This window comes from Lycium barbarum, chromosome 9, assembly GCF_019175385.1.
Source record: "Lycium barbarum isolate Lr01 chromosome 9, ASM1917538v2, whole genome shotgun sequence".
Classification (NCBI taxonomy): domain Eukaryota; kingdom Viridiplantae; phylum Streptophyta; class Magnoliopsida; order Solanales; family Solanaceae; genus Lycium; species Lycium barbarum.
The window spans coordinates 31,490,459-31,562,547 of record NC_083345.1 but is presented as its reverse complement, the minus strand read 5'-3'; the positions used below and the strand labels follow the sequence as shown (position 1 = coordinate 31,562,547).

At 38.9% G+C, this 72,089-nt stretch overlaps 2 protein-coding genes across 3 annotated transcripts in view; both read left to right on the top strand.

Annotated features, from left to right (window-relative positions):
- The first annotated feature begins 24,091 nt into the window (after nucleotides 1-24,091).
- Nucleotides 24,092-50,058, top strand: LOC132611049 (protein HUA2-LIKE 3-like). 2 transcript variants are annotated; one of them, XM_060325463.1, is made up of 12 exons: nucleotides 24,092-24,551; nucleotides 42,128-42,204; nucleotides 42,855-44,888; nucleotides 45,003-45,471; nucleotides 46,848-46,956; nucleotides 47,053-47,165; nucleotides 47,260-47,447; nucleotides 47,560-48,046; nucleotides 48,175-48,604; nucleotides 48,687-48,860; nucleotides 49,491-49,547; nucleotides 49,674-50,058. In XM_060325463.1, exons 1-11 carry the CDS (start codon nucleotides 24,426-24,428, stop codon nucleotides 49,514-49,516), a joined length of 4,233 nt encoding a protein of 1,410 aa, XP_060181446.1. In that variant the 5' UTR covers nucleotides 24,092-24,425; the 3' UTR covers nucleotides 49,517-49,547; nucleotides 49,674-50,058. The 2 variants fall into 2 exon arrangements, with proteins under 2 accessions (XP_060181446.1, XP_060181445.1); XM_060325462.1 differs by having other exon boundaries at nucleotides 49,627-50,058.
- Nucleotides 50,059-63,871: 13,813 nt separating this feature from the next.
- LOC132611050 (probable glutathione peroxidase 5) overlaps nucleotides 63,872-72,089 on the top strand; it is a 12,249-nt gene continuing 4,031 nt past the window's right edge. The window contains exons 1-4 of the mRNA XM_060325464.1: nucleotides 63,872-64,075; nucleotides 64,187-64,263; nucleotides 64,377-64,438; nucleotides 69,962-70,080. Of these exons, the coding sequence (XP_060181447.1) occupies nucleotides 64,022-64,075; nucleotides 64,187-64,263; nucleotides 64,377-64,438; nucleotides 69,962-70,080 (312 nt within the window). The 5' untranslated portion in view covers nucleotides 63,872-64,021. The remainder of the gene's footprint in view (nucleotides 64,076-64,186; nucleotides 64,264-64,376; nucleotides 64,439-69,961; nucleotides 70,081-72,089) is intronic.

The window sequence follows — 72,089 nt, the reverse complement described above, 5'->3', positions numbered from 1 at the left end:
ACACCGAGCTTATATGGCCAGGTATGATATCTATTGCGCGCACACCACTGCAGTTGGGTATGGACAACACCGAGCCTATACGGACGGGTATGGTATCATTATATGTATATGTATGATATGTTTCCTTTAGAGAAAGGTTAAGTATGCATGATAATCATCTTAAAAGGTATTACGAGGTATAAAAGGTTCTCCTTATCTTATGCTATCTTCATATTTTCGTCATGTTACTATTTATGCTTTACATACTCAGTACATTATCCGTACTGACGTCCTTTTGTTTGTGAACGCTGCGTTCATGCCCGCAAGTAGACAGAGAGATAGACCAGATCCCTAGGATGCTTCATCAGTGATTGCATAGAAGTGTTTCATTTGATCCGGAGCTGCAGTAGTTGGTATTATTATTTTTGTGTATTTATATATATAGGCATGACGGGTTCCTGTACCATCTTTATAATGTTACATACTCTTCGTAAAAGCTCGTAGACAGATGTGTATAGCTAAGTATCCCGTAGCCTTAATGATTCACATTTTGTACATCATTTTTGGTGGCCTTGTCGGCTTGTATATATATGGGCATAATTAATGATGTGTATATAAATGTGTCTATGTTCGACAGAACTTGTGTCATTTGGTTCATGGTCATTATGAGTTAGTCATATGGCTCACCTAGATGTTGTTCTGAGAGTATGCTAATAGGTGCTCGGTAGGGCAGTTCCGAGTGCCCGTCGCGGCCCTCGGGTTGGGTCATGACACAAACCCATTCACATGATATTCATAATGTCCCTATTCCCGGAGATACTAGAAGCTTATGGTTCTTGATGTTCTTATGGTATTAGTGATCTTTGTCTCATGAATATTGATCTTATCTTATAATTAATGATTTCATCTTATGGTTATTGATCTTATTCATTGATGTTGATCTCATCTTATGATTATTGCTCCTTCAAGATGAGATTTGTTCATGATGATAGTTCCATAATGACAATCGGAGGATTTACCAACCTTACGTCACTCTGATAGAGTTGTAGCTTTTACTTGGGTTCTCATGCATTCTTTATATATATGTATGTATTTGCTCACACCGAGCCGCGCTATAGTCGGCCGGGTACGGCACCTATTGTGCACACCACTGCAGTTGGGTACGGATAACATCAAGCCTACATGGCCGGGTACGGATAACATCAAGCCTACATGGCTGGGTACTGTCACGACCCAAATTACCGATCGTGCGGGCACCTACCTTATTATCACTAGTAGGCGAACCCTTACCCGTTAACCCATTAATCACTTGCCAATTTCAACTTCTTTAATAATTTATACTCTAACAATCAATAAATAAGTGAATGAATAAATAGTCTGACCAAGTCATAAACAATAAATAATATAAGTGCGGAAGTCTTAACTATTACACCCCCAAAATCTAAAAGTCATCGTACAAGGACTCTAACCAACAATGTCTAAAGAATGAAGTATATCTCAAATATAATAACAAATAATGTCTGAAATGAAATTAGACATCTGGAACGAGAGATCTTCAGGGGGCATGGTATGGATAGAAGCTCATCCTCAGATCTGATCAAGCTAACTAGCTTCAAGCTAGAGATGTGATCTGGATCAAATCTCTAGAACACTGTAACACTGTTATATCCCGTATTTTTGAACCTCGGAGCATCTGCTGGGGTGGGGCCCACATACCGAGATTTTTTTTAGAACATCTGAAAAGTCATATGAATCACATATGTAAAGTTAAACACAACTCATGAAGTACCTTTGGACCAAATCAAAGTGGAAACCCTCCAAACGAATATTTTTAAGAAAACGTTTTCGGGTGACCTGACTTTGGGGGGCAAAAACTGTATTGTAAGTTTGGAATTTCGAAAATACCTTGAAATAGAAGTTGTAGATAATTGAATTAGCTGGAGGTCGTTTCAGGAGGGTCTAGGGACTCAGGTGAGTCTGAGCACAGCCTTTCATCCTCAGAGCGACGGACAGGCCGAGCGCACTATACAGACGCTGGGGGATATGTTGCGGGCCTGCGTTATTGATTTCAGAGGCAGCTGGGATGATCACTTGCCATTGATTGAGTTTGCATATAATAACAGTTACCATTCCAGCATCCAGATGGCTCCGTACGAGGCTCTATATGGCAGGAAATGCAGATCGCCGATTGGCTGGTTTGATATTGGCGAGTCAGAGTTGATTGGCCCAGATATGGTCCAGCAGGCCGTGGACAAGGTAAAACTTATTCGGGAGCGACTGTTGGCAGCCCAGAGTCGACAGAAGTCATACGCGGATAAACGGCGTCGACCGTTGGAGTTTCAGGCGATTGGGTATTCCTGAAGGTATCGCCTATGAAAGGCGTGATGCGGTTCGGCAGAAAGGGTAAGCTCAGTCCGCGTTATATTGGGCCTTATCAGATTGTTCGAAAAACTGGAAATGTCGCCTATGAGCTAGATTTGCCATCTGATTTGGAAGCGGTACATCCGGTATTTCATGTCTCTATGCTTCGTAAATGCGTCGGTGACCCTTCTAGAATATTTCCTGCTGATGATATTCAGGTGACGGAGCAACTATCGTACGAGGAGCAGCCCGTATCTATTTTGGATCGTCAGGTAAGGAGGCTTCGGAATAAAGATGTAGCCTCTGTTAAGGTACTGTGGCGGAACGATAATAGGGAGGAAATGACATGGGAGGCCGAAGAGGAAATGAAGAAGAAATATCCTCATTTGTTCTCTATACCCACAGGTAACCTTAAATCCCTGCTTTAATTTATTCCAATATCAATCGTGTGTCATATGTGATGTCTGTAAACATGAACTCCCCCAAAGTATTTTCAAACCCTATGAGATTAATTTAACATTCGAGGACGAATGTTTTAAAGGGGGGAGGATGTTATATCCCGTATTTTTGAACCTCGGAGCATCTGCTGGGGTGGGGCCCACATACCGAGATTTTTTTTGGAACATCTGAAAAGTCATATGAATCACATATGTAAAGTTAAACACAACTCATGAAGTACCTTTGGACCAAATCAAAGTGGAAACCCTCCAAACGAATATTTTTAAGAAAACGTTTTCGGGTGACCTGACTTTGGGGGGCAAAAACTGTATTGTAAGTTTGGAATTTCGAAAATACCTTGAAATAGAAGTTGTAGATAATTGAATTAGCTTTCCATCCATAGGTCGTGGGTTCCCAGGTGACGTCGGTACAAGGAGATATGAACGTTTTAAGGTCGAAAGGTCAGTGGGCTAGGCCCAACTCGGGACCAACCGAGTTGGCCCAAAAAAATGAAAAAACAAATTCAGGCCCAAGTGAGGAGCCATTCGGCCATGGTCCATGAAAAGGATCCAAGCCCATGGAATTAAGTCATGTGGTCAATGAATAAAAGACCACTTAATCATCCAAATTCCATAGAACTTTCAAGAGAAAGAATAGGAGGAAAAACAAGAGAAAAACAAGAACAAAAAGAGGGCATTTCGGGTTTGGCCATAGAAAAATCACCCCTCAAAATCTTACCTCTAAAATTATTTTCTTGTTGAATTCCTACTAAATTAAGTGTCCTCTACAACTTGGTGTAATTGTTTTGGAAGAAGGAGCACTTATTTCTTCAAGTTGACAACTTGTTCAAGTGAAGAAGTTTGTAGAAAAAGGTAAGAATCAATTCCTTTTTCTTATGTTATGAAGGTTTGTTTATGTTGTGGTATGTGGAAATGAGTAGAAATTATGGAAATAAGGAAGTTTGCAAAGTGGGTATGTATATATATATGTAGCCATGGGTGTATATATGTTGTATACATATATGAGTTGAATTTTATGTTGCATTCTAGTTGTGGTTATGATGGAAATTATATTGGGCATGAAAGTTGAATGAATTTTGGTTGAAGTTGGAATATAGATGATTATGTCACTTTAGAATAATTTTGTGATATTATGGAAATGAAGTTGTTAAGATGTGAATTATGATTATGGTTGATGAATTTGGAAGTTGGAAATTTGTTATGAAGTTGTATGCCAAAGATTTGATGTTTTGCATAAGTTATGATTTTGGCGGAAGATTGTATATCATGTATATCGAGTGTATATCTTAAGGAAAACGATATGAAATGTTTCTAGAACTATATGGTGATGATCATGATGGTTGTTGAATATGAAATTATTGATCTTAGTTGAAAGTTGGGTTGAATTGAAGATTATGTCAACTTGTGAGAAAAATGACTAGTTGAAGGATATTTGTGTTTTTAATGTTCATTGTTGATATTGTTGTTGTCGTTTGGGTTGTTGTTGATGATTTATAGCCGAGTTGAATTCTCGGGGTGTCATATGTATAGGGGAAGTGCTGCCGAAATTTCGGTAGCCAAATATGCTTAAAGTTGAAATAATGGCATTAATAATTCACAATTGGTAAACTTGACCAATTGCAGTTTTTCGACGAAACGGGAAGTGAGTTTGGAAAGGCTTAAGGAGCGCGAAAGGTATGTAAAGCAACCCCAATTCTTCCCTTGGCATGCCCCTAGTGTGTTAGGGTCGGATCCGGGCCTCGAAGGACCTCTTGGCCCTCGGAATCCGCAAGACAAAATTTCAGTTTTTCCTTCAGTAGAATTGAACCATTTTGATACGCTTTTTCTGAAATTATGCAATTTTGCTCTAAATTATTCAGAAAGTCATAGAATGTTTGTATAACCTTTTTAGGTGATACTATATGCTTAGAGGGCACAATTTGAGCCCGCCGCCTTGTTTGTCCCAAGGCGGGCCCGCTATTTACGGTTTTGCCCCTAATGTGTTAAAGCTTCCTTTTTAAGCGATTTTTGAAAGAAATGTTTTAATTACCCTACTAATCGCTTAACGAATATTATTTTAAATATTCTGTTAAATATTATAAATTATTTTGACACTCGGAATGACTTCGGGAAAGTTATACTTCTGTAATTTATTATGATATCCGAAATACATTTATTATGATTCCGTCCGACCCCATTGGATTTGTTTGTCTTTGATACGCTTCATCGAGTCTTTGAAAACATTTATTATATTTTTAAATTGCATTAGTCTCTCACTACTCCATTCGTGGATGTCCCAATGTTTCCCACACTGAGCCCGGGCCAGGATATGTTGTCAAGCGTAATTCTCTGCATTGTTCGCCGCGCCCCGATGTGAGGGGGCAGGTATACGCGTACATGGGTCTGTGGAGTATGATGTGTCATGTCCGCCTATTCTGATCTGATCTGTTATGGCCATTCTGATATGACATTTTATGATACGGGGCCACGCCCCTTTTTCTGATTCCTCTGTATAGTGGCACCAGCGTCGGGAGGGTGGCCACATTCTGTCTGCCGAGTCCCGTGTCAGGGACCGGATATGATATGATATGACATATGTTTCTGTACGCATTCTGTCTGTTTTGGAAATATGCATTTGACACTCTGGATTCTGTACTCATTTTCTGTAACCATTATGATTTGACTTCTGTGATTCCGCTTTACATATTCAGTACATATTTCGTACTGACCCCCTTTCTTCGGGGGCTGCGTTTTCATGCCGCGCAGGTACTGACGACAGGTTCGCTGATCCACACGTTTAGGATCCTATTTCTGCTATTTGGGGCGCTCTCTTCTACAGAGCCCATCTTTTGGTACAGTCTGTCACTGCTATCTGGATATGTACTTTGTTCAGGGTATGACGGGGCCCTGTCCCGTCTTATGATTATGATATGTTCTGTAGAGGTCTGTGGATACATCTGTGTGGGTTCTGTACATATGTTTGGGATATTCTGTTCTGTGATGGCCTTATCGGCCTATGTGTGCCAAGTCTGTTTTTCTGCTAAATTCTGTAGCGACCACTAATATTATTATTATATTATTATTCTGTTAATATGCTAATTTGGGGTATCGGGTACGTATAGGTGCCCAGCTCGGGCACGGGTCGCGGCCCACGGGGTTGGGTCGTGACAAAAGTGGTATCAGAGCAGTTCGTCCTCGGAATGTCCACAGACCGTGTCTAGTAGAGTCTTGTTTATCGGTGTGTTGTGCACCACGCCTATAAACAGGAGGCTACAGGGCATTTAGGATACTACCCTTCTTTCTGTCTTAGATCGTGCGATAGAGCTGTGTTATCAGGATGACCCCTTCCTAACGAGTGGCTATATTTGCAGATATGCCTCCAAAAAAGGCGACAGCGGCCCAAAAGGCCAAGTCAGTTGCCGTAGGAGAGACTAGCCGGGTCCAGAGGACTACCAGGGCCCAGGTATATATTGCTCCGGAGACTTTGCCCCAGACAGAGGGTTCTTCTACACCGCCACTCGTGGAGGAGATTGGGGCAGCCGTAGCTGCAGATCGGGGGACGGCTCCACTGCCAGCTCCCGCAGTTCCAGTACCTGAGCCTCCAGCTCCACGGCCAGGCACTGAGGATCAGTCTATGAGGGAGGCAGTCCAGTTGCTGACTAGACTTGTGGCAGGGCAGGTTCAGGGGCATGGACTGGGAGGTGACCGGGCAGTCAGGCGTGATAGTTCGAGAGCCCGTGAGTTTTTGACTTGTAACCCTCCAGAGTTCTTCGGGACAAAGCCCGAGGAGGATCCTGAGGAGTTTATCAGGAAGATGCGACGCACTCTAGATTTGATTAATGCTTCCGAGACAGAGTCAGTCGCTTTAGCTTCGTACCGGTTATATGATGTGGCGGCAAACTGGTACGAGTCATGGGGGCTATCCAGGGGGGACGGCGCTCCTCCAGCAGCTTGGGGCTATTTTTCTCAGGCATTTCTTGGACATTTTCTGCCCCCAGAGTTGCGACGAGCCAGATCTGATAGATTCTTATTATTGAGGCAGAAGGGCCGCAGTATCCGGGACTACAGTTTGGAGTTTGATTCCTTGGCCCGATATGCACCTACTGTGGTGGCTACTATGGCGGACCGGATGCACAGATATATTATGGGGCTGGATCGGTATTTTGTTGATAGCTGCTTAGAGTTGGCTGCTCAGCCCGGTATGGACATTGCCCGTATCCAGGCCCATGCCCAGGGTATGGAGGATCGGGGCAGAGGAGGACACCAGCCTGACAGGGGCCAGGATCGGAGACAGCCCAAGAGGGCCAGGTCATCTGGAGATTTTCGGGGCAGACAGCCCCAACAGCCGCAGCAGCCTAGCAGATTTTCATCTCAGCCAGCGCAGAGCGCGCCTCCCCAGCCTACAGGTCGCAGGTTCGATAGCCTAGGGTATTCAGGAGCAGGCCAGAGCTCCAGGGCTTCAGGTTCGCGGACAGATAGGGGTTCTGGTCAGATGAGGCCACCCAGGGTTCAGTGTTCTTTTTGCGGCAGATACCATACGGGAGAGTGCTACAGAGCCACCGGTGCATGCTTTTCTTGTGGCCGTCAGGGCCATTCTGTGAGAGATTGCCCGTATAAGGGTAGTTCGGGTGGTGCAGCGCAGCCTACCGGATCAGCCTCTGGGTCTTCATCGTCGTCAGTGGCTATGCGCCCTACGGGGCAGGGTTTTCCAGCACCAGCAGGTCGCGGCAGAGGCCGTGGTGGAGCTTCTGGTATTAGCGGTCCTTCGAACCGCATTTATGCTTTGGCCAGCCGCCAGGATCAGGAGGCATCTCCTAATGTCGTTACAGGTACTTTATTGGTCTTCTCTCGGTCTGTGTATGCATTAATTTATCCAGGTTCGACTTTATCATATATTTCACCCCTTGTTGCCGGTAAAATTGGTATTATGTCTGAACCTATAGAGCCATTTGAGGTAGCCACGCCGATAGGGGATTTTGTTGTAGCGAAACAGGTTTATAAAGACTGTTCTGTGATCGTTTGTGACCGTGACACTAAGGCAGATCTGGTAGAGTTAGATATGACTGAATTTGATGTTATTATGGGTATGGATTGGCTAGCTTCCTGTTACGCTAATGTTGACTGCCAAAATACGGTAGTTCGCTTCCAGTTTCCCGGGGAGCCAGTTATAAATTGGGCTGGTAATACAGCATCGCCGAAAGGTAAGTTTATTTCATACCTTAAGGCAAAGAAAATGATCAGAAAGGGTTATATCTATCATCTGGTTCGGGTGCAAGACTTGGACGCCGAGACGCCGACACTTCAGTCAGTCCCCGTGATTAATGAGTTTCCAGATGTTTTTCCCGACGAGCTTCCAGGTCTTCCTCCAGAGCGGGAGATAGATTTCTCTATTGACTTACTCCCAGACACTCAGCCTATCTCTATTCCTCCGTATAGAATGGCGCCTGCAGAATTAAAGGAGTTGAAGGAGCAGCTGAAAGATTTGTTGGATAAGGGCTTCATCAGACCTAGTACTTCGCCTTGGGGAGCCCCGGTATTATTTGTGCGTAAGAAGGACGGGTCGCTGCGTATGTGTATTGATTATCGGCAGCTGAATAAGGTAACTATAAAGAATAAATACCCCCTCCCCAGGATTGATGATTTGTTTGATCAGCTGCAGGGCGCTAAGTGTTTTTCGAAGATAGATCTTCGATCCGGTTACCACCAGGTGCGAGTACGAGAGGCCGATATCCCTAAGACAGCTTTCCGGACCCGATATGGGCATTACGAGTTCAGGGTTATGTCTTTTGGGCTGACAAATGCTCCCGCAGTATTCATGGATTTGATGAACCGGGTATTCAGGCCATTCTTGGATATGTTTGTAATTGTATTCATTGATGATATCCTGGTTTATTCTCGGTCTGAGGCGGAGCACGCAGATCATCTGAGATCGGTATTAGGGGTACTCCGGCATCAGAAGTTATATGCGAAATTTTCTAAGTGCGAATTCTGGCTGTCTTCAGTGGCCTTCTTGGGGCATATTATTGCAGCTGATGGTGTCCGGGTGGACACACAGAAGATTGAGGCCGTGAAGAATTGGCCCAGACCTACGACGCCCACAGAGGTACGCTGTTTCCTGGGGTTAGCAGGTTATTACAGGAGGTTTGTGGAGAAGTTTGCTTCGATTTCAGCGCCTTTGACAAGGCTGACTCAGAAGGGAGCTAGGTTCCAGTGGTCTGACGCTTGTGAACGGAGCTTCCAGTTGCTGAAGGAGAAGCTGACTACAGCCCCAGTTCTGACTCTTCCAGAGGGACCGGACGGGTATGTTATTTATTGTGACGCTTCTGGCATGGGGTTAGGCTGTGTATTGATGCAGCACGGCAGAGTTATAGCGTATGCTTCCCGGCAGCTCAAAAAGCATGAGAAGAATTATCCTACCCACGATCTGGAGCTCGCAGCGGTGATTCATGCTCTGAAGATATGGAGACACTATTTATATGGCGTTCATGTGGATATCTATACTGATCATAAGAGTCTCCAGTATATTTTCAGGCAGAGAGAGCTTAATTTGCGACAGCGGAGGTGGCTGGAGCTTCTGAAAGATTATGACGTGGATATTCTGTATCATCCGGGTAAGGCTAATGTTGTTGCCGATGCGCTCAGTCGGAAGTCTATGGGCAGTTTGGCTGATTTACAGCCAGACAGAAGAGAGATAGCCCGTGATATTCAGCAGTTGGCTAGTCTCGGGGTTCGTCTGGCCGATTCTGGAGATACACGGATTTCTGTTCGAGGGGTTTCTGAGTCATCTATCAGGGACGATATTAAGCGGCATCAGTTTGAGGATCCTGTCTTAGCTCGGTACAGGGACACAGCCTATGATAAGGAGAGGACTCCGTTCGAGTTTTCACCGGACGGCACTATGTTATACAGAGGCAGGTTGTGTGTACCTGATATTGCAGGCCTTCGGCAACAGGTTATGAGCGAGGCACATTATGCTCGCTATTCGGTCCATCCTGGGTCTATGAAGATGTACCATGATCTCCGATGCTTATACTGGTGGGACGGCATGAAGCGGGATATTGCAGAGTTCGTCGCCCAGTGCCCTAATTGTCAGCAGGTCAAGATTGAGCATCAGAAGCCGGGTGGACTGTTGCAGGAGATGGAAATCCCGACTTGGAAGTGGGAGGTTATTAATATGGACTTCATTACAGGTTTGCCTCGCACTCCACGGAAGTATGATTCCATCTGGGTCGTTGTTGATAGGCTGACGAAATCAGCCCATTTTCTTCCCGTCAGGACTACTTATTCCGCCGAGGATTATGCCAGGCTCTATATTAGAGAGATTGTGAAGCTTCACGGAGTTCCTATATCTATTATTTCTGACAGAGGCGCCCAGTTTACGGCGCGTTTCTGGAGGTCGTTTCAGGAGGGTCTAGGGACTCAGGTGAGTCTGAGCACAGCCTTTCATCCTCAGAGCGACGGACAGGCCGAGCGCACTATACAGACGCTGGGGGATATGTTGCGGGCCTGCGTTATTGATTTCAGAGGCAGCTGGGATGATCACTTGCCATTGATTGAGTTTGCATATAATAACAGTTACCATTCCAGCATCCAGATGGCTCCGTACGAGGCTCTATATGGCAGGAAATGCAGATCGCCGATTGGCTGGTTTGATATTGGCGAGTCAGAGTTGATTGGCCCAGATATGGTCCAGCAGGCCGTGGACAAGGTAAAACTTATTCGGGAGCGACTGTTGGCAGCCCAGAGTCGACAGAAGTCATACGCGGATAAACGGCGTCGACCGTTGGAGTTTCAGGCGATTGGGTATTCCTGAAGGTATCGCCTATGAAAGGCGTGATGCGGTTCGGCAGAAAGGGTAAGCTCAGTCCGCGTTATATTGGGCCTTATCAGATTGTTCGAAAAACTGGAAATGTCGCCTATGAGCTAGATTTGCCATCTGATTTGGAAGCGGTACATCCGGTATTTCATGTCTCTATGCTTCGTAAATGCGTCGGTGACCCTTCTAGAATATTTCCTGCTGATGATATTCAGGTGACGGAGCAACTATCGTACGAGGAGCAGCCCGTATCTATTTTGGATCGTCAGGTAAGGAGGCTTCGGAATAAAGATGTAGCCTCTGTTAAGGTACTGTGGCGGAACGATAATAGGGAGGAAATGACATGGGAGGCCGAAGAGGAAATGAAGAAGAAATATCCTCATTTGTTCTCTATACCCACAGGTAACCTTAAATCCCTGCTTTAATTTATTCCAATATCAATCGTGTGTCATATGTGATGTCTGTAAACATGAACTCCCCCAAAGTATTTTCAAACCCTATGAGATTAATTTAACATTCGAGGACGAATGTTTTAAAGGGGGGAGGATGTTATATCCCGTATTTTTGAACCTCGGAGCATCTGCTGGGGTGGGGCCCACATACCGAGATTTTTTTTGGAACATCTGAAAAGTCATATGAATCACATATGTAAAGTTAAACACAACTCATGAAGTACCTTTGGACCAAATCAAAGTGGAAACCCTCCAAACGAATATTTTTAAGAAAACGTTTTCGGGTGACCTGACTTTGGGGGGCAAAAACTGTATTGTAAGTTTGGAATTTCGAAAATACCTTGAAATAGAAGTTGTAGATAATTGAATTAGCTTTCCATCCATAGGTCGTGGGTTCCCAGGTGACGTCGGTACAAGGAGATATGAACGTTTTAAGGTCGAAAGGTCAGTGGGCTAGGCCCAACTCGGGACCAACCGAGTTGGCCCAAAAAAATGAAAAAACAAATTCAGGCCCAAGTGAGGAGCCATTCGGCCATGGTCCATGAAAAGGATCCAAGCCCATGGAATTAAGTCATGTGGTCAATGAATAAAAGACCACTTAATCATCCAAATTCCATAGAACTTTCAAGAGAAAGAATAGGAGGAAAAACAAGAGAAAAACAAGAACAAAAAGAGGGCATTTCGGGTTTGGCCATAGAAAAATCACCCCTCAAAATCTTACCTCTAAAATTATTTTCTTGTTGAATTCCTACTAAATTAAGTGTCCTCTACAACTTGGTGTAATTGTTTTGGAAGAAGGAGCACTTATTTCTTCAAGTTGACAACTTGTTCAAGTGAAGAAGTTTGTAGAAAAAGGTAAGAATCAATTCCTTTTTCTTATGTTATGAAGGTTTGTTTATGTTGTGGTATGTGGAAATGAGTAGAAATTATGGAAATAAGGAAGTTTGCAAAGTGGGTATGTATATATATATGTAGCCATGGGTGTATATATGTTGTATACATATATGAGTTGAATTTTATGTTGCATTCTAGTTGTGGTTATGATGGAAATTATATTGGGCATGAAAGTTGAATGAATTTTGGTTGAAGTTGGAATATAGATGATTATGTCACTTTAGAATAATTTTGTGATATTATGGAAATGAAGTTGTTAAGATGTGAATTATGATTATGGTTGATGAATTTGGAAGTTGGAAATTTGTTATGAAGTTGTATGCCAAAGATTTGATGTTTTGCATAAGTTATGATTTTGGCGGAAGATTGTATATCATGTATATCGAGTGTATATCTTAAGGAAAACGATATGAAATGTTTCTAGAACTATATGGTGATGATCATGATGGTTGTTGAATATGAAATTATTGATCTTAGTTGAAAGTTGGGTTGAATTGAAGATTATGTCAACTTGTGAGAAAAATGACTAGTTGAAGGATATTTGTGTTTTTAATGTTCATTGTTGATATTGTTGTTGTCGTTTGGGTTGTTGTTGATGATTTATAGCCGAGTTGAATTCTCGGGGTGTCATATGTATAGGGGAAGTGCTGCCGAAATTTCGGTAGCCAAATATGCTTAAAGTTGAAATAATGGCATTAATAATTCACAATTGGTAAACTTGACCAATTGCAGTTTTTCAACGAAACGGGAAGTGAGTTTGGAAAGGCTTAAGGAGCGCGAAAGGTATGTAAAGCAACCCCAATTCTTCCCTTGGCATGCCCCTAGTGTGTTAGGGTCAGATCCGGGCCTCGAAGGACCTCTTGGCCCTCGGAATCCGCAAGACAAAATTTCAGTTTTTCCTTCAGTAGAATTGAACCATTTTGATACGCTTTTTCTGAAATTATGCAATTTTGCTCTAAATTATTCAGAAAGTCATAGAATGTTTGTATAACCTTTTTAGGTGATACTATATGCTTAGAGGGCACAATTTGAGCCCGCCGCCTTGTTTGTCCCAAGGCGGGCCCGCTATTTACGGTTTTGCCCCTAATGTGTTAAAGCTTCCTTTTTAAGCGATTTTTGAAAGAAATGTTTTAATTACCCTACTAATCGCTTAACGAATATTATTTTAAATATTCTGTTAAATATTATAAATTATTTTGACACTCGGAATGACTTCGGGAAAGTTATACTTCTGTAATTTATTATGATATCCGAAATACATTTATTATGATTCCGTCCGACCCCATTGGATTTGTTTGTCTTTGATACGCTTCATCGAGTCTTTGAAAACATTTATTATATTTTTAAATTGCATTAGTCTCTCACTACTCCATTCGTGGATGTCCCAATGTTTCCCACACTGAGCCCGGGCCAGGATATGTTGTCAAGCGTAATTCTCTGCATTGTTCGCCGCGCCCCGATGTGAGGGGGCAGGTATACGCGTACATGGGTCTGTGGAGTATGATGTGCCATGTCCGCCTATTCTGATCTGATCTGTTATGGCCATTCTGATATGACATTTTATGATACGGGGCCACGCCCCTTTTTCTGATTCCTCTGTATAGTGGCACCAGCGTCGGGAGGGTGGCCACATTCTGTCTGCCGAGTCCCGTGTCAGGGACCGGATATGATATGATATGACATATGTTTCTGTACGCATTCTGTCTGTTTTGGAAATATGCATTTGACACTCTGGATTCTGTACTCATTTTCTGTAACCATTATAATTTGACTTCTGTGATTCCGCTTTACATATTCAGTACATATTTCGTACTGACCCCCTTTCTTCGGGGGCTGCGTTTTCATGCCGCGCAGGTACTGACGACAGGTTCGCTGATCCACACGTTTAGGATCCTATTTCTGCTATTTGGGGCGCTCTCTTCTACAGAGCCCATCTTTTGGTACAGTCTGTCACTGCTATCTGGATATGTACTTTGTTCAGGGTATGACGGGGCCCTGTCCCGTCTTATGATTATGATATGTTCTGTAGAGGTCTGTGGATACATCTGTGTGGGTTCTGTACATATGTTTGGGATATTCTGTTTTGTGATGGCCTTATCGGCCTATGTGTGTCAAGTCTGTTTTTCTGCTAAATTCTGTAGCGACCACTAATATTATTATTATATTATTATTCTGTTAATATGCTAATTTGGGGTATCGGGTACGTATAGGTGCCCAGCTCGGGCACTGGTCGCGGCCCACGGGGTTGGGTCGTGACAAACACCTTGTAAAATCCGTGCTAAACCATATCCATGACTCAGGAGGTTAGTGTCACGCCCCGAACCATGGCCTGGACGTAACACGGCACTCGGTGCCTGACTGCATGTGACCGAGCGAACCACATGGCTTGCTGAATCATCATGATACATAACATAAGCGGAATATAACGTGAATGCATGATGAGCCTTTATAAAACATGGTAAGTCATAATACTTAATAAAATACTTATTTAAACATGAGTGAGCCAAAATGGCTATACGACTCCAAATGTCTGACATGACATAACTGACTTGTCTAGTCTATGAAACCTCTATCATGAGTCTGACTGGAAAACATACTTACTGGGACAAGGCCCCCAGCATACCTTTAGATGCATAATTAATCATAAAACAAAAATTGACTAAACCCCGAATGAGATGGGGCTCACCAATAAGCTGATACGAATGTTGTCCTACTGAGCAGATGTGTCGTCCTGTATATCAGTACCTGCATCGTGAAATGCAGGCCCCCGGGCAATAAAAGGGGACGTCAGCACATTGAATGTACTGGTATGTAAAGCAACCGAAAGAAATAACATGGGACATGGAATAACATGATAAGAACTGAAACTGAAAACCTAGACATGAACATGAGCATGAGTGCATATGTATATATATAACGTAAGTAAAAACATGATAAGTAGGGAGAGCATTTCATAAACCGACATATAATATCACCACGTGGGTACGTGGAGTCTGGTACCTCGCCGGACCAGCAGAGCCCTCATACCTTGCCAGGGTATAAGGTGGTATCGTGCCTGATGGATCCATTCAGTATAAAATTAAGGTATCGTCCTAACTGGGCGGAGCGATCCTTGTCCTATGGTGGCTACATAGTTTTAGGCTATCTGAGCCTTCTTGGTAATTCGTGCAACTCCCAAAAACATGAACATAATATAGTTGGCTAAGAAGCCCATGACTTTCGTGAATTAACTTGTACTTGTCTTGAAATCATGATTTCACGAAATAACTTGTAAACATGGTTTCATGAAATAGCTTGTACACATGTTCTTGATTTATGAGTAATACAATAGTTCATAATCATATATTTGTAATTGACTTGAAAACATGTTTGTAACTTGCAAAATAAAATCATACAGTTTCATATGAACATAATGAGAACACATGAGGAAGAATTCATGATTTATGGATTAAGCTAGGATTCCTAATATCCGTAATGGAAGATTAAGAATACAATAACGAACATAGATACAAAATTCATGTACATACATACATAATTACGGGCTACCAATATGTTGGGTTTAATGCCCTAGGATTTGAACTTCATAGATTTTACGAAACGGATCATGGGGAAGAACGTAGAGATTCCCACATGTGGATGGAAGTTCTACATACCTTAACTTCCTGCTTTTGAGCGTATCAAAATGTCCTCCAATCCCTTCAACTTTAATCTATAGCAATACAGGTCATAGGGATTCTATATTAGCAAAAATATCCATTCTTTGTTCATCTAAGCATTTTATCAAACACTTGGTGGGCATGAAGCTCCACAACCCTCATTAATGGTGTTTTCTTCACCAAATCCCCATTCTATTACAACTAGCAAATTCTAAAATCTCAATTAGATGTAATTAACATCATTTTTCATCACCCATATGAATACAACAATCCCAAGTCACAATCCAACAACTCTAGCATAGTTCATATAATTCTCCTTATCAAACCCATTTACTATTCTCCCAAGAACTCATCAACACTTTAATCATCATGAGAAAGTCATGAAACTTACCTTAGATAGTGGTTGAACAAGTCTTGAGTGGAGTTACTCCTCTAGCACCAAAACCCTACTTCACTTCCCTTGGGTTTTCTTGAATTAGATGAACTTTAGCTAGGTTTCATACACTTGGGTTCATGGATTTGGTGTTATTGATCATGGGTTTCCCTTGAATTTTCGTGTGGATGAAGGTTAGAGAGTATTCTAGAGGTTTTCTTGACCAAGAATGATGAAAAATATGATTTTGGTCGAGTTGGGTCTTATTTAAAGTAGTCCAGAAAATTCTGGACAAAATCTCTCTGGCACACTTTGCGTTGGAACTGCGGGGCCGCATGTCGTGTTTGCGGGCCGCATCTTGAGCCGCAAAGTGTGACAGAGGGTGATATTCTGCCGAACAGTCTGTCGTAAAATGGCCATAACTTTTTGTGCATAGCTCCGTTCAAGACCCATAATATACCGTTGGAAAGCTATTTCAAAGGGCTACAACTTTTATCAAGGAAGTTTTCCCAAATTCTCAATTAATAAAGGGGTTATGATCGTTGGAAGTAAGACCTTCTATAAACTCGTATGCAAACATGCCCCGTAGAGTGGCTTCCAACTTTTCTTTGCCCAATGACATTTCTTATGACTTAATTGGTTTTAAAAACACTTCCTATAGCTCTCATATTGGTTCCATTATATTATCATCTTATGAATCAAACTTTCGCCCGAAGCTACGAGTTGTTACAGTTAGAAACCCAAGAAGGAGAGTGTTGGAATCGAAAATATGTTTCAGTTCAGAAAATCATGTGTTACGCTTCAAGGGACGACCTGTAACATGTGTTACGACCCGCTTTTCATACCGTAACAGGCACGCTTGGAAAATCACCATCTCGTAAATTTTGGACCAAAGGACAGTTCATCGTTATGGATCGTAACACGTGTTACGGCCCGTAACGTGGCAGCATATCATAACCTCAGAAAATCAGACATCACTGGAATTTTCACTCATGTTACGGCCCGTAACAGGTGACCGTAACCTGACCTCCAAACTAAGTTGTTCACTGGAATTTTGGCCCATGTTACGGTCTAGTGTTACGGACTGTAACACGGTCCGTAACGGTGCCGCGATTGAAATGTTAAAAGAACGGAAATTCAGTTTTATTTCATTATCTCCATTCCTCTTAAGTCGTAACACGAAAACCCTCTCCTCTCAACTTCTCCAAGCATCAACGTAAGCCTCTTAACACTATCCTAAGTGAATTCCATTAATTTCCCTTGAACCATAAGTACAATCTCATGCTCTTAACATAGGGTTTCCATGAAAACCCAATTATAGGAATTCAAGACCAAGGGTTGGGATTCTCCTTCCAAGTTCAGATTTTGTTGCAAATTAGAACATTACCAGGTATGTAGACGCTATCCACGTGTGGGAACATCCTTGTTCTTCCCCATATTTCAGTATTCTATGTTTACACACACTAGGTTTAGGATTCTAGGTATACTCATAATAAACCCTAGACACTTAAACCATGATATATTATATTGTCAGTTATAATTTTGTTGACTAGTCTTAAATTACTATTTTGGTGATTGAGACTCAGTCCGTAATCTATGAAAACCCATAATTTGCATCCCATAGGTTCTATAATACAGGATATGAGATATTATGCTTATTTCCATGAAAAGCTTGCATATATGTATCTATTTTCATGTCTTAATGTATCCATATTCATGTTAAAAATCAGAAATCATGTTTTCAGTCATTTTCATGTTCGAGAGTTGTTTAATACCGAGAAGGCTCAGATTGCCTGAAACTACGTATGCCAACGTAGGATAGGGATCGCTCCGCCCAGTTAGGACGATTCCTTCATGTTTTCCCCATTAAGGGATTTTGGATCCATTCATGTCATGTTCATGTCTTGTACCCTGGCAAGGTACAAGATGGCTTAGCTGATCGGGCCGAGATCAGACTCCACATTTCTCCCCGTGGTGGTTCATGTCGGTATTACAGTTATTATCATGTTTTCCACTTAGTTGCAGATTATTTCATGTTTTAAGTATTCATGTTCAGTTTCGGTATTCAGCTTCACCATTCATGCTCAGTTTCGGTTTCATTTCTATATATTATGTGCCTGTTTATTTCTCTCATGTGTTTACACACCAGTACATTCAAAGTACTAACGTCCCTTTTTGTTGCCTTGGGGGCCTGCATTTCACGATGTAGGTACTGATTTACAGGACGATGTCTCTACTTATTAGGATCTACACGTAACTGCTTACTGGCGAGCCCCATCTCATCCGGGGTTTAGATATTGTCCTTCTTTATTTGATTTTGCATCTAAAGGTATGTTGGGGGCCTTGTCCCAGCAAATATGTTTTCATCTTCAGACTCATGTTAGAGGTTTCATAGATTAGACAAGGCAGTATGTCATGTCAGACTTTCAGAGCCGGTTAGCCATTTTGACTCAGTTATGATACTATCCGCGATTATGTTTTAAACTAGTATTTTACATATTATTATGAATTTATGTATTTTATTCAAGCCCATCATGTTTCATGTTATATTTCCGCTCATGTATGCCTCATGATGATTCAGCAGGCCATGTGGTTCACTCGATCGCATGCAGGCAGGCACTGAGTGTCGTGTTATGCCCAGGCCATGGTTCGGGGCGTGACAAACACAATCTGCACTAAAAAAAGGGTGCAGCAAGGTAGTATCAGTACAAACACTATGTACCGGTAAGCATCATAGGCCGACTAAGATTAGTTCACGTATATAAGCATAAAATCAACAAGATAAACAAATAGGCACTTAATACTCAAATCCAAGTCACAGAATATCCCATAACTGAGTCACAACTTAAGATTTAGCTTCTAAACCATAATTCTGTCAAGTCTCAATAATCTCACCTCATAATCACAAGTCCAAGTTCCGACCCTAGGTAGAGTCACTAACCCATAATTTAACTTAGTCAATGATCATATTTATGTCACAACAGACATTCAACATCCATACCAAAATCAGAACCAAACGAGCATATAATAATGTAGAATAAAATGTAATGATGTGCAATGTAAAATATGATAATGTGCAATGCATTGCACTGACTAATCACTTGAACTATACATACATGCTAATTGGTGTCTTTGGCCAATAGCTATGACCTGCAGGGGACCTATGGTGTCCATGTACTACTCGTTCCGGAACGAACCCTGAACCACGAGCCTATAATCTAAGTGACATCCTCACCCCCTGTCAAGTGTGTCTTTTCATATCTAGGTCACATCCTCACCTCCGGTCAACTATTCCTTTTCATATATATATATATATATACACACACACATATTGTCATATCACTTTCAATGATCTGTTATCAAGTACCATGTATCAAATAGTATCACAAGTTCAACAAGAAGGTTATATTAACTTCTTCACTAATTCCATATCACTTTCCGTCATGTATAAATGCATAAATGAGTGCAAACATGGTAAAATGATGCAAATAAACTAAAAATGAAGGTACAAGTCATATCAAGACTTAGATAAATCAGCCCAACCATGATATGAATCATGCAAACTATCTCAGCCAACATTAGAGGCTATGTCCCTCTTTAATTCCCAATATAACAAGTACACCTCACAACGAAGTCTTGTATCACCAAGGTGCTCCATTTTATTATATATCATCATCAACAGTAAAATCATATATCAAGTTTTAATCTACGTACTATCATAAGTTTATATCAGAATTCAAGTATAAACTCATTATCCTTCCTTTCTCCGATGATATGTGTCACAATAAGAGAGAATTAGGTACAACACGTATTACAACACAACAATTCAGGTAACAAGTCTAATCACAATAATAGGGAAACAAGCCACCATCAACAACAGTCAACCTAATAGAAATCCATTCCGAATCACCACAGTATGAATAAAACTACACCTTCAACTATTGCTTAAATAACGACGACAAGCCTATATAATCAGAAGTCATACCAACCTAGCTAATATCCAACCAAAATGCCATGTACGAAGACCTAATCATGCTTTCTCCAGTCAATCTACACAATATATACATTTCGCTAATCAAAGTCTAACTAAAATAAGCCGTAACCTACCTCGAATGCTAAACAACAGTCTCGAACTGTCAAACCTTAGCCTTGCCTTCCTCTTTGGAGAGCTTCGAAACAATTAATATCTATCAAATATGAATTCTACGTCAGAATACGAATCTAAGGATACCTATATTGCTATAGTTTTACCAAAACCCTAACAACAGACCTAAAACAGCCAAACCCGAGCCACAAGGGAAAAACTATAATTTCATTAAAAACAAATAGGTTTAATATAATCAAAATAGTACCCTACGAGTTTAGACGAGTCCAACGATACCCATATTGCTATACTTTAATTCGAAATCCCAAAAAGAACCCAAAAAGGTAACCTTGAGCCCGCAAGGGCAAAACTGGAAATTTGAGTCAAAATCAGATTACCCATAGTCTAAATAGTAAGAATCTCGAAAAGGTTTGAAATCCATCCACAAATGCCCTTCAATTTGATAAATTACTTGAAAACCCAATTTTATGAAAAAAAAACCTAGTTTCCCCAACCAAATCATGAAATAAATGCTAATAGACCAAGGGAATCATAGGGAAATCGTGAAAATAAAGATTATAATCTAAATCTCTCTCTGAAACGAGCAAAAACGCCACAAAAATCAGAGCTCTAGAACTCAAGATATACTCAAAATACTAAATGGGCGAAGTCAGAATTTTTATATAGGAAAAGTTGCGCTATAGCGAACAGATTTTCGCTATAGATACCACGGTTGCGCAATAGCGACCAGGTGACCACTGTAGTGACCAGGTGCGCGCTATAGCGACCACCCTAGAACCAGCAGTGGAATATTTTAGTAAAATTTCCATAACTTCCTCAGACAGAGGCGAAATGCGACGATTCTTTTTTTGCTGTAGCTTCGTATTTTCGATACGGATCTAATGGTTCAATCCACACACAAAACAAATGTAGTTTGATAAATATGGATCCCTTTATAGCCCAAGGACTATGGCGAAAACATCGAATATGAGCATGACAAAACCCAAACCCATCTGAAACTCTTCGGAACCTCACCAAAACTTGTGGACAAGTCCAAAATCATCATACTAACTTGTTGGAACTTTCAAGACATTGACACGGGATCATCCTAACCTGGCGTTGACCATGGTCAACTCTAACTCGTTAACTTAACTAATTCCTCTACTAATAACTCAGATCACACTCAAACCTTTCGGGAACCAAACCAATGAATTCACTAAGTCATAAATCGTACTAACGGGACTCTGGGGAAGGTCAACAAAGATAAATTGGTCATAATGCTATAACAACCAAATGGGTCGTTATATCACTGATAACACCAAGCCTATATGGCCGGGTACGGTATTATATATATGTATGAATGAAAATGTTTTTTTTTTAAACTAACCATGCATGACATCCACCTTAAGAAGCATTCAGAGGTACGGGTTATTTCTCTTATCTCATATTTCTTTTAAATCTTTTTTTATATCATTAATCATGCCTTACATACTCAACACATTATTTATACCGACGTCCTTTGTTTGTGGACACTGTGTTCATGCCCGCAGGTAGACAGGGAGATGGATCAGACCCTTAGGCTGCTTCCTCAGCGTTTGTGCAGGAGCACTCCATTTGTTCCGGAGCTGCATTTTAGTGGGTATAATTCTTTTGTGTATATATGGGCATGGCGGGGTCCTGTCTTATCCAGTTGTCCTTATTATGTTATGCACTCTATGTAGAGGCTCGTAGACAGATTCATACAGTTAGATGTCTTGTGACCTTCTCGGTCCATATTTTGTTACATCATTCTTGATAGCCTTGTCGGCTTGTATAGATAAGCACAGCTTGATGACGTATATATGTGCATATATCTCTTGGGCTTATGTCCCTTACTGTTTATGATATATCTTAGTTAGCATTATGGCCCACATAGGTATGATTATGTGTATGTATGTCATGAGGTGCTTGGTATGTTAGCTCGAGAAGCCCGTCATGGCCCTCTGGTTGAGTTATGACATATGGGACAAAATATTAATCCACTTGATTTCAGACTAGGTACAAACCAAGGTCATCACTCCCTTTGGTTTTCAAAAAATAAGAGATTCTATCAAGAATTATGCATAAAAGAATATGAGAACGTCCTGTGACGTCAAGGAAATTTTACGTATAGAGATTAAAAAAAAGAACCAATTTGTCTAAACCATAATTAATGGGATTCCCACAACTATTAATGGAAAGCCGACCATACATAAGCACAATAACAACAACAACAACAACATACCAAGTGAAATCCCACAAAGTGGGGTCTGGGGAGGGTAGAATGTACGCAGACCTTACCTCTACCTTGAGAAGGTAAAGAGGCTATTTCGGGTAGACCATACATAAGCACGACTAACCAATTATATATCCAAATTTGATTTTTTTATGACAATATAAAGAAAACAAATACACTAGAAAGGAAATGAAGAAAAAGAAGATACTAGAAAGGAAAGGAAGAAAAAGAATTTGATAATATAAAAACAATATAAGAAGCAAAGAGATTAGAAAAAAAGTTATGAGACATCCGTTATTAGCGTTTTTGAGGAATTGGTTGAGACAAAAGAGGTTTATTTTTGTCAGATATCTGTTATGTACTATGGGGCGAGGGTAATGTTTTTTTGAGGAAGTAGTTAAGGAAAAAAAAGGAGATTTTGTTTTGGATACTAATTGATATATTAATTTTTATGCTAAAAATATATAATGTCACTTTTAGTGTTGTATAGTTACGACAAGTTCTGATGAAAACTTCCTTTTTATACCTCAGGCTTTTTGGGCTGGGCAATTCGCAGGAATGCCCTCATTTTGGGGTGGTCTTTAATTTTTTGCCTTGGCTAAAACCCTTTGGTTTGGGGTTCAAACCCTCACTCAGTTAAAAATTAAAAAAAATTGCAAGACAGAGTTTGGATTCGCAAGGCAGAGTTTTGCCTTAAGGCCTAACTTTGGCTCGAACAGGCCTAACTTTGCTACAAAATTCTGCCTTGTGAAGTTGTCTCTTTTTTTTTTTTTTTTATTGAACTGAGGTTCGAACCCCAAACCTGACGGTATTAGGTGAAATGGGAAAAAGATTAAAGACCACCATTTTGAGAGACAAAAATTAAAGACCAATACATTTGAAGGCCACACCGCACAAAAAATTGTTTTGGGCTCAGCTTCGTTATTTCCCAGCAGAGCAAGCCCAGATTAAACGGCCTAGTCCAATAGAATGAAAATGGTGATTGTACAAATATGAGTCATTTGCCCTTTGTCCCTATTTTGTACTGGCCTTTAATTTTTGTCTTCAAATGAGCTGGTTTTTAATTTTTGGCTTTTAAAATCGAAGTGTCATAATATCCACAAGTTATGCTAACGTCTTAAAGAACTTATACTCTAGGCATAAGTTTGTTTTTGAAGGATAAACAATTAAATACCAGCCCATTTGAAGGTCAAAAATTAAAAGATCAGTCCATTTGAAAGAAAACTGGGCGAGCAATTTGCAGGATTGTCCTTCGCTGAGGGTGGTCTTTAATTTTCTCCCTTCGCTACAAGCCTCTTGGTTTCAGGTTCGAACCCCCGCTCAGTAAAAAATTTTAAAAAAATTCCAAGGCATAAGTTGAGATTCGCAGGGCATAAGTTGGACCCCAATTCAAGGAAAAAAATAATAATATATTTTTCTTGAATTTTGCAAACTTCTACCTTAAGGCTTAATTTGAGATAAAAATTTGCCTTAAAGCCAACTTCTACCTTGTGATTTTTTTTTTTGACTGAGTCTAATTTCGAACTCAGAGAAAATATTAAATACCAAGGATGACACTGTACAATTACTTCCATTCAGAACCCATTATGTATGGGCCTTAGCCCATCAGAGGTTTACTCAGCATCTGCCACATCCAGCCCAGGTGTCAAATAAGAAGTAGTTGAGTCACGTGCTCCCACACCCAAATTGCAAAATATCCGCACCACGTGCACGATAGCCAATTATACGTTTCAAACCCCTCTTAACATCAACCTACCCCTTCAGCGCACTTTAGCAACCCACCCCACCCCGTACTACTCACCACCACGTTCATATCTCTCTCTCTCTCATAATAATATGTAAAAACGCCCTTTCGCCTTAAAACTCTCTACTCCCCTTATTTCTCCTCTCTGAAAACACATTTAGGGTTAGGGTTTTAAAACCCCTAAATTATGTAAAAGTTTGGTGAATTTTGTGTTTAATTTGACCTATCAATCAATGACTGGGAATTTACATATCAAATTGTTGTTGTGTAGGGGTTGTTTTGGTGCCTTTATGTTTAGGAATCGTTTGAAAGTTTGTTACTTTAATTACATATAGGTGGTTTGATTAGGGTTTTGGGGTTTTTTTTTTTTTTTTTATGGCGCCGAGTCGAAGGAAAGGTAGGAGTAAAGCGGCGGCGGCGGCGGCTGCAGCTTGTCGTCAGTGGAAAGTGGGTGATCTTGTGCTTGCTAAGGTTAAAGGGTTTCCAGCTTGGCCTGCTACGGTATGTTGATGGTTTTTGTATTTTTTGTTGTTTCGCTTACTTTTGTGGGTATTTGTTGTTCTTTATTGTTTTTATGAGATTAGTTGCTTGTTTTGTAATTGTTGTGAGTTGTGGATCTGATGGTTTTGTGAAAAAAATCACCTTTTTACACTAGATTAGGGCCTATAAGTTCTTGAAATTGCAAAAAGACTGTAGATAGAAGTGTAAGAAGGGACACCCTATTATTTGATTAAGGCCTCTAAGTTCTTGAAAATGCAAAAAAACTGTAGTTTGAAGTGTAAGAAGGGACACCCTGGTAAACCGGTGGCAGCAGCTGCCGTCAGTGGAAAGTGGGTGATGTTGTGCTTGCTAAGGTTAAAAGGTTTTCCAGCTTGGCCTGCAATGGCTGCGTATGTTGATGTTTTTTTTTTTTTTTTTTTGTTTCGCTTACTTTTGTGGCTATTTGTTGTTCTTTCTTGTTTTCGTGATATTAGTTGTTTTTTTTGTAACTATTGTGAGTGATGGATCTGATGGTTTTGCCGAAAAGATCACTTTTTTAGACTGTGGGATTACACTGGGTGTGTTGTTGTTCACCTTTGTAGACTAGATTTTGGCCTTTAAGTTCTTGAAAATGCAAAAAGACTGTAGTTAGAAGTGTAAGAAACGATGCCTTAATCTAGAAACAACTGATTTCTTGGTTATACAGACAAGGAAGAGGTTGGGGGTACGTTTCTATTTTTTCTTTTTCCTCTTTCTGTTGTGGGTAGTCACTTTTGGTACTCCTATTTTGTCATTCTTTCTTGTTTTCAGGATACCGGTTTTTTCGTTTTCAACTATTGTGAGTCGTGGATCTGATGGTTTTGCTGAAAAGATCACCTTTTTAGACTAGATTAGGGCCTTTTAGTTCTTGAAAATGAAAAAAGACTAGTTAGAAGTGTAAAAGAATGAGACCTTAATTTAGAAACAACTGATTTTTTGGTTATACAAACAAGGAAGAGTTTGGGGTATGCATTAGGACTATCGTCTTACCCCTGAATCGTTGAACTGCCTCTGTTCATATTTATTTGTCCACTTTTGACTTTGCACGCCCCTTAAGAACTTAATAAATGAAGTAAATATTTTACCATAACACCAATTAATATTGGTGTATAGTCTCAATAGACTTGGAATATGATTTGGAAATGAGTAGTTAATGTTAAGGGGAAAACAAGAAAAAAAGTTTGTCTTTCTCTTGATTTGTTAAAGTGGACAAATAAAAGTTTTTTTTTTTTTGGGCGGACAAGTAAAAGTAAAAGTGAATGGAGGGAGTACATAGCTAGTTTACCTGATTTTGGAATCTAACAACATAAGACATTAAGTATAGCTACTTACTCTTGCTATATTGACATTAGTTATCTAACAAAAAGAAAGTAGTAGAACTACCAGTGCACTCCTAAATTGTATGGAGAATACTGTTTGGGTTTGACTGCAGAACTTGAAGGGTACTCAATTAGCACTTCTGCTTTTGTATCCAGTCGGGAATGTAGTGTATTTGGAGACGATTTGGGTAAATTTGTGTGAAGTTTCAGTATTTGGCTGTTTAATCACTTTATCAGGTTGATGTTCTGTGAACTAGAGGTTGAATATCCCATAAATCTTGATTCTCCTATCTTGTTACTCTGATACTTCGTCATTCTGTCAGAATTATTACTCTGGGAAGTAAATATATGTATTAACTTGTATATAACACTTTTTGGAGTCGGGAGTGTCTTTTTAGACACGCTTGAATTTCTAGTTTAGTTGTTAATCTCCTTGGCAAAATCTTTTCTTTTGGGATCAGAAAAGGTGTTCTTTGTGTGTGTTTTTTTTTTTTTTTTTGACAATTTTTCTTGAAAATAATCTATAGGTTTGATTGGTCTGCAGTAAATTATTTGCAGAATTATCCCCTTTGTACTCGGTTCTAGTCAGGCAGCAAGGATAGATATTACATTCTTTGTTTCATTTTGTGATGTAATGAAGAATTTTGAATCTTGTGGTCTTAAACCCAAAGGTGTGTGTAGTCTTAAATATGCCATGCCATTCCTATAAGAGAGTATCATTAAGGGGAAAAAAGGAATATTGAAACAAAGAACTTACTACATTTAGAGAGGTGGCATTTTCTTTGGAAGTAAGACACATAAATAAAATGGAAGGAGTATTTTTTTGTTCCTCTGTTCTTATTCTTCTTTCCTCATTTTGAATGAAAGATCTGGAATGATTCATGAGCATAAAAAGGAGCAACAAACAAGTTCAGCTAGTTTGCCAAGTTTTATGGTTTCAACTGAAAAAATCAAAAAAATAAATTTATCGTCTCATCTGATAGTCTGATGCTTCTAACAATCTAAAATCTGAAGACCTTGTAAGCAAAGTGAGCTTCTTTGGCAAATTAGTTAGGTTGGCATTAGAGTTTCATAAGGATTTACACAATTTCACTAAATTGACTTTTAACTATTGTAGAATAATAATGCTATTTATGAAATGAAACAGTAAATAAATGGTAAAAAAATTACTTTATGTTCGATCTTGGGTTGATAGCGGGAATCGAACCCACATCTTCTCCTTGGCAAAGAGAAATTTTACCATTCGACCATATCCGCATTTTTTTGTTTACGTTATGGAAGAAAGACATGTATATGTGATGTTAGATATTGACTAGAGCTAGTTATATATGAATTGGGCTAAAGATATATTTTACTACTCTAGGGGATTCTAATAGACTAGAAGTCCTTCCGAGCGCGGAGGATATTTTTGGTGTAGAAAGTCTCAAATTCAGGATCTTTCGCTGCGCGAATTTCCTGGAATAGAATAAAAGAAGCATCTGACTACTTCATGCTCCATTTGGCTCGGGTGGATATAGCTCAGTTGGTAGAGCTCCGCTCTTGCAATTGGGTCAATTTTCGTTCCCAACCCATGACCAATATAGGCTCGAAGCTTCCTTCGTAACTCCCGGAACTTCTTCGTAGTGGCTCCTTGCGTGATTTGGAATAGAGTAATTAAAATCTTCTTGGTAGAAAATTAAAGAGCTCCATGTAATAACTTCTATGAATATACACTAGGCTGCACAAAAAAGTTGTTTTAAGTAATTCCATCTCCTACAGTCCAAAGATGAAAATCTTTGTAATATTCTGAACCATTCATGAACATCACAACAAAAATTATCTAGTTAGTTTTTCATTTTTTTTTTGACACATGGCAATATGGCCAAGTGTCTTAAACATAGAATGGGGTGGCAATTGCATGATTTTTTAGAAAACAAGTGTCTATAACACTTGTCTTGTGCAGTTTCTCAAAAATAAATAAATAAATAACACTCGTCTTGTGCAGAGATTTCTCCTAAGCCTATGAATAGGCACAATTCATCCTTCAGCAGTATCAACTCTTAACAATCTTTCCTTACCTTTGTCTCACCCATACGTTCTTTCTCTTCCATTTGCTGTCATCCATATTTTTTATTGTCTTTTAGTTGTCTTTTATTTCCTCCTTCTAAACTTGCTAGTATTATTTAATTTTGTTGATTCCTGTATCCTCTAAAATTTAAAGGTAGGCTTGTTTATTCCCATTTCACGCAGCTGAAATAGTTTCTAAGATTGTCAGAAAAACCAAGATTAAAATCACAAAAATAAATATTCTTCATTTAGCAAAATAATAGCATTGAAAAATTAAATATTACTACAATAATATTTTTGAGTAAATACACGAATTGGCTCAAGTCTTGCTAGTGGAAAAACCAAGATAAAATATCAATAATAAACATTATTTATTTAGCAAAACAATAGCACTGAAAAATTAAATATTACTACGGTAATATTTTTGAGTAAATACACGAACTGGCTTGAGTCATGCTAGGCACTTTCCTAAGGAACTATTTCAGCATTGTGATGTGTTTCCCCAAGATTCAAAAAGCCTACTTCTATGTTTTAGAGCATACATGAATCTACAAAATAAATAATACCAGCAAGCTTAGGAGGAGGAAATAAAAGACAATTAAAAAATATGGACGAAAGCAAATGGAATAGAGCGAATGTATGGGGTGAGACAAAGGGAAGGATTGTTAGAATTGATATTGCTGAATGTTAACTGTTCAAAAAAAAAAAAAAGAACTGTGATACGGCTGAAGGATGAATTGTGCCTGTTGAATCTCTACATAACACAAGTGTTTTAGACACTTGCCTCCAAATAAAAAATCATGTAATTGTCTCCCTTTTCTATGTTTGAGACACTTGGTCATATTGCCATGTGTCGTTTTTTTTTTTTTGGAATACTTACTACAAAATATCTTGTTCTTGGGATCAGGAATGATTGTAGCAACATAAAGTTCCTTTGGATGTGAACATATAGATACCTTTAAACCTACCCGTCTCTGTCTCTATGATGCGTTGACTGATGCTCATGTAAAGGCAAAATGATGTCTGACATGATGTGTTAAAGTCGAGGAGCAGCTAACGAAGACTTAAAGACTTCCTAATCCAACCTTCTGTCGCTCCTACATCTCGTTGTAGTGAGTTTCGACTGCTAATTTGCTAGTGTGTCTAATATGCTTGACTGTCAGTCATGATACTCATGTAGCTTAATTTGGAAATTCTCTAGTTTTTTGATCTCAAGTTATGTCTAATGTATTTACCCTTGCATAGGTATTTCTTGTTCATTTAGATATTTTGATTCCTTGTACCCTCTTCCTTTCTCTTTACATCTCTTGTTTGTTTTCCTCTCTTTATACTCTTGTATTGTACTACCATTATTTCACTATTTTCGGTCTTCTTCTACGTTTTCCCTTACTACTCTCTTACTTCTTCATTGGGCTGCTTATTCCTTAAAAATCTCCTTAAACCGAGGTCTCAAGCTCCAAATATGTGAATGAGATGTTTAGGTTCAAAATAGGGAATTTATTGCATTATGTCCAGCGATTTTCGCAGGTGCCAATGCTGTCTATTTTTACCACTTAAACACGCTAGCTTGAAGGTCTACTTGAATAAAACCTGTGTTGCCTAGCTTAACTTTCTCCGGAGCAATGTCAATTTGGCATTATGATGTCATGGGGCATTTTTGCCAAATCAGGCTTAAGGAGGACATATTCATTGATTAATAAGGAGAGATATCTAGGTGATTATGGATCGTAAATTTGTTTTAGAAGACTAATAGAATCGAGAAAATGAATCATTTGCCTCTTTGACAAGTTAAAAGAGCATTACAAAGTATAATTCCTCTCATGATGCTAATATGGTAAAAGAAGGATAAAGTTGGATAATGTTCAGGAAGGATATTTGTCTTTCATTTCCCCTGCTAAGAAAGATAAAAGATATTACCTAGAGTTTGAGTAGTAACTTGCTAATATAGTGATGGCGCCTCTATTTTCCATTTGGTGCGTCAAGAGTGAATATGTACTCCCTGTTCGACTTTTCCCCTCCTTTGATCGACAAATCAATAAGAAGGCTAGGAACAAACAACGAAGTATTAAAATGTAAATGTAAAGTGTTTGAGTAGAAAAGAATTTTGATTGTCATTCTTCGGGAAATAATGGTTGCTGACATTGTGTGGAAACCCAATCATACTAGTATAGAGAAAAGGTGGAGAACTTGCGCAAAATATCGGCATTTCATTTAATCATATACAATAACATGGTCATCGTGTATGCACAAAATATTTGCCAAAACAGAAGATAGGTCCTCAGTTACAGAAATTCCTCCCTCAATGCTCTTGTTCTTCGTCCCTCCGAAGTACCCACAAAAAAAGACAATTGCGCTACTCCTTTTGTGCATCATGTTTGGCTTGCGACCTGGCGATGCACCATCTTCATCCAACTATTTGAAGGTGAAGCCTAGGTTAGCGAATGCTATCTTCTTTCTCTTTGGATTTTCAGCTATTTGATATCACTTTTGGTATCCATCCACGTAAGTATGTATTCCGCACCACTTTGTGGATCTATATTAGTTGGTCTGTGGCTCTTGTGCTCCTCTCTTTTTAGTTGCCTGTGTAGAATGACATTTACTGAAGATGATTAAAGACGATATATGTGATTGTCAGCATTTATTGCAACTCCATTATGTTTTCAAATATGTCTTAATTTGCCTGATCTTAAGTGACTTCACCGTTCTAGGCTATGTCATCCTGATGAATTGTCATATCCTTCTGGTCGATATGCTATATATAGTTGGAATGACAACTTTTAGTAGGCATTTGGACATGCGATTTCATCTCATGAGATGAAATCAGCGTTTGGACATGTGATTTCATCTCATGAGATGAAATCTCAAATCATCCAAAAAGGCATGATTTGGGATTTGAAATATGATTTCAAAAAATATAAATGTAAAATTTGGCCCATACGTTTATATTTTGTAAAAAAAAAAACCCATAAGTTGGTAGATATATTTACCAATCATGTTTACCAACCATAAGTTGGTAGTGGGAGGATTATATTAAAGAGTAGTTACATTACTATTCATGTTAAATTTTCCTTTTTATTGAACTAAAGTTTGATCAATTGATGTTGTATTTTTCAGAAAAGTCTTCTAGTAGCGTATTAATTTTATTATGATTTACTCATTTGGTAAGATTGAATAAGAATTAGAAATTTTTTGATGGTTTTCACAACTTGTGGTTTTCAAAACTGCAACTTAAGAAATCCAAATTGCATGTCCGAAATGCTCCCAGACACAGATTCCCAGGTAAGCAAAATAGATCCAAATCTGATTCTCTCTCCTCAGACCACCATCACAGCCCTCACTCCAGCGTGACTCCAGCTCTCTCTCTCCTCCATAGCCTCCATCTACAACTTTTTCTCTCTCTCCTCCATAGCCTCCATCTACAGCTTTTTCTAGTTCTTTTGCTTTCTCTCTCCTCCAAATCTTTTCAGATCTACCCTCCCTCTGACAGTGCCGGATAAATTTTCCGGCGACCTGTCAGTGCCGGAGAAAAAAAAAAACAAAAAAAAACAAAACTCCGGCGACCTGAGTTGCTGCCGGCAGAATCACCGGTGACATCTGACAGTGACGGCGACCACATCAATCAACATAAAACTCCTTCAGTTTCAGTGACTTTCATTAGAAACATGCAGGGCTCACACCTTTTTTTCATCAGTGGGGATAAATCCTTTGAACTGAGGAATACAGGGGATAAATATTATAACTGGTTTTCATTAATAGAAAGGGGCAAGAGATATACAAGCAAGATCAATATGGATATTCAGAACCTGAGATGGGTGTGCGAAGCGCTTATTCAAGCATCAAAAGGCACTGGTCGACTATATAGAAGGTGGGGTAGAAAACAACAACACAATCTTTTCAGAGTTTACCAAAATTTCAATGTTTATGGTAGATTTGTTCGCATAGAGGTTTGGCATGGTTCATCTAAAGCAGCAGTGATAATCCCTGAGATCAGCCTCAACAGTGGATGGTCAGATATTGCGAAGAAAATCCTTCAATTTCTGAAAGAATTCAGCGAAGCAGAGCCACTGCTTCCTCCTCCCCCATTGACAAAATCTTATCGTATAGCTGCTAGCATTGACAGATGGCCAGATATAAGTCAAGGAACCAACAAAAGAGAATTGAATGGAAAACATCCTTTGCACAGAAGCTTGGTTGGCACCTTCAATGATCCATTTCATCACAGTCCCAATCCCGAAACTATTCAGAAATGGTTCATTAGTAGATGGAGAGTTACTGCTGGCATCAAAGTCATACCTTTAGACCACAATCAGTTCCTCTTTGAGCTTCCTTCCAGGCAAGAGGCAATAAGGGTAAAGGCAGGGAATTGGTTCTGGAACGGAAGACATCTTTCTTTATCTTGGTGGTCGCATGACATTTTCTCATTGCAATCTGGTAACTGCTCGGAAAACATATGGTTGAAAGTTTTTGGAATTCCTCTAAATGCTTGGTCAATGGATACTTTTGAACATATAGGGGCTCGTTGCGGGGGTTATGTCGGTGTTGATGAAGATACGAAGAACAGAACCCACCTGATCTGGGCTCGCATCTGCGTCAAAAAATCAGCTATGAAGTTTCCGGCAAGTTTGAATTTTGAATTTGATGATAGGATCTTCGAATTGCCAATAATTAAGGAAATTCGGTCTTTTTCTTTACATGCTGGTCCTTCAACTGGTTTGCCCGAGGTTGGTAATAAAATGGGATCAAATTCTCTCTCAGCTCCATGTGCTAATACCATTAATGATTCACGTGACACACGTGTGGAAGAACCTGTGGAGAAAAGAAGGAATTCGAAGGATTTAAACACAAATGGGCCGGCCTTATTCTCTTCTAATAGTCAGGGTAGTAAGAAACACTACAAAGGGAGAACTTCATTAGCTTTGAACAACGGTTACTACACTAAAGGCCCACTTACAAGCAAACACTTCAAGCAACACAAAAAGAAGCAAGTGTGGAGATCATCTGTACCAAAGCTGGACCCATGCTGCTTCAGAGCTTCATCTTCCTTGAATGCTTCATTCTCTTTTGATCCTTTTGAACTAGAAATTCAAGCTTCTAGTCTCAGGGATTTAGAACTCATGGAGGGGACACTGTCCGAGCCTGAAGCAGATGATGAAGCGGTTCACGCAGGGCACTCGATGGACCCACATATACCCAAACCGATATTCTCAGCACTGTCCGTTTCAAATGAATCTGACTCTGGTATCTCATCTCAGTCCTACAGCAATTTTCTTCCTTTGCCTTGGCATGATCCACAAATTCAAACTGTTGATATCCCTGATGTGGTGGAAACCTCAAAATGGACGAAGTTGACAATGATGAAGGCTTGCAAAGTGTTGGGGGTAAATGTTGCTGGGTTTGAACATGAACTTCTAGGAATTATTCTGAGAATGGAGGAAAAAAGGAAAGTGCAGATTCTTGAGCAAAAAAATAAAACAGGAGAATTAAAGAAAGGGAAAAGCAAAGCAGTTACTGAACTTAAAAGATTGGATTGGGGTCTCCAGGACGGGAGTGGGAAGAAAGAGAGGGGCAGGTCTCACAAGGCTCATTCCAGATGAGAGTTAAAACACTCAGCTGGAATGTGCTCAACAATAAAGACAAGAGAAGCACTTTGAAATCTCTTATTCACAAGTGGGGAGTTGATATTATTTGCCTGCAGGAAACCAAAATAGAGACATGGAATCCATCTCTAATCAGGCAAATTTGGGGAAACAGATGGATCTCTTGGGCAGAAGTCAAAGCAATTGGTACCAAAGGTGGGATATTAATAATGTGGGACAAAAGAGCTTGGAAATGTGTTGATTTTGAAGCAGGAGCCTTTCTTTATCATGTAGATTCGAAAGTCTTGCTGAGGATTTCAAATGGGTTTTTACTAGTGTTTATGGCCCTCATACCAATCCAGAAAGGGAGGATCTTTGGCTCGAGTTAGCATCTATCAGGGGATTGTGGTCTGACCTATGGGTCATAGGAGGGGATTTCAATGTGTGCAGATTTGTGGGGGAAAGATTAAACTGCGTTAGAAGATCAAGGGCGATGCTGGGCTTCTCCAACACTATTCTAGACCTGGATTTGATTGACCCTCCACTTCAGGGAGCACAATTTACCTGGTCAAGAGGGGAGGAGTCTCTCCAAGCCTCTAGAATTGACAGGTTCCTTATCTCAACAGAATGGAGCGAGATGTTCAATACTATCAAACAGTACCCCTTGCCTAGAGTTTTTTCTGATCATAAACCAATTATCCTGGAAAGTGGAGATTGGGAGACCACACCTTCTTATTTCAAATTTGAAAACATGTGGCTTCAAGCTGAGGGTTTCATGGACATGATAGAAGGATGGTGGATTTCTTACACTGTATTAGGCACCCCAGACTTTGTGCTAATGCAGAAACTAAGGAATCTCAAGAAAGACATTACTAAATGGAATAGGGAGGTCTATGGAACAATCGAGACTCAAAGGAACAAGGCACTCAAAGAACTTTGGAAGCTGGACCAGTTAGCTGAGCTCAGAGCTCTCTCTACAGAAGAGAAAGGTCAGACATTGAATCTCAAACTTGAAATTCAGCAAATAGCAACCGCTGAAGAGATCTCATGGAGACAAAAATCAAGATGTTTATGGTTGAAAGAGGGGGATAAGAATACAAAGTTTTTCCAAAGAATGGCCAACTCTCATAGAAAGGGCAATACCATTGACAAACTCAAAATAGGGGATGAAGTAATTGAAGACAAAGGAAGGATCAAGGATGGTATTCTGGAGTACTATCAACAAATTTACAAAGAAACTGAATCTTGGAGACCCTCAGCTGTCTTTGAAGGTCTGTCAAGTCTCAACATAGTGGATAAAGAGGACCTTGAACTTCCTTTCACCGAAATGGAGATTTTAGAAGCTCTCATGACTTGTGCCCCTGACAAAGCTCCAGGCCCTGATGGTTTCACTATGGCTTTCTTTCAAAAATCATGGAACTTCATCAAAGCAGACCTGCTAGCAGCTTTTAATTTCTTTCATCAGAACTGCCAAATGGTGAGATCATGCAATGCCTCTTTCATTGCTCTTATCCCAAAGAAGAAAGGGGCCGCAGAGCTTAGAGATTATAGGCCTATAAGTCTTATAGGCAGTGTCTACAAATTGCTGGCCAAAATTTTAGCTAAGAGGCTCGGAAAAGTGGTGGATTCCTTAGTTTCTGGACAGCAGAGTGCTTTTCTGTAGAATAGACAGATCACTGATTCTTCTATGATTGCCAATGAAGTGCTAGACTGGAAAATTAAAAGTGGTGAGACTGGGATCCTATGCAAATTAGATATTGAGAAAGCTTTTGATCAGCTTAACTGGGCTTATTTAGTTAACATTTTGAAGCAAATGGGTTTCGGGGAAAGGTGGATAAGGTGGATTTATTTCTGTATTTCGACAGTGAAGTTTTCAATTTTGGTGAACAGAAGTCCAGTTGGGTTTTTCTCTTCTCAAAAGGGACTCAGGCAGGGGGATCCATTGTCCCCTTTCCTCTTTATCATTGCGATGGAAGGATTATCTCAGCTGTTAGCAAAGGCCAAAGAACTTCAGTGGATTCAAGGGTTCCAAGTGGGCAGAAATCCTTCCACCTCAGTCTCAGTCTCTCATCTACTCTATGCGGATGACACCCTTATATTTTGTGGAGCTGATTGTCAGCAGGTCTCTAATCTCAACACTACCCTCATGATCTTTGAGGCCATCTCTGGACTTCATATCAACATGCGTAAGAGCACTATATATCCAGTGAATGAAGTGACCAACCTAGAAGCTCTTGCTGATATTCTTAGCTGCAAAACAGGCTCCTTTCCCACCACCTATTTGGGACTTCCTTTGGGTGCTAAATTCAAATCATCTGGGATATGGAGTGGGGTCATTGAAAGAATGGAGAAAAGACTAGCCACTTGGAAGATGCAATATCTCTCATTGGGTGGCAGGCTCACCCTCATCAAAAGTGTCCTAGACAGCATTCCCACTTACTTTATGTCACTCTTCCCTATGCCAACCTCAGTTCTAAAGCAAATTGACAGGCTTAGAAGGAAATTCCTATGGGAAGGTAACAGTGTTACTCATAAATTCTCTTTGGTCAAATGGCAATCAGTTATTCAACCCAAAGGCCAAGGGGGGCTGGGGATTAGAAATCTTAAGTTTCATAACAATAGCCTACTCATGAAGTGGCTTTGGAGATATGGTCAAAATGAGGCAGGGTACTGGAAGGAAATCATCAAAGCTAAATATGGTATTCAAGACCACTGGACTGCAAAGAAAAGCAATGAACCACATGGTGTTGGAGTATGGAAACACATCAGTAGTCTCCAAGAGGAATTCTTCCAGGCTGTCTCATTCAAGGCTGGAAATGGGCTCAAGATCAGATTTTGGCAGGACAAATGGCTTGGGGACACTTTAGTAAAAGATTTATTTCCCTCACTATTTCTGATAGCTTCTAACAAAGAAGCAACATTAGCTCAATATAGAGTTAACTGTTGGACACCAATTTTAAGGAGAAACTTACAGGATTGGGAAGTTGATGATTTTCTTTCTCTATTAGAAAGTTTGGGACAAAGTACTTTGGTGGCAAATTTTCAGGACAGAATACTCTGGGGCAATTCTAAGGAAAAGATTTTCACTGTGAAGGAATGTTACAACAACTGGTGCTCTCAAAATAGCCTTTTAGAGGTTTGGCCTTGGAAGCTTGTATGGAGAACCAGACAGCCTCTCAGAGTTACTTGCTTCACTTGGACTGCACTGAAGGAAGCATGCCTAACACAAGACAATCTTAGAAGGAGAGGTGTAATAGTTGTTAGCATGTGTACCATGTGCAAGCAGACCAATGAAAGTGTCAACCATCTATTTTTGCACTGCCCTGCAGCAGCTAGCCTCTGGTTTTTCTTCTACTCTATGCTTGGTCTACAATGGGTAATGCCCTTCAACATCAAAGATGCATATGCTAGCTGGATACTCTGGAGAGTTGACAAATCCATTAAAAGAATTTGGAGAATGATCCCAGCAGTAATTTTTTGGACCCTATGGAAGGAGAGAAACAACAGATGCTTTGAAGGAATCTCAACTCCTATTTGCTCTCTAAAGTCTAGGTGTTTAGTTAGTCTTTTTAGTTGGCATTTTTTGCCCCTGTAAACAATGTGGGTAACTTTTTAGATTTTATCAGCTCCTTTTCTCTAGTTCAGTAGAGATAGGATATCTTTAGACTGTTCTACAGGTTTTGCCAAGCCTGTCAGCTTTTCCCATCTGTAACCTTGCATCTTCTTGATGTTTTACTAATGAATTTTATTACTTTACCAAAAAAAAGATGAAATCATGTCCAAACAGCCCTTAGTAGGCGTTTGGACATGCGATTTCATCTCATGATCTCATATTATGAGATGAAATCCCAAATCATCAAAAAAAGATATGATTTGGGATTCCAAATCATGATTTCAAAATTATAAAATGTAAATATTGACCCATAAGTTTATATTTTGTAAAAAAAAAAAGATCCATAAGTTGGTAGATATATTTACCAACCATTTATATCAGATATTAAAAGATCTACAAGTTGGTAGTGTATTTATAACCATGTTCAATTTTACATTTTATTGAACTAAAATTTGATCAATTGATGTTGTATTCTTTAGAAATTCCTTCTATTAGCGTATTAATTATGTTATGAACTATGACTTGCTCATTTGGTAAGATTGTATAAGAATTGAGAATGTTTTGAAGGTTTTCACAACTTGTGGGGATTTTTATGTCTATAAGAAAAAACACAACTTAAGAAATACAGATTGCATGTCCAAACGTGATTTCATATCATGATTTGAAATCATCTGATGAAATCATGTCCAAACGGCTTAGAGTGTAATTTTTTTAGAAGGGACAGCTTTCAGAGTGTGTTTCCACCCACTAATCTAATGCTGTTTCCATTTCCTTCTTTAAAAGCAATGTTTCCGCTAAAGGTTTCACATTCCTTCATGATACTTGTCCATATTTTTGTACTATACTTGTGTAATCACTGCCTTCATATGGTACAAAGGGTGTAATCTAACATTTCTTGTGATTTAGATACATCAAGTAAATGTCGTTAATAGCACACCAATATGCTGTAAGAAATATGTGAATTACGGGGTTGTAAGTCAACCACAATATAGTGTTGCTAAAAGTTTGTTTGGCCTTGCTTATACTGTGAAGTTGCGTAAAGCCTGAGTTGGGCTTCTGCTTAGGTGACACTATTGTCAATGAGCACCAGTATAATCGGCAAACCAGTATATAAATTGTTGACAAAACATTATGAATGAATTGACTGGTGATTAGAAGCGTGTTACTAAAAATTAGTTATATAAACTTAAAATTGCATTTGTACATCAGAATTAGAAATAATCTATTTTCGAACTTGATAGACATGGTCTTCATTTCACATATCTTGCTTAATTGTAGCTTTTACAGACGATTGTTTTTTGTACTAACATGATTCATATATATATATGACGCTGCATTGTACGAAAACGAGGGAATATGTCGTATTAATGTAAGCCTCGTTTTAGTTGATAAATGTGTGCTATTGTTGTATGTAGATTAGCTAATAAAAAAGGACTGTACATTAACTTGCATTTGCTTATTTGGTTTGACGATAGTTTGTTTAATTAGCCTCATTTCTCATTCTTGCTGTCTCTTTGTTTTGGTTTATTTGTTAAATCCTTTTAGCAGTCAAGTATCGTAGGAAAATGTAATTTTACTAGGCACATCCATGGACGTTATAATTGGCCAGTGTGAAGTTTCTCGGTTGTAGAACTTTTGAAGATATTGACGACATTATAAAAGATACACAAACATATCTACCTAAGATCATTACAAGTAGATTTGTGAAAGAAAAAGGACAGAATTGATTTTATTAAGCCCTATGTGATATGTGGATGAAAGCTATTAGAGCATCAGGTTATATTCGTTGCCGCTTTGAGGCATTGCGTTTTTGTCTTTATATAGATGTTATTCAACGTGCTTGAACTTGCACTGTTTCTTGAAAATAGGTGGTGAAAGTCTTCTATTGGATTAAAAATGATATGAAAACAAATGGACCATTGGGAGTGTATTAGATTTATGTTCTTTCATTTTTGGCTTTGCTGATGTAGAAAGTATAACTTTCATTACCCTCATAAAGCTATGATACTACAATGACTTGGTACCTCACACATCCACGAAGAAATTGAAATAGGCTGTAGTTGTGAACTTCATTTAAATCCTTGTCAATTACCCTTTTCAAATGGCTAGCCGACTGGAGAGGGTGGTTCTTAATTGGTTTGGGGTGCATTGGGTGATGCCGAGCACAGTGAAGGAGGCTTTGCATAGTTGGGGATTTAGGAGGCGGAAGAGAAGTCCTAGGGCATGGAATATTGCCGCTTTAGCTATTATGTGGGTCATATGGAGAGAGAGAGAGAACAAGATTTTGTAAAGTTGCAGAATAGTCTCTTGTTTCTAATTTCCTTTTGGTGTTTCTATGATATCCCGATTTGTATGGAAGATTGGTGCCTCTCCTTTAGAGAATCGTATTTTGATGTAGGTTCTCTTTTTTTGGCATACGACTTGTATACAGGGGTTCCCCCCGCCCCCCCGCCCCAATTGTTAAGAAAATTATTACCTTATATATATATAAAAAAAACTCCTTTTCAAATTCGAGTTCCAACAAGTAAAAAGAACTCATTTAATGCTAAAACAACCTTTTTAAAAAATAAAAAAAAACTTATGTAATGCTAATATGTGGGTATTGAAGTTGTCCCTCATGGGGAAAAGTTGCGTGCCTCATTGGAGATATGGTGCACTTCGCCCCCAGTGTGGCCTGTAAAACATTGAATCGAAGCCAAAGGTAGTAAATATGTTTGTACGGAGTATGGACACAAGATCTTTACAAGCAAAATTGTGATGGGTACTTATTAGATTTGAGTGAAGTAGAGAGCGTAGGAGGACACTGAGCATTTTTGAGGCTTGCTTAAGCCCTTTAGTCTGGTGTAAAGTAGAATGTTTTGCCTCATTTAGCTGTATACAACATTACATTGCGGCGTGCATTTAAGTGCTCATTGGGTCTATCTTTCCAGAGTGTCACTAAACACTAAATATGGTTGACAAAGCGGTACTTTAATGGTTAAGAAAAGGTTATTGATGGGCATTTTTGGTATCTGGAATAGGAAATTGAAAATATAGCATAAAAATTGGTAATTGTATTTTAAATGTGAACGTAATTTTCATTTTTGCATCTGAATAAAAATAATCTGGATTAGGTTTTGAGCCTGGTTGACGTAAATTTTGCTTGATGTGTTGCATAACTCTTGGTCCACGTGGTGAAATATGGCGGATACTTCGTGGAGGTGTGTTGCAAGGTGGTCTGAACGCCACCTTTGTTACAAATAAATAATTATTGTATATTATTGTTATTTTCTGCTTGTAACACATATAGTCTTCTTCATTTGTGCCTTTTCCACTAGATGGTGTTTTTTGAATTTCAGTTTGTAGATTTTGTTTGTATGACAACATTACTATGTCATTGAACATTGTTTGACTACTTTTAGAGATTATTCAGATGTACATGATTTATTTTCTATAATAGTTGCCTGGGTTGTGTACATAGTCATCTTGAGAAAGCAAGTGTCTGTCACAAAAAAAGATACATTACCACACAACAAGTTTATCATATTGTTTTTTTTATGCTGTGAAATAAAGGTCTGATCTAAAATTTACACGAGAAGAATTGCTACCGTTGAACTTAAAAGTATCTAGTATTATTTAGTTTCTCTGAAAATATACTCCCTCCATTTCAAAATAAGTGGTGTTTTTAGCTTGGGCACACTCCTTAAGAAAAACTACTCGTTCCTAGAAAGTAAGATGTATTTTTACCAACTTAGCCTGAATAAATACCTTGCAAAAGATGTTACCTTCTCAAAAAAAAAAACCTTGCAAAAGATGTAGCTCTTTAGTAGTTTCTTGGTTATGTAAAACTCCCTTTATTTAATTAAGGGGAAAATTGGAAGAATATCAGTAATGCCTTCTTGATATGTGAAATACCACTTATTTTAAAACAAAATGAAAAGGTAAAAACACCACTTATTTTGAAATGGAGGGAGTATTTAGTATTGACAAGAGCTGTTTTTGATGCAATAGTTTTCGGGCATGAGTTTGTTTTTAACAACATAGTAACCCTTGGGAAAAAAAGAAACAAAGAAAACTATATAGTCATCACTATGTTTTTTTTTATTTATAAATATGGTGTACGGCCAGGTTGTGCGCACCTAGACTATTCCACCGGTTCCAACTACCTTCGACCAATACAGGGTGCCAGGTAACTCTTCCCACCAAGGCTTTAAGTAGATAGGAAGGAATCACGTACTGTTTTTTTTATTTGTTGGGATCTGAACCCTTATTTAAGGTTTGCACCAATTCGTTGACCACTAGGCCGCACAATTAGTTTTACAAGCATAACCTCTTAGTGGGCCGTCGAGTGAAGGACATTCTATTTATGGAAAAGTTCGTTTAGTTATTGGCTTTTTTTGGTTCTGAAAATTTTGCAACTTAAACTCTATGAAGCCTATCAAAGCCAGAGGACTAGATCGTCAAGAGGATACCTTAAATACTGCAGGCAGCATCTGTTGATGTTTTACCTTTTACCGATGACTGGGATTTTCTTCGAATTTAATTAGGAATCAATATCCTATAGGGTACAAATAAGCATTAATTAAGGGAAAATTTAATGGGTTTTTGTTTTCCATCAAGCATATGCAACCAATAATTTTGTCGATACATTTTCTTTTGAAACATTCCAAACGGACTGGTTCATGTTCTTTTTAATAAGTTCACGGGTTTGAATACTGCTGTAGACAAAAGTTCGGTGTTTAAGTTGAGAAGGGTAATGGGCCAGGTCCATTATATATATATATATATATTGAGTTTTGAACTCTGTGCCACTGTTCTTGGGGATTTCTCGGTTTTAAAAGGAGTTCCATTAATAAGTTATTGCTTATCCTAATTTTTTTTCCATTAGGTCCAAATTTGTGTATTCTCACATGATGGCCAGCAGCACCTAGTTGCTTTGTTCGTCTATTTCCTTTATCTCTCATTTGATTAACAGCGGAAGCTGTGGAAGGAGAGGTCTAAACATGCTTTTGTGTCTTATGACAGGTGAGTGAGCCAGAGAAGTGGGGTTATTCGAGAGACCGGAAGAAAGTGTTAGTTTACTTTTTTGGAACACAACAAATGTGAGTATTCTATTTCTTGATCGTGACATGTTTTTTTTCTTCTGACCCTTGGTAACTTCTGTGTAGTTTGACCTCTTTCAGTATTTGCAAACTCGATTGATTGAAGTTATCTTGTTGCTTAGATTTCTTAGAAGTATTATCTGTACTTTTGGTAAGATAATGTTCATCAATAGATGCATTCACTGTTGAAGTGCGCTTTAGAATTAAGAGTTTATCACCTTGAAATTAAGAGAAGAAACAATGTTTTGAGGATGTATAATGAACGTCAGGAATTCAAGGTTGTTACAGAATTTCTTGCAGATGCACCATTTAGTAAGATTCATTGACCTTTTTTTTTTTTTGGTGTATTAGGAGCTTCATATGTTAATTGCTAGATGTTGATAGTTTTAACTGAAAAAGTAGTCTAACTCAATTTTTAGCCTGGGAGTTCAATAAGGCTGAGGTTTTTCGACCACATTTAATTTGGCTACCCCATTATTTTTAATCATATGAAGGTAATCACATTTCCTTATATCCTTTACTGTTGGAGGCTTAGAGCGGTGTTTCCTGTTAATTCTGGCTTGTCTTCATTCTTTGCATGTGTGACATCTTTTATTTTCTATTCTTCCATTCCATGACTTCGATATTTGGTAATTATTTTCTGAATTCAGAGCCTTCTGCAATCCTGTGGATGTCGAAGCATTTACCGAAGATAAGAAACTATCTCTCTTTGTTAAACGTCGTGGAAAAGGTGCTGATTTTATTCGTGCTGTGCATGAGATTATTGATTGCTTTGAGAAGTTGAAAAAGGAGCAGCCTGTCAATGGTAATTCTACCGATGAATTGGTTGTTAGGAGTGACAATGAGGTTGTTGAATTAACCAAAACTCATTTGGAGGGTGAAGCTCTCAACACAATTGAATCTTCATCAAAAGAGAACCTTGGAGATGAAAGTGAACCAGACATTGAAAACGAGCCTGGCGCAGTTGCTGCAAAAGACGATGTATCCCATGATGGTGAAATGCTGTCAGTTGATCCTACTAGTGCGGAGGTTATGGATGTGCCAGCTACAAAGACTTATTCTACCCGAAGGAAAATTGTAGGTGGAAGGTCAAGAAATGGTGCTATGGAGAGAAGGGCTCCATCTGCTCGCAGGTTGAGAAGTTCTTTGAGGACCGATCCTGAAGTACATCAAAATCGTTTGTTGCCTTCTGGTCCTCACAGCATTAATGCAGGATATGGTGGTAATACAACAAGGGATAGATCTGCGAGAAGGAACAAAATGGATGGAAAACCATCAGATGGTTTAGATAGGAACAATATGGATCAACCTGCTTTTGTTTCTAATGGCAGCACAGAAGAGAGTGATTCTGAAATTGCTACTGTGGATTCTGGAAGCATTAGCTTAAATGAAGGCAGCAGTGTTGAATCTGGTTGTAAACCTGTCTATAGGTGTGCTGTGCAATGTGAATCGGAGGTTGAGTTGAGCCAAAGACTTGAGTTCCAAAGTAGCGCGGTAATACTCAAGAAGAAACGGAAGCCAAGTAGAAAGAGGCTGCACACTGATTTAACTGAGTCCTCTGCTGGTTTAGACAAAGATACAGCTTCGGAGACACTGACTGCTAGAACTACAGATCTCCTGCCGGGTGACCTTGTAAAATCTGATGAGAAAAATTCCAAGGAATTAAAGGAAGATGGCGATGATCACTTACCACTGGTCAAGAGAGCCAGGGTACGTATGGGTAGGTCAGCACCCGAAGGGGAGGTGCTAGATAATGAGGTACTGGATGATGCAAAATCACCAGGAACTTCTGATAAGTCTTTGGAACAGGTACCTGAGGGAGATGGATCTTGCCTTCAGAACTCTACTTGTATAAAAAGTGATGCATATGATTCATCTCCATCGAAGAAATGTTCTGCCAAGAGACCGCCGTTTTGGGAAATCCGTAAACAGTTTGGTGGTTCGCTGGATGGCGAGTCTGCTTTACCTCCATCCAAACGGCTTCATCGTGCCTTGGAGGCCATGTCAGCTTATGCTGCAGATGATGACAAACAAGTTGTGGATGGGCTTTGTAGAATGAAGACATCTATCAACGAGTATTGCTCGAGTTCCAAGGAGGTTTCCTCTGAGCTGTCAGGTAGTATTAAACTTGAGAATAACTCTGATGTGGGTAGAATGGGAAGCCCAGCTAGTGCTGTACAGGAAGATGCTACTATTGTGGCCAGTGCTAAAGTGCTAGTAGCTCAGGAAGTGCTAGCTCTTACTACACCTGTAGCTTGTGGTGATAGCTCAGCAAAGGAGTCCTGTGAAGATAAATGTGATGTCTCGGACGCTGTTATACAGACGCCTCAAAAAGTGGAGTCATCAAATGACTGCCCTTCTAGCACTTTTGTTGCACATTCTGCTAATGCCATGTCTGGTGGTGAGTTGCAGGGTACCTTCAAATGTGGACGTCCCTCACCAATGGCAGTCATGACATCTGATGAAAATTGTGAAAATGAAGCTGCTGAGTCACCAAAACATTTCGAAGATCCAATTTCTGAAGCATCTGGGAAATCCGCGGATTGTGGATCTAATGATGAGGTTATAATGAGTTCACCGGAAAAAGGTGGTATTACGGGGTTAGGTGGTGCTGAGGCTGAATGTGGTAAAAATAACAAGTTGTGCCAGGTTTCGTTAGATGTGAGCATTCAAGACAATGAAGAGTAAGATATTTTCATAATTTCCAATCATAATTTATTAGTCACCATCTTATTTGCTCTTAGTCCCTAATCTGTTGTACCTGATGTATTGATTCTTTCCTGTATGCCTTATCTTAGGTCAATTAGTATGAAAGAAGCTGGATCGGCATCAAAGAATATAAGCGCGACTTCATCTTCAAGTCCTGAAAAAGTTGTGGATGTGTCACTCAAGGAGTTGCGCATGTCTGGTTTGAGCTCTGTATCTGATGATCAGTTTGGCGACAAAGCTGTCTCAACCACCCTTTCGTCATCCTCTCTTACTGATGGGATGGACTCCTTTATTAGGGCATCTACACCAAATACTTTAACTTGCAACATATCTACTGTAGATAGTAGCATGCATGCAAGTATTGGAAGCTCTAGTCCCTTCCCTTATCAGTTACATGATAAACCAAGGACCGATGGGAAACTGAGCAGCAGAGGAGAAGCCAATGTTGCTTTAGGTTCCTTTGAGGCTACTCTTGGGATACTGAGAAGGACAAAAGAAAGCATTGGGCGGGCCACACGTGTTGCTTTAGACATTGCTAAATTCGGTGTTGCTTCCAAGGTAAAATTGCGTACTTTTTGTCTATAAGTTACTTGGACTCTTCAAAAGTGTTGCCGCACCCATGTCGAATCCTCCAAAAATACACTACTTTTGAAGGATCGGACACGCACCCGACGACATTTTAGGAGAGTCTGAGTAACTTACATCAGTTTCGTCCCTATAATTTTCTTTTTAATAGTTTGTTATGGTGTGTGTTACCTTATCTGCTGAATCTTCTTAGAGCCCGTTTGGATTGGCTTATAAGTTGCTTATAAGCTGTTTTCAGCTTTTTTTGAGTGTTTGGCTGGCCAGCTTAGTCATTTTGTGCTTAAAATAAGCTCAAAAAAATAATTGGGCCCATTTAACTTAGCTTATCTAAAACAGCTTATAAGCCAAAAAAAAATAAGTTAGACTACCCCAACTTATTTTTTTTACAGCTTATAGGCATAAGCACATCCAAACAGGCTCTTAATCTGTTCTCCTCTTTTCCCCTGTACTACTGCAAATAACTATCTGTAGCTCACATGAATAATGGTATCTTCTTGGTTAGGATGTGTGTTCCCAACCCCCCCCCCCCCCCCCCCCCCACACACACACACACACACACACACCTGTTTTTTGGGCAGTTTACAAGCTGTCAGCCTTTTTATTTAGTGTATACTTATTTCTGCGTGATTCACTGGGTGAGGGAAAAAGGGGGTCTGATTGGAAAGGAAGTTTGTTGCTTGGTTGTTTAACACGAAATTTGGTCCTATATGTCTTGAGGGACTGTGAAGTTTGTTAATTCCGAACTGGGAGGGGGCATGATGTTTATGCATTTTAAGAGGATTGTGTGGTATAATTTGGAAACACATTTATGTTCTTTTGTTGGCTGAAGTTTGATTGATATAGAGATGTCTATGGTGATTCAAGAGTTATAATTGATATATTGTATGGATAGAATTCGAGAAATGGAGGTAAAGGTTTTACATCTGTCCTCTTTGAGAAAAAATAAACAAACTACAGGTACGATAAGGTGAGGTTAATCCTGAACCTGGTTGACATTTGTATCCTGCGTTTCCCTGCAAATATTGAACTAATTCGCTTTCCTGGATGTACATTTGATATAATTTCTTAGCTTTAGTTAAGTTTAATTACTTTTTTCTTTTTCATCTTCACATAAGTTGTTGGAGCAGGGGCTTTTTGGTTTTGTGCCAATAGTTTAGCTGTATTTGACAAGTCCTTAAATCGTGGCCCCTTGTCCCATAAAAACGGAAACATAATTCGCAATTTGAAGTTTTAGTTTTTATTGATTAGGATCGGGAAGTTTGGAACTTGCATCTTTTATTTCTCAATATGCATGGTGATTCTGTTTCGTGGTGGTGATGTTATTTTTTGGTGTTGAATGGTGAATTCAGGTTGTGGAGATCATTGCTCAAAAGTTGGAAAACGAGTCAAGCTTACATAGAAGGGTGGATCTTTTCTTTCTTGTTGATTCTATTGCACAGTTTTCTAGAGGACTTAAAGGTAACTTGTATGAATAACTTTGCGGCATTGCACTTGTATGCTTCTTTTGTATCTTCCGGGTACGCTGTTATTCCCTGCTTATATTTGTAATTATAGGTCACATTGGTGGCATATATCCTTCCGCGATTCAGGGACTATTGCCACGCCTAGTATCAGCAGCTGCTCCTCCTGGAAGTGGTTCCCAGGAAAACCGAAGGCAATGTTTGAAAGTAAGAGAAACATTTTCTTTTTCTATTCCTTTCGTCACATGTCAAATTTAATGTTGGGTCAAACCCTAGATCTCATTGTCTTGTTTCTTGATAGGTTTTGAGGGTTTGGCATGATCGGAAGATTCTTCCCGAGTCAGCTATTCGACCCTACATACGAGAACTTGAATCCTTTTGTGGTTCATCATTGAGTCGTGCACACTCTCGACGTCCCATGAGGACAGAAAGATCTTTCGATGATCCAATTAGAGAAATGGAGGGCATGCTGGTTGATGAATATGGAAGGTAACTTATTTAGTTCCTTTGTAGATGTTATTGTTAAAGGAAAAAAGATACTTATGATATCCGACTTTTTCCCTTGAGATGCCTCGATTGTGAGTCTTATTGTACTTTTCAGCAATTCAAGTTTTCAACTTCCTGGGTTTCGTATGCCTGCAATGCTTAAGGATGAAGAAGTAAGTGATTCTGATGGTGAGAGTTTTGAGGCTGTCACTCCAGAACACCCTGCTGGAAAGCCCAATGGGGAGGATGCCATCCTGGCTAGTGAGAAGCACAAACATATTCTGGAAGATGTTGATGGTGAACTTGAAATGGAAGATGTGTCTCCTGTGTGTGAAGGTGGAAGTGCTTCCATCAGTTGCAGTGTCGGAACAGATTCTGCTCAGATCTCATGCCCTGATGATGGGAACAGTTTTGGAGCCCCCTTCCATCCCCCCCTTCCGGAGGATGGTCCCCCCTCAGCTCCTCCTTTGCCAATATCCCCCCCTCCACCTCCACCACCTCTGGCCTCAGTTACACCTGCATCATCTTCTTTTCCACCTCTGTCTTCTCTATCGAATTCTGCCCCCAGTAGTGTTCAGTCAAACTGTTCAATGGGTTCCCAGGTACATTTGTTTTGCTCCTTTCTTGAGCTATGAGCAACTCTCTTCTTGTGAATTTGTATTTGTAAGATCAAGCTATTGCTTGATAGAATTATTGTAACACGTGGAATCTTAATGTTGGTGTTCTGCAGAATATCAAAGACAACTTGCAGGAAACTGTTTTTCAGCAGTGTACAGTTGCACAAGCTCATCCGGCTGTCCCAGATGCTATTCATTGTCAACCCTCCGATGGCAGAGAGATTCATGCTAAGGGATCGTTGAAGGTCCTTGACGCTGCTAGTTCACGTCCTTCCAGCAATGGAGCTGTTTCTCATCCACCATTCTGCTTGTCTAATGGAGTGCAGCCACCTGACGGGGCTTGTGGCAAGGGCTTCCATTTGCGGCCACCTCACCCCGCTCCTTCAAATCAGTTCTCTTATGTTCAGGCTGATCAGCGGAGGGATATAGCAACTCCTTATTCCAATGTACAGCATATGCCAAGTTTTTCCAGAGATCGTAGTGGAATGAAGTCAGTGCGACGTGAAATTGCAGAAAGTTGGATGCCACAATCCCATTATTCTGGTTAGACTTCTGCCATTCTGCAATGCTGAGTATTTCTATTGTCTATATTTCCTTTGGTTTCACTGTTGCTCGTCTCTTTCAGGTCCATGCTACCCAGATGGTTCCAGAGGTCACTATGCTGCTGCGCCATATCCTATTCCACGTGAACCACCTTTACCGAGCCACAAGTGGGGTTACCCTCCCCGAGGTATGAATAGGAGGGAAATCTTTAATCACAGACCGCCGCCTGACCGCCTGATTCCAGTGACATCTAGAGGTTGAATATCTTTTATCCATGTGGAAACTGCATATACTGTTGCTCTATTCCGGTGTACTTCTGTTTTTGAAGTACCCTTCGCGTCTTAAGCGTGACTTTAATCCACCAGGTTTCAATTTTCTCGAAGCCTTCCGATTGTGACCCATTTTAAGCTGGTATATGGGGCATGGGATGCATAACTTGCACACTGCATCAAATTTCTCTTTGAAGCTTGGCAAGAACATAACCGGAATTTTTTACACTGACGTGCAGTTGTAGATTGCAGGCCTTGATTTTACACGTGCTAAAGTACTTTCTTTACTAGCTTTGCTGTTAATATCCAAACAGAGTCGTTTACTGTATAATTGTAGATAGGGTGGAGTTGATGGTGGAAAGCAAAACATTTTAAGCATTTAAGTGGGGCCCGAAATAGCATGACCTTTCAATGTGAAATTGAATAATAATAAACAAGTGCAGGCTCCAAGTAATAAAGACAGAAGGATGAGTGGCGTGTCAGTTTATTGGTTTTGTGGGTTGCCTTGCTCTTTCTAATTTGTTTTTTTTTTAATTATAATTAATGCAATAAACGAGAAGGTATTTTCTCCTAAGAATTTTTTTTACAATACTTAGTTGGTGGCTTCTGCTGTGCAGGTCCTGGCTTTTGGAGACCAAGATAAGATGACCCAGGAGTGGAAGCTACAGCTGCTGGTACTGCTATTATTTTTTTTTTTTTTTTTTTCAGTTTAGATAGTGGTTTCATGTCATTCTTCCTGACCTGTTCTTGCAGGTAGTGCGGCTTTCTTTATACTAATCTTAAGAGCAATTTGTACGCAGAGGTGCACTGAAGGAGAGAACAGCGACGCCATTCATGCTTGTATATATGTATCTAGTGTTCCTTTGCAATTGTAGAGGGGATAATCCATCGTCTGGAGAGCTCTGTAGCATATTCCTAGGCAGCTAAGTTTTGTATATTACTTATAATGTTTTTTCCTTTTTCTCAATCTGTTTATGGTCTCTCTTCCTAGCGTTCAGAGGTTATATCAACAACATTTTGGCAATAGTTAGGGCATTTCAGGATACTCATCATGTGCACCCATTGTTACTGTAGTCTCACATGGTCCCTGTATATTCTGGAGGATCTCACCGCATTCAGTGGTATCAGAATTGTGAAGCTGAAGCGTAATGTGATAGATAAATTAAAAGCTGTGTTGTCTCTTGATAGCAAATTATATTAAACTGTTAGCTTATCTTCCATTTTCCCCGGTGTCTTACTGTTGCAAGTGGGCTATTGTTATATTATTGGTTGGTTCATGTTGAGCTATGTAAATACGCAGAACTGTGTTGGCGTGCAAGAACCAACTAAAACATGTCAAATCAGACGGAACACCACTTTTTCTAGTGCACTAGCTGATCATGACACGGCTGCTAGTGCTATCTCTCTTTCCACCACTGCAGGTTTTTTACTTGTCAATTGTGCCTAAGCACTGTAGCAGTCTTGGCTTGTTTTTCCTAAGCTGCCTCAATTGGGACTCTATCCAGTTTTGCCCTGGCAGGTTCTTCCACTTCAACAATAACAACATACATAGTATAATTTCACAAGTGAAGTCTGGAGAGGATAGGATGTAGGCAGACTTTATTCTTAAATTCCTCAGCTCAAACGGCTTAAACCAGGGTCTCTCGGGTGAGTCCCGGGTATCCTACATTTTCCTACCCGATTTCATTTTATAGAAATAGTTGTTCAAGCACAGCACGTTCATTGGAGGAATGAAAATGTGGCACAGCAAGGACTGATATTTGCCGTTAGTGCTTTTTAGGTGTGCGTGAAACTAGGATTTGATGCAGCTTGGATGTTTTGTTACTAAGTGGAGCTAAGGACGCTTCCAAATGCTCATTCAGGTCTCTAATATTTTTTCGAGGAGTGCTTTGGTTCAGATAGTCCTTTCTATGTGTTACTCCCTTGGTCCAAATTTATGTGATATTTGTTGCTTTTCGAGATGTAATTTGCATGAACTTAAACCAACATTGTAAGATGTATTTTTTCACCAAATTGATATGAGAGAAGTTGCAATTTATAATATTTTTTATATAGTTTTTAATGTATAAATTTTAATCTTAAAATATTTAGTTAATTTAATATAATTTAACTTCAAAGTTAGTCAACCTGACCTTCGAAAGAGAAAGTATCATAGGGACGGAGGGAGTATTTAGCGGTGCTTCAAGTTTTTCGGTTATCGTTAGCCAAAGTCTTTTAAGATCTACAAGATGGATGTTTGAAAACATATTTTTAAGCAATATTTCCTGTTTCTTGAAAAAGTTTTGAAAGCCATTGCTTTATTTAGCATGACGAACGGGTATAATTTATAAAGGGAAACTCAACCTGGAAGTCATTAGACCACCTGTTATTTTGAGCCCGTTTGGATTGACTTATAAACAACTTATAAGCTGTTTTCAGCTTTTTTGAGTGTTTGGCTGGCCAGTTTAAAGTCATTTTGTGCTTAAAATAATTTTTTGACTTATTAAGAAGTTATGTTCTGTTTGCAAAGAGATTTTTTATAAAAAAGATATCTCAAAGCTGCTTTGAAAGTAAAGAAGGACTTTACTAGTAATAAATAATCCAAAAATGTTGAATTGACGGGTAGCTTGGGTTTAAAATTGAAATGTCAAAGACGTGAAGGTCACAAGACAAAAGTAGGACACGAGATATTAAAAATATTTAGCAGCAATAGAAAAATATAATCCAAAAATGTTGAACACTTTTTCGGTCCTTGATCGACTTTGATTATCCTTGGATAAAACTTCAAAGAGAGATAAAAGGTATTTTAAACAAATGATTTTATTGTTAACGTTGTTATTTTTTTAATTTCTTATGAAGCGTTTAAAACTATACTGGGGTAGTAATTTATAGAACGTCATCTATTAATTTATGTGACATTCTTTTCTTTTTCGTTAATCCCAATATCTTTTTATATTTAGCGACAAATTTAAATTTAAACTTTCCATTTTATGTTTAATGAGATGATTTACATTCAAACACATACGACTATACTTATTTTAGACCACAAGCTTAAAAAGTTTTCTTTTCATTCTTAAATAACGTGTCAAGTCAAACAGAAACTACTCTTCTCCGTCCCATTTTAACAGTCGCTTAGCTCTTTTCATGCTCATTGAGAAGTAATACGTAAATACGAGGTATAATTACTAAATTATTCATTATTAGATATTTCTTTTTGAAAATTAAGCAATATTAAAAGAACTATTTCTTTAATATTAAGTGTATAGTTGAAAGTAGTTGTCAATTTTAGTCTTTGATTTCTAAAATGATAATTTTTTTGAGCTAAAATGACATTTATTAGAAATAGCGGGAGGAGTGCTAGTTTCGAATAAATTTCAGTGTGAAAAATAAATTGACTTAACCTAATTTAACTTCAAAAATCATTTACAATATCGGCAAAAAGAAGATGGACCAACGGAATGGAAAACATAAAAAAAATCAATCTGTTGAAACATAAATTGGTCCCAGCAGATTTGTCTTGTCATAGAGATGATTTGGTCATAGTGATAAACATGGATTTAATTATAGGTGACTCTTAAGTATTTTTATTAAGTGGAGATGATTCAAGTTTTAATTATTGAGTGGAGGTGATGTTTTTTGATTAGTGATTAAGAGATTTTGACCTTGCCCAAAAGTTTTCATTTTGACACTTTGACCCTTAACTTTATTTTTAACACTTTGCCCTCAAGTTTTATTTTTAACACTTTGACCCAGCCAATATAAACCCTAAAATACCAAAATAGGTCCAAAAAAAAAAAGAACGCCAATAGCTGCACCCGTTTTTGCTCTTTTCCCTCCACTGTTCTTCTTCTCCTTCCTCGATTCGTTCTTCTTCCTTCTTCTTCTTCTTCTTCTTCTTCTTCTTCTTCTTATTCTTCTTTTTCTTTTCCATCCGCCTGTTCTCATTCTTTTTCTCCCTCCATTCTTCTTCCTCATCTTCCATTGCTGCTTCCCCTACTTCTTCTTCATCCATTGTTGTTCCATTTTGAAGAATCTGCTCAACAAAAGAAAAAACTAAACCACCAGATTTGCAATTTTTTTGGTTGGATTTCGTTAGTGTCTACATGGGCATTACTTCATAAGTATTGCTGCTTCCCCTGCTTCTTCTTCTTCCATTGGTGCGGCATTTTGAAGAATTTGCTCAACAAAGAAAAAAATGAAACCAGTAGATTTTGCAATTTTTTGGCTAGGCATTACTTCAGAAGTAATTTCCGCTCATTTGGTAAGTAAAATATTGCTGTTTTGTTTCAATTATTTATGTGGGTTTTGCTGCTTATTTTCCAACAATTTACAGTAGCAATTGTAATTGTTGCAACAAGTGCTAAAGCTGCTGTATAAGAGCTTCTAAATTTTTGCAACAACTGTTGTAGTTTCTGCAGAAGCTGCTGTAGTTTATGCAACAGCTATTGTAGTTGCTACCACAATTACAACAGATTATGTAGTTGTTGTAACTTCTATACTAATTATTGTTAAATATGTAGTATGAATAAGTTGCAACAGATTTGTGAGTTGTTGCAAGTAGTGTACTACCTGTTGCAACAAGTATCTTACTTGTTGCAACAACTCACTGATCCGTTGGATTCAGCTTCAGTCCAACAGAACCCAAAAACTGGACCCAAAAAACTGTAGCTGACTCCAACAGATGAGTTAGTTGCTGCAACAAGTGTATTACCTGTTGCAACAAGTATATTACTTGTTGCAACAACTCACTAATCTGTTGGACATCTTCAACTGTCTTTGGATTAAACAGAACTCAAAAAACTGAAGCAGACTCCAACAGATTAGTTAGTTGGTGCAACAAGGATAGTACTTGTTGCAACAGGTAATCCACTTGTTGCAACACCTGATTCATTTGTTCCAACAAGTCATTAAGTTATTGTATTTTGTTACTATACTGTCATGACCTTTTTTTAAAAAAATAAAATATATTCAGGTAGCATTAATGGGGGACTCAATAACAATAGGTGTTGATTGTCATAGCAAATGGATCGAGAAGACCAATCGATATATTTGGCGATGGAAAGGTAGTCACATGTTAGAGACGATAGCGATGAGTGTCCAAAGAGATGTTGTGTTTGATGATTTTGTGAAATTAATCATCACCTATTGTGAATTAACTTGTGAACCGAAAGATCTTGCCATCACTTACATGCATAGCTCTTTTGAAAACCAGAGGGTCTTGCCTTTTAAGATAACCGATCAGGATCGTTTGCGTACTTATTTGAATGATGTAGCTAGGCCCATTTTAAGGGTATACGTGGTTGGAAGCCCGGTAGAGAACCATAATTTAGGTCAAGACCAACAAGATGTGTTAAATGATAAATTGGATGGGGTAGATATGGATATGGATATTCCAGATAATGGAAGTGGGGGTGAGCCGATTCCTACACCCGAAGTTGCGAGCAATACACCGTGTTCTACACAATCTTCACAGTGCAGCCATGTTCAAGATGATGAAACATGCTTTTATAAAGGAATGTCATTCAAGAACAAGGAATAACTAGCAACTGTGTTGAAACTTGCTTGCGTGAAGAAAGATTTTACACTGAAAAAGGTGATTAATTCGCGCACTGTGTATTGCTTTAGATGTGTACATCCGGAGTGCAAGTGGTGGCTGATGGCTATGAAGCTTTTAAGTTCTGACAGATTTTGTATTACAACCTATGCAAAGTATCACACATGTGGTTCTGAGCATATTACTAGCCATAATCCATACGCCACAGCGATAGTCATTGGTGAATACTTCAAAGATAGGTTTCCCGACGATAAAGGCCCATCTACAAAAGATATGAGCCAATCATTCCGCGGAGAATTGGGTTGTAAGGTAAGTTATTGGAAGGTCTGGAAGGGCATGGAAATTGCAAAATCTTTGACAAGGGGGACACATGAGCACGGGTATGCAGTGTTTGATGCGTACCGTTATATGCTTCGTTCCACAAATCCAGGAAGTAAGACGGCATTGAAGGTTGATGCTAATGGGAAGTTCAAGTACTTTTTTGTAGCCTACAAGGCTTGGATGCTTGGTTTTGCGCAAATGAGAAAAGTCATAGCTGTCGATGGGACCTTCTTGAAGAGCAAGTACGAAGGAGTGTTATTGTCAGCCGTGGCGCAAGATGCGGAGAATCATGTTTTTCCTGTGGCATTTTTTGTAGTGGACAAGGAGTGTGATGCCTCATACACATATTTTTTGAACAAATGAGAAGCTTTGTAGATGATACCAAAGAGTTGTGCATAATTTCTGATAGACATCCAAGTATCAAAAAGGCAGTTTCAATTGTCTTCCCTTTATCTCATTATGGTTGTTGCATGAAGCACCTTGGGGAAAATCTCCGAACCACCTTTCACAATACGAAGGTCATATCTCAGTTTTGTAAAGCAGCAAAATCGTACAATATAGATGAGTTCAATGACCATTTCAATCAAATCAGAGATACCGTCCCTGGGGCCGCTGAACATCTTGAACGTGTTGGATTCCACAGATGGAGCAGGGTATTCTTCCCCGGAAATAGGTATTCATACATTACCTTTCCAACAAATAACACATCTGTTGGAACAACTAACTCACTTGTTGCAACAAGTAAGTTAGTTGTTCCAACAACTCACTTAGTTGTTGCATTTTGTTATGACACAGAGACAATAACTGAAGCTCTATCCAACAAGTAACACATCTGTTGGAACAAGTAACTCACTTGTTGCAACAGGTAATTTAGTTGTTCCAACAACTCACTTAGTTGTTGCATTTTGTTATGACACAGAGACAATAACTGAAGCTCACTCCAACAAGTAACACATCTGTTGGAACAAATACCTCACTTGTTGCAACAGGTAATTTAGTTGTTCTAACAACTCACTTAGTTGTTGCATTTTGTTATGACACAGAGACAATAACTGAAGCTCTCTCCAACAAGTAACACATCTGTTGGAACAACTACCTCACTTGTTGCAACAGGTAATTTAGTTGTTCCAACAACTCACTTAGTTGTTGCATTTTGTTATGACACAGAGACGATAATTGAAGCTCTCTCCAACAAGTAACACATCTGTTGGAACAACTACCTCACTTGTTGCAACAGGTAATTTAGTTGTTCCAACAACTCACTTAGTTGTTGCATTTTGTTATGACACAGAGACAATAACTGAAGCTTTCTCCAATAAGTAACACATCCGTTGGAACAACTAACTCACTTGTTGCAACAGGTAATTTAGTTGTTCTAACAAATCACTTAGTTGTTGCATTTTGGTATGACACAGAGAACATAACTGAAGCTCTTTCCAACAAGTAACACATCTGTTGGAACAACTAAATCACTTGTTGCAACAGATAAGTTAGTTGTTCCAACAACTCACTTAGTTGTTGCATTTTGGTATGACACGGAGAAAATAACTGAAGCTCTCTCTAACAAGTAACACATCTGTTTGATATTTAAGCATCTGTTTGATATTTTCCAACAGCTATAATCGTTTGTACGTTAAGGATTACGTTATTGTTTATTTTCACAGGTATAATCTTATGACGTCAAACATTGCTGAGTCGGTGAATTCAATGTTCAATGTTGAAAGAGAGTTTCCCATTACTGCTTTATTTGATGCCATAAACAGGAGATTTGCAGAAAAATTTCATGAGAGACGTATGGAGTTCATCGACTCACCAAACATCTTTGTTCCTTCAGTTGAAAAACAAAATTCAAAATTGTCAACTTGGGGAACAAGTTCTTAGCCCATCAAATAGCCAACTACAAGTTCAGCGTCATCGGTCACGGTGCAGTTGCGACAGTCGATCTGCATAGTAGATCTTGTACTTGTAGAGTTTTTGACCTGGACAAAATACCTTGTCCACATGCAATGGCAGCGCTTCGTGTCCAATATGGTGACGACTTTGGAAGGCGGATTTATGACTACTCATCTCCATATTATAAGGTGGAGAATTACATAATTGCATATTGTGAGGAAATTTATCCTGTGCCTTCTGAAGAATCTTGGGAAGTTCCTTTGGAGATTTTAGAGAACGAGATACCTCATCCATATGTTGATCCAAGCAAACCCGGAAGAAGGCGGACAAAGAGGAGGCGTGGAATCGGGGAATCATTTCCAACGAGGAAAAGCAAATGCTCCTTATGCAAAACAGTTGGCCACAAAAAAAAACATGTCCAAGCCTAAATGCTCCATAGTTGTAAATTGCATTATGCTTTAATAATAGTTATCTGTTGGAACTTTATGACATTGTAATGTTATTGTTTCTTAGCATGGTAATTTATGTTTAACTTCCAGCAAGTAATAAATCTGTTGCAACAACAAAGTTACATGTTAGTATTTTTTCAACTAAGTTGTATGTTACAACTTGTGTTTTATCCAACAAGAGTAAGGATTTGTTCAATAACTTAATCACTTGCTGCACAGATATTACAATTGTTGCAACAGATTCTACATGTGCTGCAACAGATACTGTAGTTGCTGCAACAAATATTGTACTTGCTGCAACAGATATTGTACTTACTACAACGGATACTATAGCCGCTGCAACAGATACTATAGTTGTTGCAACAGATTCCTCACATGCTGCAGCAGATACTACTTGCTGCAACAGATACTACTTGGTTCACCCATATTTAGTGATCAACTACTCGATTCACCCATATTTAGTGATAAACAAAGGAAATCAACCATATTTAGTGATAAACAATTGAATACTTAATCAATTTGATGTATTTTGAGTCAGCGAAGAGGATCTCCTAAGCCAGCATGCACTAAATCGAGTGATCATTAGAGTGAATTGATGTGAACTACTCGATTCACCCATATTTAGTGATAAACAAAGGAAATCAACCATATTTAGTGATAAACAATTGAATACCTAATCAATTTGATGTATTTCGAGTCAGCGAAGAGGATCTCCTAAGCCAGCATGCACTAAATCGAGTGATCATTAGAGTGAATTGATGTAAACTACTCGATTCACCCATATTTAGTGATAAACAAAGGAAATCAACCATATTTAGTGATAAACAATGGAATACTTAATCAATTTGATGTATTTTGAGTCAGCAAAGAGAATCTCCTAAGTCAGCATGCACTAAATCGAGTGATCATTAGAGTGAATTCGTGTGAACTACTCGATTCACTCATATTTAGTGATAAACAAAGGAAATCAACCATATTTAGTGATAAACAATGGAATCCTTAATCAATTTGCAAGTACATTGTTGCAAAAACTAAGTAAATTGTTGCAACAGAAGATACATATGTTCCAACAGATTCCTTACTTGTTGCAACATCTTCAGCAGCTGCTGGATTATTTGCAACAAAAGATCCATATGTTCCAACAGATGCCTTACTTGTTGCAACAACTAAGTAAATTGTTGCAACAGAAGATCCATATGTTCCAACAGATTCCTTACTTGTTGCAACAACTAAGTAAATTGTTGCAACAGAAGATCCATATGTTCCAACAGATTCCTTACTTGTTGCAACATCTTCACATCTGTTGCAATATTTGCACTAGTTGTTTTATTTTTACCAACAATTTAGGTATTTGTTCCAACATATCTTTCACTTGTGTAAAACTACTGAAACAACTTAAATAATATATAAGGGTACTGAGCATATAATATATATTTAACAAATTTACATAATGTGTTCATCCACCATAATTCAAATGCAAGCAAAATATGAGAGAAATTGTTTAATGCAAACATAGTTTAAGAGAAATTGTTTGTCCCCACATTAGGGCTCCAACACCTTATCAATAATTCCACAAGCCCACCTCCATTGCATCCTCTCCACAGTATTGTCACTCAATAAGGTATCGGGCTTGGTCATATTCGTGCGGGTAAGCAAAACTTCAACAAAAGCAAGTGACCAAGAAGCACATGCCTTATTGGTCTCATTGCGGGGGATATCCTTCTTCTGAACAAACTTCCATGATTCATTCAGCAACTTTTCAGGTAAGTGTGAGAACATGCCACTCTCCTTTAGCAACTTGGGGAACAAATCCATTAACGGTTGCATGTGGCAGAAGAAAGCACTGTCTTCATTACATGGGATGTTGCAATCATAAGCATTTATGATACCCTCCTCAATGATGATCTCAACAGTGACAAAATAGTTGTCATTAATATTCATGACAGCTATGATCCTTTTGGCACCAATCCACTCGCAGCCACCTGGGTAGGGCACACTACCTCTGGGAAAAGCGAGACCATCATCGTCCCACCTAAAGAGAGCAAGTCTTTGATCATAGGGCACGGCACCCACATTTGTAGACTCATCGGACAACCCTAAGTACCTGTTGCGACAGTGATGGTAGAAGTTGAGGTCCATGATTCTATCAGAGGAATCATAGTGCTCAGGGAAATTGAGCTGCCTCATACGCATCAGCAATAAGATTTCATCTACATACTGCAGTAAAAGTATCAAAACAGTCAGCCACTTGCTGCAACAAGTAGTTAGAGTTGTTGGAACAACTAATGAACTTGCTGCAACATGTTGTTCACTTGTTGGAACAACTAGTTAACTTGTGGCAACAAGTTAGTAACTTGTTGCAACAAGTTAATAATTTGTTGTAACAACTAGTTAACTTGTTGCAACAAGTTCATCGAATTATATGACTTGTTCAAACAACATACTGAATTATATACATATATATAAGTGTTGAAACTTACCCAATCCTCCCACCATTCATGCATGTTTGTCATAACCTTGAAGTCTTCGGCCCCAAATTCATGCATTGAGTACAGTGCTCTCCCACTCTTTTTGGATTTGATCAAGGTTTCAAGCTTCTTCTTTTTTGGGGGGTTTACACGCTTGAAAATATCAACTTTTTTCAGCACTTGTGGCACAACTTCAGAAGGAGGAGTAGCAATAGACTTATGTGGAGTACTTGTTTTCCTTGCTCTACAATCAGCAAGTGCCTTGGAAACTGTTTTTTCCCTCTTGCGAATCCCAATAGGAGTATAGGGTGAGCTGAGCTTTTTGGATGGCTGGACACCCCTCTTGGACATCAAACTCTTTATAGCTGAATTCATATCTTTTTGTGCCTGAAGCAACTCTTCAACCTCGTTTATCAAACCCTTCATTTTCAGCCTGCAAGTATTGTATTCACAAGCACAAGAATACACCTTGGAGGAACCGGCACCAACTGAAGAATATCTACCCAACCTATAAGGGATATCTGTGGTCTGCCCACCACCACCACTTTGGGGAGTATATCCACCAACTCCACCACCAACTCCATCACCACCACCATCATCATTTTTTCTTTTATCAGCAAGACCTTCCACTGCTTGTCTTGCAACATCAACAACAGTATTCATATCAACAACATCACCATCACCACCACCACCATCAACAACACCAACCCTTATGATGGTTGTGGCTCCAACCAATTCTTCTTTTATCTGATCAATCAATTCATCATGCACAGATTCCATATGCCCTAAACTAACAAGGCATGGCATCTGTACCTCTCGTTTTGTCAGGATAAGCCTTGGATGTACAACCTACAACAAACAAACAGATATATTCAACCAATAAGTGTGTAATCTATTGGAACAACCCCCACATATGTTTCAACAATCTCCTAGGTTGTTGCAGCATATTCTTTAGCTGTTGGAAAAACCAAAACAGCTGCTGCAGCTTCCTTTGCAACTGTTATGATATTTTCCAACAGATTGTGAACCTGTTGCAACAACTGAGTAAGTTGTTCCAATATCCTAGGAGTTGTTGCAACATATTCATTATCTGTTGGAAAATATCAGAACAGTTGCTGCAACGTCCTCAACAACTGTTTTGATTTTTCCAACATATTTTGAGGTTGTTGCAGCAGATAAATGTATCTGTTGCAACAAGTAGTTACTTGTTATAAAATTATTCAGGGATATTTTTCAACAGATTCTGACTTACTGCTTCCTTGGGGGGGGGGGGGGGGGGGGGGGTTAAAAGGATCAAAATTCATTTTTTTTGTTGCTGTTTTTGGTAGTCAACCATCTGAGGATCCTTGGAAAACAAACTTCTTCCGAGTAGTCCCTGACTTGACTCCGTAGGTGAGGAATGGCTTCAAATGCCCAAGCCTAGAAAAAATTATGCCACCAAAAATCAGAATAATCAATGAAGGAAAAGAATTAAAAAGATAAAACATTGAAGAAAGAAAGTTTACCATGAAGGCCCAAGGGAAGCCATAGATGTTGGAAGTCTTCACATTAGGGTTCAAAGCTTTGCACAAATATTCAACAGTTAACTTAAAACTTTTATGACCCCATGGATAGTTATTGAATGCCTCATGATCCTCCGACAGTTTAATCAAACCAAGTTGTATATTATTCTTTACATCCCTTGCCCAAAGAATAGAATTCACAAACCAAACTAAGCACAATAACTCCTTGTGCTTTCTTGACATACTTTCTGACTTCAAGTCTGCTAGCAAATCCGCTGCCTTGTAGCTCTTTCCACAAACATCCACTAAATCCAAATCATTATCAACCTTGGCTTTGCCTTTCTTGGCTGCCTTGGATGACTTGGGTGTCTTGGCTCCCTTGGATGATTTGGGTGTCATAGCTCTCTTCTTTAATGTAACTGTAGGAAGAGGCTGAGAAGGAGCATGACACCTCAGTCCGGTGATTATGGAAAACTCCTTGATGCCAAAACAAACTGGCATGCCGTAGTAGTTTATCCATAGCTCATCAGTTTTGCTGCAAATAATTCTTCGTTTGAGAAGACCATACACAATAGTCATTTGAAACCTTGCATTTTTGTCCTCAGGCAAATCTAGATACATGCCAAAACATGTGGCCCTGAAGAAATCCTCCAAGTCCTTCTCCTGAAGTATCTTCCTAAAGTAATCAAAGGGCTTGCCCATGATTGATTTTACAACAAGATCACCATTCAAATCACCTAGTTTATCCATCGGCATCTGCACACGGAACTTCTCAATACTGAAAGTTTTGACAACTTCATCAGTGGAAGGTCTGTCAATATCAGTCCCAATAGAAAAATCAATAGCCCCGGTCGCCGACCTTTCAAAAGATGCAGTTTTATCCTCTTCATTGTCATCATTATTTACATCATCATCATCATCATCATCATCATCATCATCTTCTTCTTCTTCTTCTTCTTCTTCTCGTTCATCTACTTGATCTTCTTTACTTTCTTGGCCAGAAACTCCTACTTGAGAGGTTCCTGTTCAGCAGTTTGTTCAGAAAGAATATTTGCATGTTCAGCAAGATCATCTAATGATGCCCTCTTAGCTCTTTTACTAACTGTAGATGATTCCTCCCCTTTTCTTTTTCGTGAAGACATTTTATCTGCACACAGGAGATAAGCAAAAACACTTTCAATTGATTTGTGCACCATTTAAAGTAAACAAATAATGAATTTTTACAATAGCTGAAGCATATGTTGCAACAAGTGTGTAATATATTGGAACAACTCCATCATATGTTCCAACAACTTCATAAGTTGTAGCAACAGATTATACATCTGTTGGAAAATATCAATACAGTTGCTGCAGCTTCCTCAGCAACTGTATTGATTATTTCCAACAGATGGATAATCTGTTGCAACAACTGGTAAAGTTGTTGGAACATATGATTGGGTTATTTCAACAGACTAATCTGTTGGAAACCATTAGAACAGTTGTTGCAGCTTCCTCAGCAACTGTTTTAATAATTTTCAACAGATTTTAAATCTGTTGCAACAACATATTCACTTGCTGCAACAACCTCAGCAACTAGTTGGATTTTTACCAATAGATTAGAAATATGTTGCAACAGATTACTCAGCTGTTAGGTAAAAAAAAAAAAAGGCCCTTTTTCCAAAGCCTTACAAGGACAACAATAGGACAACAACATCTATTTCACTATTAGGGTGCAATATTAGTGTATTACAAATACACAACAGTAAAAAATTGAACAAAATACACAGCATTGCATAGACACCCCGCCCATGTTCTTCCTCTTCTTCTTTAACCAAAATTAGTCATTTTCGTACTTTTATTTCAAAACCCTAACTTTTGAACCAGAAAAAACATTTGTTTCAATACAAACACACAACCATCACAAGTTAAACAAAATAAACCAACCTCAACTGTCAAACAAGTGCTGAAGTTGCTGCAACAACTTACTCAGCTGTTGGAAAAAATCCAAAAAAAATTCAAACCCCTTTTTCGAAACCCCAAGGAGAACAAGAACACAAACAGTACCAAAAACCATAATTTCACAACCACATACACTATTTAACAACACAGAAACCCCAACAAGTGGAACAAATAGAGAAAATACGGGTTTTGTCAAGCCCAACAAGCCCTTTTTTCGAACTCCTAAGGAGAACGAGAACATAAACAACACCAAAAACCAGAATTTCACAATCACATACACTATTTACAAACACACAAACCCTAACAACTCGAACAAATACAGCAAATAAGGGTTTCTCAAGCATTGAACAACAAAATAAACAACATTGCAGACAAACCCATGTTATTTTTCTTCTTCTCTGACCAAAATCATCATTTTCTCACTTTGATTTCAAAACCCTAACTTTAAAAGAAGAAAAAGTTGAGCGATTTTACCTGAGAGAAATGGAGAGCAGTTCGTTTCTGAGTCGGCTTTTGAAGAGGTTGAAGACGGTTTCAAGAAGCACATTTAGCAGTTGAGATCAGTTCGTGGGTTTGAAGTTGAAAGTTTGAAGGAGCAGTTGAGATCAGTTCGTGTTTTGAATGAAGTTCGTGTGGTTTGATATTAGACCGATGTTGAGTTTGAAATAAATGGGGGGTTGGATTAAATGGTTTGGGGCCTTTTTTGTATTTTATAAAAGATTAATAAGTTTAGCAAAATACATTTTTAACTCCAATTTTTTTAATCTCAAATTTAATTGAGTTTTGACTTGATGATCTCTACAAGTCACCTCTGGTAATTTGCAACCTTAAAGTGACCTTCACTTAAATTTTCGGATAAACATACTAAATATTAGCTGGCAAATGAAGGTACCAAGTGAGTCCCAAACCACATTCACATTCAAGAAATTCAGATAAACCATTTACCCAAAACGCTGTTACCTTTATTACTAGTATATATATATATGTCTTCTTAAACTCAAATTCTTTTCTTGGGTAGACTTATAATTCTCTGTTGACAAAAAAATGGGTGCTTCTGAATCAGTTCCACAAAAATCAATCCATGAATTCACTGTCAAGGTGATATCTTCTTTTTTTATGAATTCTCTATGTTAAGCTTTTTTCTTTAACTTTTTGTTGATGGGTGTTTATTATTTCTATGCTTTGTTCTATTTGTTTCATTGTTTACAGGATGTCAAAAGGAAAGATGTAGACTTAAGCATCTACAAAGGAAAAATGCTTCTTGTTGTTAATGTTGCATCCAAATGGTTCTCTATTCGATTCTTGCTTTTTTTTGGTCATGTCATATCAGTTTTGATGATGCTACCTCCTTGTGCATGTGGTGATAGTGTTTTTTTTCCTCTTATTTTGGTTGAATCAGTGGTTTCACAAGCACCAATTATACCCAATTGACTCAACTCTACAACCAATACAAAGATAAAGGTGGGTGGTTTGTTAAGTATCTTGTTTTTTGTAAGTACCCTTTTCCACGTTTTGGGTGGAAAATGTTTTCTAGGAAAATAAGTGTGTTTCTTACTTATTTTCTTGTGTTCGGTTCGTAAGCAAAAAATATTACTCCTAACCGCTGATGCACAAACAATGGAAATTAAGAAATAATCCAGGAGAAGAACTTGAGGAAAAGGGGGAACTAACTCAGGATCAATCGAGAATTTAGTTTGAGAAGAGTATAGAGAGAAGAGAAGAAACTGTATTTTATTAGATGATCAACAATTGAGTAATACAACCTGTACTTATACACAATTGAATCAAATCTAAACTAATCTACTGCACCTAACTATTGCAGCTGGCACTAACTGCTCTTAACTAACTTTTAGTTCAACTGTAACTAACTTTTGAACTGCTTCTGCACTACTTCACTCGAACCAGCTGTCACTTGAGATCTCTTGTAATCCTTGCATCAATACCCCGTTATTGAAGAACATCCTCGTCCTCAAGGATGGAAATCAGGGAACCTATGCTGTAATTCAGTAAGGTACTTCCAAGTGGATTGAGCAGAATCAATGCCTAACCACTTAACCAAAACCTGACAAACTGCTTTATTTCCTCTTTTCACCATTCTCCTTTCCAAAATAGATTCAGGTAATGGACAGTAAGGACTAGACAAATGTAGAACTGGTGGATGAGATATGCATTAGGGACCTCATGACACTTCTTCAATTGTGAAACATGAAATATTGGGTGAATAAGCACATTAGATGGAAATAACAACTTGTAGGCAACTGCTCCAATCTTAGCAACAATCACATAAGGACCAAAGTATTTCGCTGCTAACTTGTTAAAAGGTCTGGACACCACATAAATTTGCCTATAAGGCTGCAACTTCAAATAAACCCACTCTCCTTCAACAAACTCTTTGTCGGACCTATGCTTATTGGCCATGTCTCTCATTCTCTGTTGAGCTCTAGATATATGGAACTTTAAGTAACACTGATGAAGTGGAGGTTTCTGCCCATAGAGTACCTCATAAGGAGTACATTTAATTGCTGAATGATGAGTGGTATTAAACCACCACTCAGCAGGAGGTAGATAAGCAGCCCACCCTTGAGGATTATCTGAGCAGAAGCATCTGAGATAAGTTTCTAAGGTTCTATTCAAGACTTCTGTCTGACCATCTGTTTGAGGATGGTACACAGTAGACTTATGAAGTTGAACCCTTTGGAGAGTGAACAATTCCTGCCAGAAGGAGCTCAAAAAGATTGGATCCCTATCACTAACCATAGCAGAGGGCATGGCATGTAGTTTATAAACATTGTCCGTAAAGGATTGAGCAACTGTTTGAGCTGTGTAAGGATGCTGCAACCCAATGAAGTGATCATACTTACTCAGCCTGTCAACTACCACTAAAATGACATCCTTTCCTTTGGATTTGGGTAAACCTTCTATGAAATCCAAACTAATATCAGTCCAAACACCATCAGGAATAGGAAGAGGTTGAATAAGACCAGGATAAGCAAAAGCATCATACTTATGTCTCTGACAAACATCACATTTATCTATAAATGTTCTAATATCCCGAGCCATAGATTTCCAATGAAAGAGGGATTGCAACCTTTTGATTGTAGAATCCATACCTGAGTGACCCCCTTGTGGTGTAGAATGTCATAAATGGATGATATTTTGTCTCAGCAACACATCTGCACCCACCACCAATCTGTCCTTCCACCTAAGTTGTGAGTTGATCCAAGTGTAAGACTTGTATGGTTGTAACTGAAGTTTAGAAATCAGTGCTTGTAACACAGGATCATGAACCCATGATGACTGAATTTGCTCAAACAAGCTGTCATTAGGAGTTAATAATGAAATAGCCAAAAGTTCAACACATTGGTTCCTGGATAAGGCATCAGCAGCTTTATTCTCATTTCCATTTATATATTCAATAGAAAAATCAAATGCCATCAGTTTTGAAATGCCAGCAACTTGAAAGTCAGTATGAATATTCTGTTCAAGTAAGTGTTTCAGGGCTTTTTGATCAGTCCTCTCACAATAAAGTGATTTCTCAATAAATAATGAGACCATTTAGTAACAACAAATATAAGTGCTAACAGCTCTCTATCATAAACACACATGGCTTGGTGCTTAGGAGCTAATGATTTGCTGATATAGGCAATTAGATGACCTTGCTGCATTAAGACAACACCAATTCCTAATCCACTAGCATCAGTCTCAATAATGAATGGCTTAGTATAGTCTGGCATAGCTAATACTGGGGTAGAAACTAATGCATCTTTGAGTTTGTTGAATGTTGCAGTAGCATTGTCACTCCAACTGAACTTGTCCTGCAATAACTCATTTAGAGGTTTAGCAATAGAACCAAACCCCTTGAAAAATCTCCTATAGTATCCTGGCAACCCAAGGATACCCCTTAATTGTTTAATAACAGTTGGTATCAACCAGTCTTGTACAGCTGAAATTTTCTTAGGATCAGTAGCTACCCCTTGTGCACTGATAAAATGGCCTAAGTACTCTACTTTTGGTACTCCAAAAGCACATTTAGAACCCTTAGCATACAACTGGTGTTACAAGGACAGATTTCCTAAGGAGAGGTTTAAAAACAGAATTCATAAGGCTTTGGAAGGAAGAGGGTGCATTTGTCAAGCCAAAAGGCATGATCAGAAATTCATAATGCCCTTCATGAGTCTTGAATGCTGTCTTGTGTGTGTCTGCCTCATCCATTCTCAATTGGTGATATCCAGCTCCAAGATCAATCTTAGAGAATGCCTCAGCTCCACCCAACTCATCCAACAAGTCTTCTATTATTGGAATAGGAAACTTGTCCTTCACAGTCAACTGATTCAAGTCCCTATAGTCAACACAAAGCCTCCAACTCCCATCCCTTTTCCCACTAACACAACTGGAGAAGCATATGGACAGGTGCTATGTTGAATCACACCTTGGTCCATCATTTCCTGTACTAGTTTTTTAATAATATCCTTCTTTACCCCGTATGGTCTTTTACTGACAGGAGTAGCTGAATCTATAAGTGGAATTCTATGATCAAATGGTCCTCTATGTGGAGGAAGTGTGTTTGGAACCTCAAAAATGCATTTGTACTGTTTCATCAATGAATCTAACACAGGAGGAATTTCAGTACCTTGTGTAGCTTGGATACTGTTACATTGCATTTCTGGTGTGTCCTGTGAAATCAGTGTCAGCATGAAAACTTGGGCCTGATCCTCAGTCCTCTTATTCAATGCTTTTGCCTTAGCTGTTTTGAGTTGAGTAGTAGTTCCTCTTAAGACATGTTTCTTGCCTTGACGTACAAACTCAATAGTTTTATTCTGGAAATCAAAAAGACTTCTGCCTAAGGTGTTCAACCACTGCACACGCAACATTCCCTAGTGGTAATAGAAGGGATCAGAGGAAAAAGTGGTTCCTTGTAGCAACCATTGAACGTTTCTACAAACTGCAGCAGTTTGAACCTTCCTTCCATCAGCAACACTCACAGATTGTTCCATGATAGGATTAATTTGGCACCTCAATTTCTTTGCAACTTTTTCATCAATAAAGTTGTATGTACTGCCAGTATCAATCAACACCTGTAATGGTTTCTTTTCATGATAACCAGTCACCCTAATGGTCTGGTATCCTGTAACCCCAGTGAAGGCTTGCAGAGAAATAATCATACATTCATCAGTATTTCCAATTCCTTCCACTCCTCTCCATCTTCAAGGACTTCTACCAAGAAAAGCTGTTTCTTAGCTTTGCAAATGTGACCATGCACATACTTTTCATCAAAAAGAAAACACAACCCCTTAGCCCTCTTTTCATCCATTTCAGCAGCAGTTAATAACTTCCTTCCAGGATTAGTATTAGGAAATCTGTTAGGTCTGTTATATGGTTCAAAAGGTTTTCTGAAGGAATTGTTAGGTGAATTGGACTTTTGGTAATTTTGGTATTTAGGAATATGTGGAGTTGGTAAAATGGGAGTCTGTTGTTTGCTAGAAGGTTTACTAGTACTCCAAGATACAGCTTGTGCTTCAAAAACTTCCTCTTGTAGCTTAGCAATTTTATAAGCCTGCAATTAGGTTCTAGGTGCTTGGATCCTGATAGACTTGTTTAGCTCAGGTTTCAACTCTCCTAAGAAACAACTTATTGCATTCTAATTTGACAGGTTAACATAGCAATCTATCAAACTCAGATTGGTATTCTCTCACAGTACCAGTTTGTTGCAGACTTTTAATGGCCTCCATTGGATCTTCAAATCCATCTCCAAACCTCTCATTAAGGGCCAAAATGTACTCGGTCCAAGTAGGATCTGAAGTAGCACCTAGTAAGATCTATGCCATGCTAGAAGTGACCTTCACCCTTTAGTCATAAGGAACCTCATCCGTAGAAAAGAATTGGTCCATCTTATATGACCAAGTTCTTAGGTCTTGCCCAGAAAATCTAATCTAGAATATCTAGTAAGATAACTACCATGGAAATTCCCATTCACAGCTTGTCCATTCTGGAATTCCTTTCCAGAGTTTCCTTGTCTAACATCCCTAGAACAATCTTTACCAACAGAAGATTCAGCTCTGACATTCTCAACTTCTTTTTTCCTCATTCCTCCAAGAGCTTGCTTGATCTCTAAAAGTTCCTTATCAGTCTGAACATCTCTATCATTCATACTCACCATGCCTTCCATCAACTTCTGCAACTGTTCTTGGATTAAGGACAGCTTTCCTTCAACATCATCTGAGGATTCATCTTGATTCTTATCTCTAGCCGTGGTGTTAAGCCGAGAATCGATGAGATCTGATACCAATTGATGCACAAACAATGGAAATTAAGAAATAATCCAGGAGAAGAACTCAAGGAAAAGGGGGAAACTAACTCAGGATCAATCGAGAATTTAGTTTGAGAAGAGTATAGAGAGAAGAGAAGAAACTGTATTTCATTAGATGATCAACAAATGAGTAATACAACTTGTACTTATACACACTTGAATCAAATCTAAGCTAATCTACTGCACCTAACTATTGTAGCTGGCACTAACTGCTCTTAACTAACTTTTAGTTCAACTGTAACTAACTCTTGAATTGAGTAACTAACTTTTGAACTGCTTCTGCACTGCTTCACTCGAACCAGCTGTCACTTGAGATCTCTTGTAATCCTTGCATCAAAAGCATTTGTATATAATCTAGACAAATACTATGGGGGGTGCGGGTGGGGATAGGGATTGGGGGTGAAGATGAGGTGTGTTGGAGAGCGGGGAGGACACAATTAATGTGGAATGCCACTTGTGGGACTTGTTTTCCCTAGGCTAGGGAAGTCATTTTCTTGAGTTTTAAGAAACTTTGTTTTCCTAGGAAAATGTCTTCCAAAAAAATTAACCAACCAAACACGAGAAAATTCCATACCGAGCAGGCCCTTTATTTCTCTGAAGGTTTGTTCACTCTTACTAGAAGTTTTTGGTTCCTCTGTAGATACTCTTATACATATATATTTGAATTGAGTTTTCAGGTTTTGAGATCTTGGCCTTCCCTTGCAACCAATTTTTGAAGCAAGAGCCTGGTACGAGCGAGGATGCTCAAGAATTTGCTTGCACAAGATTTAATGCAGAATATCCCATTTTCCAAAAGGTATGCTAATTGAATGATAGCAAACAACATTTGAAAATTTAAGGTTCTTTCACTCTATCGTAATGAGTTGCATTATTTCTTGTTACACTTTGATGAATCCTTCTATAGGTGCCTTGGCTTACAGAAGTCATGAGCATATTTTCTGCTGGATGTGGAAACAATTAGTGTAAATTTGCGTCTTTGCACGTGTGTCTGCTCTAAATTTGTCTAATCTTGTATGGTCATACATCTACAACACTCATCTTGTGGATGTGTTAGACCTTAAAGGCCCAACATTCACGTCGGTGTTATATTGTTGTTTCACAACCGTTCATAGGACTTGTCTTTCACTTTAATAGATATCCTTCAATCGCTCTTTAATAGATATCCTCCAATCGCAATATTCTGTGTTAAATCTTTATCTGTCATGTAATCTCATCTCAACTTCACTTTTTCTATGATGGATTTATGTACGTTGCATATATTTTGTTTTCTACTTAATGTTAAAACACTTGGTTTTTAGGGTGTTTCTCCACAGCTCAAACTTCTTGTTAACGCCCTTGCTAGTTTCGTCAATGCAAACAGTTTGTACAGATTGAAAGACAAATGAACTAGAAAGCGATGAATGTAGAAGCATTTGACTGTGTAATTAGAGCTCTAATTCAAATTAAAAGCATGAAAAGAGCTGCAAAATTTCAAACTAAAAGAGAAAGAAATTTGAAAGAGAGAAAAAAGGTTCAAACAGAAAGATGCAGCTTAGGGGTCAGGCAGTTACAACAATCTCAAACTCACGCTGAAATCACTAGTAAGAACTTTGCAATGAGGGCTAATATGAAAAATAATGAGTTACCTGGGAGGCTGGGACTAAACTGAAAATTTTGTAAAGTTGAACTCTGGAAATACAGTTGTACTGCCAAATCTGCGGTTACTTTTTCGAGCTTAAAGTACTATATGTTTCTTTCTCCTTCAGAAAAATCTTGTCCTTGAGGTTTTAAATCTGGAAATTGAGAACAACGAAAATGATGGTTTTCATGTGGGCTTTCTGGTAATAGATTCACCTACTGAACTAAAACTTGATTTGTTGCATTCCTGTTTTCTGTGACCCTCTCTTCAAGTATTGCAATTGCTTTGATTAAGGGTGGTCCGTTGGGGGTGCTAACTGGCAAGTCAGTTGAAGGAGTTACATTCTCTCCGACCCTCTTCTTCAGCTGCTAGACGTGAAATATTTGAGTGGATCTTAAAATATACTGGCAGTTGCAAATCATAAGTTGCTGCTTCTGCTTCCAATCTTGTATGATTTGGCATCACCCAAAATATTCAGAGGACACTTCATGTTGTTCCTGATAGACACTCAGGATTTCCGAGAGGTTTGTAAATTTGTATAAACCTAATCGTTAATCCCAAAACCCCTTCAGCCTGCATTTTTATCTCTGCTTGTGCTCTTGGTAAATTGTTCTTCACATGAGGAGTTGTAGGAGGATCTGTTTGGGAAGATATAATGGAATCCAACCCCCTATGGTCAAACATATGGAGTTCTTCACTTCTTGATTAGTAGGGCTAGTGAAGCAAATAACTGGCTGAGAGGGCCTTGTAGCGAGCAGCACTCTTTTGAGAATTGTTTATGTGACATTTTTGCTCAGAGATTAGGGTCTTTGGTTCATTGGCTGGTCAACAGGTATAGAACCTCAAATGCATCAGCCTTAAAGTACAACTCCTGAACTCAGCTGCCTGAGGGGAAGTGATTATGTGTGAGCTGCAGCCTCTTAACATATATCCACATAGACTCTTTCTGTGGGGCAAACTAGTCAATCCCAATCCCTACTTAGGAATATATCATCACCTTGCTCAATGTGCAACAGAATGTTCCTCTTGCGTAGTTCATTTTGAAATTGAGAGAGGGCATCAGAAGTCATCACGTGGTCTGGTCTATAATGACATGCGTTGGCCATTGGATAGGTACTTGGTGAAATGAGGAATCTTCAACTGATTAATCACTTGTGGATCAGAAAAAACTGGGAGTTGATCCGCTC

Coding starts and splice junctions, on each gene's coding strand:
- LOC132611049 (XM_060325463.1), top strand. CDS start 24,426: ATGGCGCCGAGTCGAAGGAAAGGTAGGAGTAAAGCGGCGGCGGCGGCG. Junction 24,552..42,127: donor TTCCAGCTTGGCCTGCTACG/GTATGTTGATGG, acceptor GTCTTATGACAG/GTGAGTGAGCCAGAGAAGTG. Junction 48,605..48,686: donor GCCACAATCCCATTATTCTG/GTTAGACTTCTG, acceptor CGTCTCTTTCAG/GTCCATGCTACCCAGATGGT.